The sequence below is a fragment of the Citrus sinensis genome, chromosome 8 (assembly GCF_022201045.2).
Source record: "Citrus sinensis cultivar Valencia sweet orange chromosome 8, DVS_A1.0, whole genome shotgun sequence".
NCBI classification, from domain to species: Eukaryota; Viridiplantae; Streptophyta; class Magnoliopsida; order Sapindales; family Rutaceae; genus Citrus; species Citrus sinensis.
This window is the reverse complement of record NC_068563.1, coordinates 10,806,033-10,878,121: the sequence shown is the minus strand read 5'-3', so window position 1 is coordinate 10,878,121 and position 72,089 is coordinate 10,806,033. Positions and strand designations below refer to the sequence as shown.

Genomic DNA, 72,089 nt, shown 5'->3' with positions numbered 1-72,089 from the left:
TGAAAGCATTTAAGTGATGGGGATGCCAGCTCACTCACCAAATATCGAGGACAGATAGCCCGTCGTTTCAAATTTCAAATATGAAGAATCTGGAGGTGCCACATCACCAACCGTTACAAGGGGCCAAGATAGACGTAAGCCCAGATATGCAATGGACATGCTCATTTAGGCCCATACTCAGGTCGGAATCTCCCCAAAAGAAAAATGGTACCTCAGGTCCGCCCCAGCAAACAAAAGACCAGATGAGAAGCTCCCCGGGTTGGTGAGATTTGACCATCAGTTTCTACTCTTCACTCATTTCACTCGCCAGACCAGAAACTGGGGGACTGGTGTTGAGTACATAAAAGCACCAGGTCGGCCATGCTACTATTTCCGCCCCGGCACGGATCGCTTCAGCCAAAGTGATATGAGCAGAACACGTGGGCTAACATGAGCCGACCAGAGATGAATACAACCAGGGAAACATACCGACCAGAGGTATATACATAGCCGGCACTCATCCCCAGAGAAGTGGGAACACGATCCCACAGAATCGCGGTAGTTGCGCTTTTCCTAGAACCGTTGAAGGACACGCGAGATCCATGTTTGCCCACAATGTAACAGTTAGAGTCCCATGAGGGGCTGCCACTACCCGAAAAAGGTGGGATGAAGGGCAAACGAAAACATGGGGACAGCGGCTATAAAAAAGGAAGAAATCGATGAAGAAAGAGAGAAAAAAACTGAGAGAGGGAAAACGCTGCCAAATTGCAACCAGGTCATTTCCTTACAAATTTCTAACAAACTTCTTGAATCCAAATTACATTATTTTCCCGTAAATACCTTGTACTAACTTAGGCATCGAAGGGTTTACGCCGGCAAAACCACCGGCGTCTCTGACCCATTTTTGTGAACGCAGGTCTAGTGAGAGAAAGGAGGGTGATACCAGCCTTAGTGGTTCGAACAAACAGTCGATAATATAAACGTTGGTGAAAGAATCTGGTCGGTCAAAGGGCAAGCAGATTTCAGCATCAACAGTCACCCTAGATGTAAATCATGTTTTATAAGAAAAAAATATAAAAAAGTTTATATGATTGAAGAAACTGTTGAATCATATTATTTAGGGAAATTATCAGGCATATATCCTTAAATGACACCAGTATCAAACGTGCTACAACACTTTTTAAGTGTATCACTCATATACCCTAAGTTGACAAAACACTTCTGCCATCCACCGATCCGTTAACTGCCGTTTGCGAGCGCTGACATCATAAGGGTAATCTAGTCTTTTGTTTTTAAAACGACTTGTCATCCCATTTACATAGTAAAACAACGACATGTCATATGATATATTTTGATAAAAATGACATGTCATCTCATTTATCAAATGATTGTTAATAATTACTAGAAAAAAAAAAGCTATTTTACAACCGAATCTACTCCTCTAAAATTTAACCTAAACTATTGAAGATCTACTCCTCCAAGCTCCAACTTGAATTTTTTATAGTATAATATGTATAATTATAAATAATATGTTGTTAATAATTTTTTATGGTATAAGATAGATATTTTTTATGGATAATTGTTAATAATATGTACCATTAATAATTCATATTTTTTTAATAAAAAATGTATTGTTAATAACAAAATAAAAAAATTGTGTATTGAAAATTTACATTAATTTTCAAGGTAAATTTATTTTTTTACCTCATTTTGAGTTTAAAGGGTAAAATAGTCATTTTGCTCAAATTCTGTTAAGTTCTTAACGGTAGTAAACGGAAAGGTGGACGCCAGAACTCTTTTGTCAACTTAGGATATACGAGTGATATAAGCGAAAAGTGTTGTAGTACGTTTGATACCGGTGATAATTTCCCTATTATTTAATATGTTATATATTATTGATCTATCTGTCATTTTATTCTAGTGAAATGGTAACAATAAAAAGTTGATTAAAACCTTTAAATTTATAATTGTTATGACTCACCATGGATACTTGGTATTTCATAAATTAATTCTTTATTGGCTTAAAAAAAGAAAATCCTATCCAAACTTAATTTAAAAATTATGCTAATATAGACATAACATAAAAAGTAATAAATAAGATATATAATATAGATTTTGTAAATTATTTTTAAAGTTAAATACTAGTATTTTAATATTATTAATATGCAAAATAGATTTTATTAAATCAAAATATAAATGATAGATTAATAATATTAAATTATTTTGTTGTTATTCAAAATAATTTATAATATTTATAATATTATATATTATATTATTTTAATATTATATTTTATATCTATCATAGAAATTTATTTAAAGTCAATTTTTAGATTGTTAAAATCGAAGGGTATAATCATTAAAAAAAATTGTGTAATTATTTATGAAACCAAGGGGGTCCTTTGGCAACATTTACGTTGCCGAGGGGCGTATATGCTTTTTTTTCCCCTGATCTTTATATGAATTAATTCTTAAATGCATCTATTTATCATTTACTGTAGAGAACGTGATCAAATTTACCATAAAAAATACCCAATTACCTGGTGATGCATTTGAAGGACAAAATGATGATAGAAATGGAAGGTGTGAAATGCCTGAAAAGTAACAGGAAATGTTAAAAATACTCGTTCGGATTGCACTAGGCAACACGGGCTAGTAATATCCGGCCCATAAATGAGGCTGGGCTGGGTTTAAGTTTCAGTTTATAAGCCTGAAATTTGTCCCGGAACCTAGATTTAAAAAAAATAATATAAAACATATATTATTTTAAATAATTATATTCATTTGACCTAAAAATTATATATATTTAAGATTTTGAATACTTAAAGTTCATATTTGGAAGCCCAAATTCATTACAATAAAATCAAAAATCATAAAATAAAAAAATAAATTAAAAATATACATATATAATATTATAAAATATAAATTTCGGATTTTTTAAGGCCATATAAAAAAATCCGATTTGGTGTCGAGTTTTGAAGTCCGGCCTGATTGTTCAAAATACATGTTTGGGCCAGATTTGAGCATTGCCATACCCGGGACCAGCATGAGCTTTTACCATCCCTAAGCATAATTAATTGGTTGAAATAATTTAATTTTCGGTAATGTGATGTGAAATTTTGTGAAAAAATTTGGTAATCTCGTAGAGGCCACTTTGTAACACAGCAAAATATTCGATTGATCTGAAATTATTGAATAATTTTCTGTTGAGGAGGTATGTCAATTGTAACAAGATGAAACATATAATGGCTATAATAAATTCAGACCGGTGGCGAGGCTACGTGTAGGATGGGAAATTTACAATACAAAGTTTACGAAATTGCCACTATTTTATTTACAATTGCACCACTATATTAATTTATAACTTTGTCATTCATATAAATAAATAGAAAAAAAAGGAGCATTTCCTTCATTCAAGATTCCAGAACGTGCTTTCTTTCTTAGCTTTTTCAGTTCTTCGTCTTATGCTTGATAAGAATAGATAATAAATTTATTTCTTATTAATAAGATGGAGAAGGAATTTTTATCAAATTGTATTGTTATCTATATTTAAAGAGAATTTATAAACACTATCAATTTAAATTTGATAATAGACGAATTTAATTCTCGAAAGTATGGTAAGACACAACTTAATAGTGTTTAATTATAACTAAATTACTTCTTAGATATAATATATTTGCTTATGTATTAACAAAAGTGTATTTAATATTTATATTTTTAACCGACATAATATTCGGATTTTGAAAAAATTTAGCCCACTCAAGAAATTTTTCCAGGCTACACCCCGGATTCAGATCATCTAAACTTCCAAAAATTTCAGAAAAATATTACTCCATTTTGATTTATTTATTGTTTCTCATATATTTGTATAAACACAGTACATTATTTTGCTGCTCAAAGCAGAAGAGCAGAAGATACATTGATTTAGTTTTGCTCACAACACTACATACGAACTCAATACAATATTCACTAAACACTTGTGAAAAGTGCAGAAAGGTACTAATAGGGTGTCCTATCAGAAGACACGATGACTTTATCTTTACTCACAATACAGTAATTTTACCCACAACAAAACCTTGGAACTAAATGCAATTGCAAAATCGGTACTAAGAAGGCAGACTACCAATGCCCTTTATGAAGGTTTCCATGAAGACAGTGGAGGAGTTTCAGAATCTTCATAGGTAGGAGTGACACCCCCATATCGATGACCCCGTACAGCATCTGCTGAAGCAATGGATTCAAGCTCAGCAATTTCTTCCGGAGTTAGTTTCACTGACAGAGCTTTAATATTTTGATTCAGGTTTTCAATCTTGGTGGTTCCAGGAATTGGACACACATCATCTCCTTGGTGATGAACCCATGCTAATGCAAGCTGAGATCGGGTGCATCCTTTCTTTACAGCTAGTTCATTAACACGTTCAAATAGCTTTTTGTTATGCTCTAAATTTTCAGGTTGGAACCTGGGTAGAAGCTGCAAGATTTAGAAAACAGCTCAGTACCAAAAGTGAACTGTAATTGAATCATTAAAAAAGAACATCATTTTGGATAAAGCATGATTTTAGAGGAGGTTTAAGTAAAATTCAATAGACCAGAAAACAAGGAAAAAGGACTAGTTGAGGGACTTCTCCTAGGCAGAGGATGTTTATAGTAAAACATTTTGGAATGTTAGACAAAGGTCTCGCAAGAAGTAAACTCTCATTAGACTTATCAATTGATTTCACATTAACGTGCATAGGCAAAGCAATATAACAAAAATGGAAACTACCACAAGGATGTAGAAGTTTGGAAGAGTCATTAAACTTCTTGAGGACCCAGTAATAGTTTTGAGATAATGAAACAATTTTTTTCCATTTTTTTTATCTCTATCAAACTTAAGGGGTATTATCATATATATAAATTGAATCCAACATGCTAAATTTTTCTGTCAATCAACGAAGTCATTGCATAGATAATTCCCCAGATTTTCAATGCAAAGAAAGCCTTGCTCATGTTTGAAGAGGTTAATGAGCATAATATGAGGGACAAAATTGAAATCTATGAAGAATTTCAGACTATAGAGTAGAACTAAACAAGAATTATTATTGTATTGCTGGAAATGAGAATGAACGTGTGATAAAGAAGACAAGTAATGCAAATATGACGAAAGTAAAACTGCATGATTAGTAAACACCAAACATTTAGCTAATGACGAGTAAGTTTTGGTAGACAAGTCAATTCGAAAAAGATTACAGTGTATTCAGTTGTTAGTAATTGAATTTTCATTTTTCCTCAATCTTCTCCATGCAATCTATACACAGGTAACTTCAGTGTAATTAGAAGATCGAAATGAACTAGTAGAATATTTAAGAAACAGAATTCTTAAACAAGTCCTACTGGGTTTGGTTAGAATGAACTATAACTATCGTTCTAGATAAATATCAGAGGTTTATAAGATAAAATAGTATGCAAGTCACTGTAGAGTATCTTGAGAGAAGGTTTTAGCCATGCTTGTAGGCATCGAATAATAATGGTAGAAAACATTTTAAGGCCCAATGAACATGCATAAAAATTGGTAATAAATGCATGGTAGGCTTACGGACATGTCTAGAATCATCCTGTGCAATGCTTTCAACCAACTTTGGCCCGGATGAAAGAAACCCACGTCCTAGAGGACTGTAAGCAACAATTCCAATGCCAAGTTCCCTGAGCAGAGCAACCACCAAAATTGCGTTAGCATGCAAATGTTAAATCATCTACTCATAATTTCTTTTCCTTTCAACTAGGTCAAAACAATTCATTTGGCCCAAATAATGCCTTACCTGCAAGTAGGAACAATCTCTTCCTCCACATCTCGTGACCACAAGGACCATTCCAACTGCACAGCTGTTATTGGATGGACGGCGTGAGCTCGTCTAATTGTTGAAGCAGAAGCCTCCGATAGACCTATATACTTTATTTTACCCTCTTCAACTAGTTTCTTGAGTTCCCCAATCTTACAAAACAACACAAGTAAAAGAATTAGTACATGATAACAGAAACCTCACCCATCAAAGTGACCCATGCCTGTATTTTTAAATATTCTGTGTTTCATATTCATTGGCAGCCGAGCTACCCAGAGGCTAACAGACTAATATAGTTTAACATGCATGATTGAGACAAATATATAAATTAAAAGCGACAAACCGTGACTTCAATGGGGACTTTAGTGTCAATGCGATGTTGGTAATAAAGATCAATACAGTCAACATCCAGACGCTTCAAGCTGGCCTCACATGTAGCTCTTACATAAGCAGGATCCCCACAGTATGAGTACTGGCCATCCTCATATCTGATACCAAATTTAGTAGCCAATTCAACTCTTCCTCTGTACCCTCCTTTCAGAGCCTAATCCCAAAACCAAATTAATCAAAGCCAATATACTATTATTTGCCAATTCCAAACACACCCTTTTGAAATTAAAGGAAGGAAACAGAAGATAAATTACATTACCTTGCCCAGAAGGATTTCATTTGTGTGAGGTCCGTAAGAATCGGAAGTGTCAAGTAAAGTGATGCCACTGTCAATGGCATGGTGGATCAAGGCTATCATATCGGATTCGGGCTTCGGGGGCCCGTAGAAGGCGGACATGCCCATGCATCCTAAGCCTTGCGCTGAAACCTCTAGACCTTGTGAACCCAGCTTGATTCTCTTCACTGCCCCCGCCATTTCCCTTCTATTATCCTCTCAACTTTCTGTTGAGTGAGGTTGCTGTTTCTAGGCGAACAATCTATATATGTATATATATTGCTCTGCGGGCCTCTCAAAACTCGTAATGCTAACGTAATGGAATATGTTAGCATTTACGTCATTAACTTTACAAAATCACACAAGAGAGTGGTTAGATAAATAATCGGTACGTCATAATGTTATTTATTAATTATAGGAAAAATAGCAAACATACCTTTAATATTTAGGCAAAGGGATAAAAATTTTCCTAATGTTTTGCAAAAAATACTTACACCCCTATTCACTAATGAAAAAAATTATTTTTAACAAAAATAATAATTTTAATGTATAATTATCGTTATACCCTTATACCACATAAAAATATAATTATTAATTATCTAATTTATCTATGTATTGTTAATAAAATTATAAATATACCCTCATTGACCAATTCTTCTATTTAATTTTTTATTAAATTCTCTCTTCAAGCCAAATAAATTTAATCCATTATCAAATTTTATGTTTATTGGATATGTTATTTAATACAATTAAGATAAGATTTTTGTAATTATTGTTGTAACCAGCTTTTTTTTATTTTGTTGATTATACAAGTTAAAATGATTGACGTGTAAAGAATTGTTATTCTTATAGCATTAATAACTAATTTTATTTATTTATATTCTTGAGTAATGGATTAAATTTATTTTGCTTGATGAGAGAATTAGATAAAAATTTAAACAATTATTTGAGCAATGAGGGTATATTTATAATTTTATTAACAATATATGGACAAATTAAATAATTAACAATTTCTTTTTGTGTTAGAAGTGTATAACGGTAATTATATATTAAAATTACTATTTTCATTAAAAATAATTATTTCTGTTAGTGAATGAAAGCGTAAATATCTTTTTTTAAAATGTTAAAGAATTTTTATCCCTCTGTCTGAGGGTGTGTTAATCATTTTCCCTTAATTATATTACTGGCATAATGCTTCACAAATATTTTAAAATCTTTCCAATCGAACAATTAAAAGTTAGCCCAAACTGGCGGCTAAGGGCTATCAAATTAACAAGATGTGGGAGTATGATGACTGACTCACAGCGGGCCTCACAAACTCGTGAATCGTGATGTTAATGTAATGGAATACGTCTAGATCTAATGAAAGATCAATTAAATGGTTATATGTAATAATTAATATTAAAGAGAATTTATGATTGCTTTTAGAAACAACCAAAAATATATTGAGGCCAACTTGAAAATCTACTACGGTCTTATAATTAAAAAAAAATGAATTTTTAGAGAATAATAATTCTCCACTAAAAAGGCCAAATCAAGGGCTTCACCTAGGGTTGGCAGAAAAGCCCGGGCCGGCCCAGGCCCGCATCAGCCCGGTCCAGGCCCGCGGGCTTTAAGCCCGGCCCGTGGCTTGAAATTATGGGTAAGGGCTCAAAGTTAATAAAGCCCATAACATATGGGCTCAGTCAAGGGCCTAAATGAAAAGCCCGGGCTTTATAATAAATAATAAATAATATATATATATATATATAAATGTATAATATATTATAAAATTGGAAAAAAAATTAATTGCTTTACAAAATAAATATATGTATTATAAAATATATATATGTATAATATATATATATATATGTATTAAAAAATGTATAATATATTAAAAAATTGAAAAAATAATTAAACAAAATAATAAAAAAATCGGGCAAAGGGAAAGGGCAAAGGTTTTGTCACAAAATATCAAAATTCCTAAATCGGTAAATCTCTATTAGTTTTTTTTTTATATTAGTGGTTGATTTGTACGTTGTGTACGGTATTTGTATTGTTAGTATTTTTATATTTTGTGTTGCTAATCATGTATTAGAGAATTATATTTAAGTTTTTAGCCTATTGTAGTATTATGTATTGGTTAATTATATTTTGAAAATTTATAATTTTATTTTTTAAAAAAAAATTTAAAATTTCGTAAAAGCTCGGGCTTGGCCCGCGGCTCGGCCCAGGCCCGGCCTGTCCAAAACCCGCTCAACTTGAATGGGCTTTGAGAGGGCCTGGACTTATTTAACATTATATGGGCCTGGTCCTGGGCTTGGCAAAGCCTGGCCCAGGCCCTTAAATTGCCAACCTTAGCTTCGCCTGCACCACGAGCAAAGGCCCACTTATTTGCGTCACCCATTACAGCATCTGATATGGATTAAACCCAAACACTTAAAGTAGGATTTAGTTCAAAAAGTTTTAATTTAAGTTGGAGTATTTATTTATTTATTTATTTTTTTCAATGTCCATAATGAGGTTCAACATTTAAAATAAACAACATATTACTATTATTTTTAAAATTTAAGAGGAAAAATAGAATTTGAGTTTTTGAGAACGAAATATGTAGAGAAATAAAATTATATGGCTATTGAAATTTGAACCGAGTCTCTAAAATCACTAAAAAGTACAATTATCACTAAATTATAAGTATTTTGATATATAAAAAATATGTCCAAATTCTTTTATTTAATTTTTTTAGAATGAGCTCAGGTACATTTTAAAGGAAAAGTAATGGTCTAGGAAAGGCTTCATAATTGCCCAGGAAGAGCCGCCCATGACTATCACTATCTTTCAAAAAATTTTGACAAAAAAAAGTAATTTTTTTTTTTTTGTGAAGCTTAAGGCCCTATTTGGTATTGTTTTCCAAATGTTGTTTTCTTGAAATAAAAATAACAATGAAAATGTTATTTTTAAATTTTAAAATATATTTAGTATCATTTTTGAATACTTATCTAGTATTTTCTGAATTTAGAAAATAGAAAATTAGATTTGAAAACAATACTGTATGCACCCTAATATTTTAATTATATCTTTTGAACTATCTGGCTCTATAGCAATTTGTAAGGGAAATATTGTCTTTTGATCATTCTATTATCTTAGAACGCGGGTCTAAGGTCATGTTTGGTATTGAAGTACTGTACCTTTTGAGTTACAGTTGTTATGAAAAAAATATTGTAACTATAAAGTAAAAGTTAATAGTATATAATAAATATAGTTTTTAAATAATAATTTTTTAAAATTAGTCAAGATATAATAAATTTTTCATCATACAAGTATAAAATCAAATCAACTTAGTTTTCAAGCTATACCAGTTAGTGTTTACCAAATACTTTAATGTTATTCTTTTTACCAAATACTTTAGTGCTATTCTTTTTACACTATAGCCGTTCAACCTCAATCTCAAATAGGACATAAGTATGGAAATTACTCGATGAATCATCTTTTAAGTATTTGAGTGAGATATTGTAGTGATCTTTTTTTTTCTAAGTACTTGAAAATTAATCTAATCTGCAATGAGATTCTTGCAGACTTCTTGTCGTAACTATATTGTCAATAATGATAGTCACATGCTTACAATTTTTTTTTTGTGTTTTTTAAAGGATGGGTAAAATCCAAATCAATTTTTTTCTTATAATCTTTGTAGGATTCGAACTCCAATAGTCAGTCAAATGAAATTAATTAAAAACTGGTTAAATCCTTAGGTGGGCAATCAAGTGCTTACATGTAATAACTAAAATTATAGAGAACTTATAATTACTTTTGTAAGCAACCCAAAGTATATTAAGACTAACTTGAAATTCTATCACATCTTAGTAAATACTCTAAAAATTTACTTCATACTGCTGAGAAAATGAGTAAAAAAAAGTCATGGAATTCAAATAGTGTCCTCAATATTATTGTGAATACCTGTCACCATTGATTAATTAGCCAATGGCTATTATTTTTTTTATAGAAGATAAGCATGTATTTGATATTTTTTTGTTTTGCTATTTTTCATTTTCCAAGAAAAAAAAGTGTAAAATTTGTTTGGTACACTTATTTTATGATATTTAATTTCAAGTAAGAATGTTTAATCTCATTCTCTAACTTTAGAGAAGAAAATTGGACAACAAGGCATTCGTGATTTTCAATTTTCATTGTTTAAATGGGTACCACAAGTACCACTTGAAGAACAAAAAAATAAAAATCATGTCTGTTATTATGTGGGCCCATTATCAATATTTATTTTATAATGCAATTCTAATTATCTTTAATACTTTTTAATTATTTTTTATTCAACAATAGTAATTGTATTATTTAGTAATTTTTAAAAGGTTCTTTATTAGTAAAATTTATTTATTATTTATCTTTTATTTTTTATTCTAATATTAATGATACTCCCTAAAAATCATTTTATCTAATTTTTTATAAATAAAAATTTTAAATAATAAAAAGTAATTGAAATTTCAAATAATAAAAAATTAATTGAAATATATTATGATTAAAAATAATTTTAGTTTATCTAAATATTATATCATAGTATGTATTTTTTTCTCACTCTCTTTTACCGTCTTCACTTTTTAAACAACTCAAACATTTTCAAAATTTCATTTTATAAGTATATTTCAGAAAGAAGGCTCATTCTATTATGCCTTGATTAAAGTAACGGTATCAATACTGTAAGTAAGCATAATTTATGTAAATAAAATATAAAACTTGTAAATCAATATTAATTGTAAAATACATACATTTTAGAAATTAAACATAAGACTTGTAAATTGAAGGTAAAACGAGTAAATTAATATAAAACTCGTAAATTGATATATTATTAGTAAATAAAACAAAAACTTGTAATATAATATAAAACTTGTAAATTAACATTAGGTGCAAAATAATGCACAAATGTAAATGGAGGATAAAACAAGTAAATTAATATAAAACTAGTAAATTAATGTATTACTAGTAAACAAAACAAAAACTTGCAAATATAACTTAAAGCTAGTAAATCAACATTAACAATAAAATAAAACATAAATTTTGGAAATGAAGAATAAGACTTGTGAAAGGAAAGTAAAAACAAGTAAATTACTATAAAATTAGTAAATTGATGTATCATTAGTAAATAAAACGAAAACATACAAATATAATATAAACCGAGTAAATCAATATTAAGTGCAAAATAAAACATAAAATTTGTAAATTATGCTCAAAACTTATGAATAAAAGGTACTAACAAAAAAGCTCTTATAAACTAAAAACTCATTATAATGTTTATTACCTTATATATTTAATGATTTTTTTAAATTAAATTGCATAATGCTAGTTTTGCATTTATGTAGTACATGTGATGTTTTATTAAGGATGAAATTTATTCGCAGAATTAGATTTTGAAAAAAAAAACTATTTTAATATCTTTCATAGTTGTTGTAACATGAGGTTATTTTGCATCCGTCTACACTTCTGCAATAACAACCCTAAATGGTCTCTTAAGTACAAGTAAAAAGTTTGAAACTACATGAAGCATACATAGAACTCAAAATTAGATATAATTTTATTGATATATCATAATATTTGTCAAGTAATATGAGAATATTTATTTATTTATTTATTCATTTGCTTGATCCACGTCAAGACTCAAGATAAATAATTGCACTTAATTAACTTGTGTAATAAACAGATATTATTATAGAAAATGGGAAAAATTATACAAATGTTCTTAAATAAATATAGAATTTATGGTTAAACCAATTCAATAAAATTTATTCCACTTTTTTAGTACAATTTTTGTTTAATTAATGAGTAATTTTTTCTTTATATTTTTGTAAATGAATAAAACATTTTTCACTAAAATTGTGCAGAAGCAATGTTAATTTTTTAAATAATTAATAATCTTGTATGAATTTACTTGTTTACTTTATGTTTACTAATTTTATATGAAACTAGTAAATATAAAGTAAAGCAAGTAAATTCATACAAGATTATTAATTATTTAAAAAATTATAAAATATTATTTGAATGGCAATACCAATTGCACCCTAGTCCGTACAATTTCACATCATTCAATGTTAATAAGGGCAATTTTCAGAAACCTCCCCTGAGGTTTGATATAATTTCACTTAAATGGCGAGTTTGATTATATTCTCACTTACCTCCCTTGCCGTTAGTATACATACGGTTTGACCATTAGTTGACTTGTAAAATTATTAAAATATCCAAACCACTTAAACCAAGCCTATGATTTGGCACCAACAACTTCATACGGGTGCTTTTACCAATGAGTGTGTTTATGGACAAAAATAGGGTACCATACTTCTCTCCAAATTCAACCTAGGTCTTGACTTTTCCGGCAACAATCAACGATGGGTGGACGGGCTTTTGATAGCAAATTGATCTCCGGCAGCACGTGACTCTACCTCCGCCAATTTTGGCCGCAATATTTCTGTCAAGTTACCGGTAATCTTGGCTATGCTTATATTGCAAACTCTTTTTGTTTCTCATTTTAACAAAATAAAAAATAAAAAAATCACCATGTTCATTTTCATGTTCATGTGCTTTTTTTTTTTTTGGTGAGAAGGTCTATCTCTAGTACGAATGAATCTCACTCTTTTTTCCTCATCACCTTTCTCTCTCTGAAAAGGTTTTTTTCCTCATTCCATTATTTAAAAAAAAAATGTAGAGACAAGAGCAATTAAGTAAAATATACACATATATTGTTGTTTTTAATTTATAATATAAAGTAATAAAATATTATTTTTGAATTTCATATATAAATAAATAAATATTATGACATAAAAAAGCAAAAACTGTTTACTCTCCCCATTTTGGCCGAATTTTCCAGAATAAGTTGCAGCTCTTGATACTATGACTCTCCTCCATCTATATATTCTACACACACTACACAATACTTGCTTCCCCCCATTCTCCATTAATCAATTAATTTATATGTTTTTTTTTTAATTTTATAAGAAAGGAACAAGCATTTTCTCAAGCCCAGCTGCTCTTTTAATTAATTACTATTGTAAGTACTCAATATTTAGACTAAAAAGTTGGATTCAACTCATCTCCTTCTTCCTTTTATATAAATCATTTTTCTTTTTTTTTTAACCATATTTATTTATACCGAAATGAAATGAAATGATATTGATAGCTAGATGAGTGTAAGATTGATTATAGATGAGTATTAGGATTGATTGTTGTGTGAATATCAAAAACAATTTTATTAAATTGGTAAGTAAAAAATGGCACATGAGGTGTTCGACAAAATGCCTATTACGGTTTGTTTGTCTCATTTTAAGTAGATTAAGTAGAATGGCACATTGATGGGAAGACAAATTTTGTAAGCTCATCATGTAGCACGACAAATCTGCGAGAAACGACTTAAAATGCATTTATGAATTCTGCAAAATTGCGCACGCAACGAGTGGAGAAACGTGCTCGCGCGTGCGACAGGCATTGAAACGCGCGCGTGATGAGTGCTCGTCTCGTTCGTGTTTCAGCGCCCATCGCGCGTGCGAGAAACAGTCGTTGCGCGCAGGACGTGTGCTTCTCGAGCGTGTGACCAGCTCACTCATCGCGCACGCGACAAGCGGCCATTGCGCGCGCTTTGCTTCGCTGTCGGTGATATGGTGTGTGTTCCTACATGGTTCAATATAGTTATGATAATAATAATTTCAAGATTTTATGATATCTTAACATTGGATATGAATTCTTATGGCCATCTACATGTTTTAATTCCAATTAACTTGGAAGACAACCATTGGGTTGTACCCTGGGTAGACTTCCGGTGCAAGCAGATGTCTATCTATGACTCAATGAAGGAGTTTCAAGAGGAAAAAACGTATTGTCAGCTTTTGAAGCCACTTCAAGTTATCTTTCCCCAATGGCTGGAAGATGTTGGGTTTTACGACATCCGGCCAAACTTACATAGTGCGGAACCCTGGAAACTGGTGAGCGTTGATGATGTGCCTCAACAACAGCCCGTAAGCGGTGATTGTGGGGTGTTTATGTTAATGTTTACAATGTACTTAAAGTTCAAGCTACAATTTAATTTTGACAGTTGGCATGCACAATATTTTAGGAGGAAGATTGCCATTGACATATTTAATGGTGATATTATGTTATAAATGATATATTAATCTTTTATATTAATTATTGAATCTTGTGTCAACCGAACTTCAATTCATATATTTAAGATTGTTATTATGTCTGTTTTAATACCTTGTGTTAATGAGTTGATTGTTGCTTGGTGAGAATCAAGAGTTGCCTTCTTTTTGTAATTTTATTGAGATGTTGGTTGGTGAGAATCTGTGTTGTGTTATAAGTTGATAGTAGCTTGTGTCAAATATTGGTGGTTTGGTTTTTGTAGCAAAATTGAATCCCTTGCTGGTGGAGACTGATATAGTCTGTTGCTGAGAGAAGTAAATTATGTTTTTGTTGTTTTTTATTTCACCTCTAGGCAAACATCCTGTAATTTAGGGAGACAACATTTATCTCTTGGGAGACGACAGTCGTCGCTCCAACTTTTCGAGACAAGCATTCTGTAATTTGGGGAGACAAACACTGTCACACGGGAGACAACAGCTTGTCTCTCCAAATTTTAGAATGCTTGGCTCGATGCTTGTCTCTCCAAATTTGAGAATACTCACTGTAATTTCGAGACAAGCATTCTGTAATTTGGGGAGACAAGCACTGTTGCACAAGAGACAATATCATGTCTCCCTAAATTACAAAATACTTGTTTCTGTAATTTCGAGCCAAGCATTCTGTAATTTGGGGGGACAAGCACATGTCGCACGGGAGATAAATGTTGTCTCCCCAAATTACAGGATGTTTGCTTGGAGGTGAAATAAAAAACTACAAAAACATAATTTACTTCTCTCAGCAACAAACTATACTAATCTCCATCAAGTTATTTGTCACCCAACCGACAACACAAATAACAAACATTTTAATTTATGCCGAGACCTAAAAAACATTAATATCAGTTAATTGAATTGGAAAATAACACTAACAAGAATGTCACCATCACTTAAATAACAGTCACATGTGCATTTCCGCCGCTTACAGTTGGTCACAATCACAATTTGACTGAATTTCATCAGCCTATACATCTACCAGTCGCCCATATACAAAAAAAGAACAAAAATAATAACTACAGTAACAGTGTGCCATGATAGATAGCTGAGTTATACTTTATACATGGCATTGTCACTATGTTAGTATCACATTTATACAAAATATACAAAAACTCAATCTTGTGCCTATGACGGAGTATAAAAAGATGATACGACATCTCACAACGTCAACAACTTCATTAACCTCTCCTTTGCTATCAGCATGAGGTAAATCATTTTTAATATTATTTTATGAACATTCATCTGCAAAGACATCTTTATCGTCATTTGTTGCCATCATCTCAACAAAATCTTCTATTGCCGTTACTTGCTCGATGTGAACCTCATCATTCAAATCAGGAAGAGCAAACTCATTCTCATCCGCTAAGTCAAAGCAGTCCATTTCAACTGGCCTTTTGTTTCTATCATATGTGAATAAGCACACGTTAATAAGTGAAAGTAAAGTAATAATAATAATAATAATAATAATAATAATAATAATAATAATAATAATAATAATAATAATAATGGCATTGCTAAACAACAACAACAACAATTACAATATTACAGAAAAATGATAATAATAATACATTTTAATGTTTTTCATGTCACATAACAAACAAAAACTGAGTACGTGCGACAAAAAATGTCGCACGTTGTCGCCCAAAAATACATAATGTCTGTATGTGAGACAAGAGCATGTCACCGCACAAAATACAAAAACATTATTTCACTTGTTTCCCAAAAATCCTATTTGTCGCCTAAAAAAAAAGAAATTGCGTTCGTGTAACAAAAAACTGTCTCACGGGAGACATAAAACTGTCGCCCAAAAATACAGAATGTATGTGTGACAAGAGCATATCGCCGCACAACAGACAAAAATCGTATTTTTGTGCGACAAGACTTGTCCCCTGTGAGACAAATTTGTCGCCTAAAAACACAGAAACTTAATACGGGCGACATCAATTCATCGTACATACGACAACAATGTCACCCAAAAACTCAGTCTGTATTAGTGCGATAAGGACTTGTCGCACGGGAGACAAACTTGTCACCCAAAAATGCAAAAACTGGGTTTCTGCGACGGGTGCACACAAACACTATAAATTCATAAATATATCAATTTAAGCAAACTTTGGCGGGAAAAATAAAAATTACAGCTAGTTTTACTTCTATTTTACACACCCATTTGCATAACAATAACAAATTTTTTGTTTTATAGCCTTATTACGCTATGTATGGTGTAAATCAAAAATATAAAATAACTAATAATTAAATTTTTTCAACTCATGGCCATATATGGCTAAACTCATTCTCCTTTTAATCAAATTTTCCACCACCAACCCATGAACAAGACAAATAAAAAACAACCAACAACCACTTATAAAACTCCAAAAACAAGAAAATCAAAGGTATTTAAAAATTTTAGACTTTCATAAAGTAACTAACCTCTTACAAACTCCAATAACGGTGGCATTTTCCGGCCACCGTTGATCGTCACCGGTCGCTGGCCTTTTCCGACCACTTATGTCTTTCTTCTTCATGGGTTATGTATGCTCTTGATGTGTATTTCTTTTTATTCCAGCAAATGAGAGTAGGTGAGTGGAGTGAAAATTGTGAGAGAATGCCATCCATTGCTTTTTGTGCTGGGGAAAGAGAAGAGAAGGAGAAATGCACTCTTTTACACAATAGATATTGTGTCTAATCGGTTAATATAATTATCCAATAGATTTTAAACCATTTTTTTATTGTTATTTGATTTTTTTATAATTTCAGCTTGTCTTTTACATATTTTCCCTCATCAACTAACGGTCAAACCGTATGTATACTAACGGTAGGGGAGGTAAGTGAGAATACAATCAAACTCACAATCTAAGTAAAATTATATCAAACCTCAGGGGAGGTTTCTGAAAATTGCCCATGTTAATAACATGGCTGGCACAAAGGCCAAATCAAAGGCTGCGCGGGCGTCACCTAGGCCTTTGCCTGGATCCTACCCTTCGCAAGCAAAGGCCCACGATTCTGTATTACCCATTAATCCTTCTAGAGAATCTGCTATAGATGTAAATGGACCCTCACTATCTTTTTCACTGTTTTGATTTTTCAAAATTCCTTTTTTTTTTTTTGAAGTTTAATGCATTTTATTATCTCCCTCAAACTATTTGGCTATGGTAATTGGCAAGGGGAAAATTGTCTTTTAAACATTCTATTACCTTAAGACTACGGTCAAGTACTGGAACCATGGTGAATCATCCTTTAGGGATTTCAGTCAACTTATAAACATTATAGAGATTGATTTCTTTTTTTGCGAAATATGCAAAAATAAATGCAGCGCTACGAGGTTCTTGTAAACTATTAAATTCAAATCAATAAAAGTAGCAATAATAGCGTAAGTCCAAAATCTATCACAATCATGTATAAAGTCGTACTATGAATGTATCATATATCAATACCACTCTCATACAGTTGTTGGTAAATCAGGCCTAAAAAATATTTTTTTTCTTTAATTTAATAAAATTATCAAAAGTCATATTTTTTTTCTTGATTACATAAAAATAAATAAAATTAGAGAAACACCTTAATTTTCCTACTGAAGATTTGAAGACAACTACTTTAATTTTTTCCACTACTATTATTGGGATATGTAGGATATGGTTGTAGTTTTCTCGACTATCATCAATAGTCTCCCTCGCACATGAGGGCATATAGAGAACTCTAATTCCCATTTCCTCTTCTTTATATAGGCACTTATTAAAGTCAAGATATAACTAGAAACTAAGCTAGCAAAGGGTATCCATGAACTTCCTAACTCCAACTTCATAGTTAAGTCTCAGTCATATTATGACTCCCTAAAACAACTAAGTTAACCCTAAGCTATTCTACTAAAAGTCCGAAGTCGCACTCTAATGAACCATGTAACAAATAAAAGCCTAATTAATTAAGACTTCTTTTAATTAATATTAGACATGATTTTAAACCAATAATTACCACTTAATTGACTCTTTATTTGATAATCTTAATTAAATCCAGCCCATGGTAAATGTTTTTTCTTTGTAATTACATATATATCCCTCAGTCACTATTTATTCTAACTATCACTGTTATTATATTTGTAAATAGATTATAAATAAATGTGATTAATTAATAAATAATAGATTACAAATAAATACGATTAATTAATAAATAATTTATTGAATAAATTATGACCACATATTTAAATGATCAATATAGGGATGGCAAAATGCAAGCTTAGACTAGGCTTTTTCAAGCCCGGCCCCAAGCCCGTTAGAGGGAAAGTATAAGGGCTAGGCTTGGGCCGGGGCTGGGTTGGGCTTTCACTTATTTTTTTTCATTTTTTAAAAAAATTGTTAAAAACTTGAAATGAGTTAATAGTCAATGAGTTGTTATAATCAACAACAAATTAAAGAAAATGAATGTTTCAAAATAAAATAATAAAAAAAGAAAATACAACAAAAAAGTGTAGAGATTTAAATTTTTTAATACTAGATTTTTTAATTCAAGTATCTTCTTAATTAATTAACATTTAAAAGAGAGTTTACTATTATAATTTTAGATTTTTTGATTCATTATTGATATATAAATTAGGGACTTAAGCTTTCTTTTTTTTTCCCATTATTTTATAAATTTTAATTTATTATTCAAATTTCTAATTTATTTTTTGAAAAAAAATAGAGGGCGTGTGTCTAGATTTTTTTTTTACTTAAGCCCTTATCTAGACCGCTCATATGGAGGCCCGAGCCAAATCTCTTGGCAATGGGCCGGGCTCATCCCTATGATCAAATACTACAAATAGCTTAGGTAAGCATCATTTGTATAGATTCCATCTTGTAAGTATATATATTTCTATAATCCATGAAATTATATCTCAAAATTATTAACGTTTTGACCGTTTACACAAATCTTACTTTGTGACGACTCAAAAACCATAATACCTGAATGTGCGCTAGACTCCTTTACCCTTTATTAGCGTTATATTACCCACTCAGGATTAAGATCGATCAAGCTTATTAAAGTTTGTATAGATTATGATTAGCAACATATGTTAGATTAGATCATAATTCATTACAATCTTGTTCATTACATATATATCTCATATACATACTAATTTTTCTACTTGAAGTCTCTACTTCAGTGATTAAGATAAAGTTACTTAACAATAAAAATACAAAATATACAGCCTTATAAAATAAAATAACATTTCATTAATGGATGTGAATAATCTTTAATTTATAAAGAATTTGTGATTTTTATCTTCTATCTTGACATCATATGTCCAATATATAAATCAAATACTTTATAAATAAGGGCTAATAATGTATGCTCAAATAAATAATAAATAAATAAATTTTAATAAATTCAGAAATTTTTATTTTATTGCATGCTGTAAGAGTACAAAATAATAATAAGTGTAATAGTAATTATATTGTCAATAATCATACTCAAATACTTATAACTTTTTTTTTGTGTTTTTTAAAAGTAAAAGGTGGTAATACCAAGTCAGTTTTTTCGCATCTAACCTTTGAGGATTCGAACTCTAATTACCAAACAAATAAAACTACATGGAAATCAACTAAGCCTAGGGGCGGCTAATCAAATGCTTTCATGTACTAAGCAAAACAATAGAGAACTTATAATTGCTTTTGTAAACAACAAAAAGTATATTGAGACTGTTTAAAAATCTATTACGCCCTAGTAAATACTCTAAAGTCTACTCCATATTATTGAGGAAAATGATTGAAAAGAAAAAAAATGGAATTCAAACTATTATCCTCGGTATTATTGAGAACAACTGTTACCATTGATCTACCAGCCCAATAGCTATTATTATTAGTTTTAGATTATAATCCTCTACTGAAAAATACAATATTATCTCATTTAGTGTTGATGTACGTGGCACAAAAACCAAATCAAAGGCCGCGCCACCTTCACCGGGGCCCTTGCCCAGGTCCCACCCACCACAACAAAAGGCCCGCAAAAAATTGCTTATATTATATAGGGAAATTATCATTCGTCCACCCTAAGATTACATCGTTATCAAAATTACTACAAAACTTTGACAGTGTATCAGCCGTCCACCCTTAGATGACAAAACATATCTCCCAACCACCTTTCCGTCAACTGCCGTTTACAACCGCTGACGTCATAAGGGTAATATGGTCTTTTAAGATAGAAGCAGCTATGGGAAAATATGACATGTCAGCCATTTACCAGACGACTGAATGTTTTGTTGGACGACACGTCGTTTTACGGGATGACACGTAGTTTCATCCATGAAAAACGACGTCGTTTTAGGGAGAAAAAAAGAACGACGACGTTTCACATTGGCGCATCAAAAAGCTTTATTGCAGCCACGCACCCAATTTGTTCATTCATCGAGAGATAGCTTGCACGCATACCAGCCATTCCTACTTATTTTTGTTCCCTTATCACCAAATACGTTCAATATTTAACCATCAAACAAGTGTAGCTGACATCTGTGGAGGTTGAATTGAAGTTTGAATCAAGGCGTAAGCTGATAACGCTTGAAGACAACAAGTGAAGGATCGAGTTGTTAGGTATGTTCATATATGATACTTGTTTCTTGCAATGCATCTATTATTTAATCAATAGATGTAAAAACTTGTAAGAAATTATTTGAATTTGTCATTTTTTAACTAATGTTAGAAACCCTAGACTGTAGAAACTAACGAAATGGTGAGGAAAGTTTTGTATCTTAATTGAAGTCCTTGTTGCTGTAGAATCTCGTTAATTTCCTATTTTTGTTTTTGAAAAAGCTTGAGTTAGGATTTAATTAGGTTATTCTTTGTTGCATTTGATATGGTAGCATATGTCTCCAATGGAGTTAGTGATTCATTTCAAAGGAGAAAAATGTTGTGTAGGTTTGATTTACCCTGAAAGTTGTTCTGTTGATAAAATAAGGGTTGAAGCATTAAAGATAACAGGAGTACATGGGTTAAATGAAGCAGGACAAATCTTGTTAACTGTTATAAATCCAGATAGCAAAGCGAAGGTTGTGGTGGATTCCGATTTTGGGTTAAACAGATTATTCGGGATTCATAACTCAATGGGTTTAAACACATTTGAAGTTGAAGTGGTGCCAATGTTATACCCTCAATATCCAGATTCTTCATTACTGCAATCGTTGATGTTTAACTTAGGGATACATCTGCCTTCAGAAGCTATAACTACATTGAATGATCAGTTTAATAGAGCAGAGCATCAGAGTACTCCCAAAGTTAGGCATCCAACTAAAGATGAAGATGACTTGTTATCAAATTGGTCAAGCAAGAGATTAGACAGTGGTGATGATGATGAGGGTGATGGTGAGGAACCTACTGTGCCTGTTGAAGATGATTTGCTATCAAAATGGTCAGACAAAGGGGTTGGTAGTAATGATGATGATGACAGCGAAGAGGGTGATGGTGAGCAACCACCACCTACTGTGTTTGTTGATGATACCGCGCCTGTAGAGGACAGTGATGACAGTGATGGTAGTGAGGGAAACCAACGTGACAGTGATAGCGATGCAAATATTTTTTTGGATGATGATACTAGGGAGTTCCAAATGGTTGTTAATTCTTCAGATGAGGACATGAATTTAGGTAGTGTGCAGTTTAGAAATTATTTAAAAAAGCATGAGTATAAGTTAGATGCTGATGGAGTACATAGGCTTAGGGTGGGTGATGTGTTCAAGGATATAGGTCATTTCAGAGAAGTGCTGCATGAGGTGATGGTTAGGAAAGGGTTCAATATTAACATCAAATACAGTGAACCGAGGAGATATTATGCAACTTGTAAAGAGCCTAGTTGTCTATGGTTTGTTAATGGTGCGAGATTGAATGACCGAAATGGATTTTGGTTGCGAGGATACCACAAAAAGCATGAGTGCAGGCTTACTAAGAAATCTGTGAAGGTGACTTCAACATGGATTGCTGAAATGATAAAAGGGCATGTTGCTATTGATGCTAATGTCAAGATATCTCTGCTTAGGACTTATATACAGGAAAAAATTAGATTGAAGATTGAGAAACTAACAATGTATAGGGCTAGAGAAAAGCAAGGGTTTTGGTGTACGGTGATCATTCTAAGGGCTATGAGAAGTTATTTCAGTATGCTGCAGCCATTCATCAGGCTGATCCAGGAGCTATTTGCAAGGTGTTATGTGACGCAGTGAGTTATCCTGAGAAATGTTTATTTAAAAGATTCTTTGTTGCATTTCCTAAACAAAAGAATGCTTTCTTCAATGGTTGCCGACCCTTCACTGGAATTGATGGCTACCACCTGAAGGGAAAATATGGAGGAGTGTTATTGGCTGCTATTGCTACAGATGCTAACAAAGGGATTGTCCCATTGGCTTTATGTGTGTGTGAAATAAAAAATACTGAAACATGGACCTAGTTTCTTGAACATTTGCACAACTATTTAGATGATGGAAGACATGTCACATTCATTAGTGACAGGCAAAATGGACTGTTGAATGCGATTCCAAACACATGGCCTTTTGCATATCATAGGGCATGTTGTAGGCATGTGTATGCTAACTTTGCTAAAGACCATGCTGGTGCCAAGTTGCGGAATCATTTTTGGAGGGCAGCCAAGAGCAGTAACAAGCACGACTTTAATGAGGCAATGGCATTGATTAAGGAAAAAAAGATAGCGGCTTATAATTGGCTGGAATGAGAACTGCAAGGTTACACTTGGTCTATGCATGCATATGATAGAAATTATAAAGTTGAGAGAACTGACAATAATGCATTTGAATGTTTCAATAGCTGGATTTTACCTTATAGAGATATGCCTGTGCTATCGATGCTTGAGGAGATTAGGTGTAGACTTATGAAAAGATTCACAAAGAGAAAAAATGAAGCAAAAGCTTGGGCAAAATCTGTTGCTCCGAGGATTTATAAAGAGCTGGATACATCTTACAAGAAAGGAGAGAAAATGATCGTGCACCCTTCGGGAGACTTGAATTTTCAAGTCATGGATAAATCTTATTATCCAGCTTGGAAGTTTGTTGTGAAATTAGAGGACAGAACGTGTGACTGTGGGTATTGGGAAATTGCCGGTTTGCCTTGCTCTCACACTATGGCTTGCATAGGTTATGCAAGACACAAAATTGAGGAGTACATACCATTTTGCTTCACCAAGCAAGCTTACATTAATACGTACTCGGTTATGTTTTATCCAATTCCTGATGAGCGTACATGGGACCGTGGTGAAAGGCCACTAATTGATCCCCCAATTGTGCCAAAAAAGATTGGGAGGCCAAAGAAATGTAGGAAGAGAGCAGCAACTGAACCTCAGAAATGCAGCAGGAGATTCTTTGTCAATTGTTCAGTTTGTAGTGACTCCAACCACAATGTAAGATCTTGTCCATTGAGGCCTTCTATTGCACGGGCAGCACGAGCAAGGAGTACTAATTCTCAAGTATGTTGTTTATATTGTTTTTATTGTTATTTAATATAATAGTCATTGCTGATCAGCAGTATGCAAATGCTTAACTTGACTGTTTATATTGTTTACAGTTCTCAGCTAGAAATTCTTCAGCCTAGCCAGCAAGTTTTTCAAGCCAACCAGCAACTCCTTTAGCCCAACCAGCAACTCCTTTAGCCCAACCAGCAACTCTTTCAGGCTAGCCATCTCAGCAGACAGTACAAGCAAGTGGTCCAGGCGAGGGCTCCAATATTGGATCAAAGAAAAGAAAAAATAAAAGTACTACTACAGTTGCTGGAACAACCAGAAAAAGAGGTTGAGTTTCATTAATTTGTTTTAATATATAATTCACAGTTTATAGTGCATACATAAGAGTTTGATTAATTTTTTCTTTTGTAATTTAGGAAGGAAAAGGAAAACAGATGTCAACACATCCCAAGCTAACCAATTCCAGAATCCATCACAGTCGTCAACTGTAACATGTGCTTTAAAATGAGTTTGATACTCAATTTGTTGGGAAACATGTCATCAATTTCAATTTCTTAAACACTTATGTTGGTTATGTTATTTCATTTTTTCAATTTCAGATTCCTAAACTCTTATGTTGGTTTTGTTATTTGATTTTGCCAATTTCAGTTTCCTAAACTTAACTATGCTCTTGCATGAGCTAAACCATGTTTTGGATTTTTATTGAACAATAATTTGAAGAAGATATGTTATTTGCACGGTTTGGATGTTAATTAATTACACTATCACTGTTTCGATTGATTATTGACAACATTATTGTTAAGGATATATTTTGTTAGGAACATTACATGAGCTAAACCATTACTGTTGAAACTTTATTACAAGCCATATTACTTTCTCATAAAGACAGTTACAAATACACACACTAGCAGAATTAAGATATATTTAAGCCTTCCTTCAATGAGTTTCAGCCTCTTTTTTAATTTCACCACATCATCATTTAGCTTCAGGTTTTGCTTGTATGCCATCTCATCATTAGTAGTCGGATATATGAGAGATTCCGTAGTGAACCATTCCCAAAAATCACAGTGCTTCACTCCACAATGCTTCCACCTGCATGACCAAAACAGTGCATTAGGATTTTGCAATGTAGTTGACACCATGGCCACTGCTTGCACGCCACACTTGCAATATTTTGGCTGACATTTCACTTTTTTATATCTTTTAAATCCACTGACACCAGAACTTGATGCTTCACTGGAGGTCATTTTCAAGGAAATGTGCTACTGATTTATTGTTGTTAAGGAGTAGCAATTTTTTCATTTTTTTCAATGAGGTGTGTGTGTTGATTTGTTGTTGTTGAGGAGTAGCTAATTTGGGTTCTTTCAATGAGGTGTGTGCTGATTTGTTGTTGTTGAGGAGTTGCTAATTTTTACTTGCTTTCAATGAGGTTTGTGCTGCTGTTTTTGGCTCATTATATAGCCAAAATTGTTACCGTTGTTGAGTCCAACGGCTACATTTGGCATTGTTTCATCTTTGGGGCAGTTTTGCCTTTTTAACATTAATTTCATGCGTAAGGGCAATATCATCATTGTGTTTCAATTCTGTTAAGTTGTAAACGGCAGTTGACGAAAAGGTGATTGGGAGATATGTTTTGTCATCTAAGGGTGGACGGCTGATATACTGTCAAAGTTTTGTAGTAATTTTGATAACAATGTAATCTTAGGGTGGACGAATGATAATTTCCCTATTATATATTTATTGGGTAGTGAATGGTGATATTTTTTATTTCTTAAAATACTAATTAGAGACCAGGTTTGCCCATACTCGCATGTGTAAGAGAGAATCCATTATTGAGAAGAAATTATCAGTTGGATTTAGGAGGAGTTATTTATGAACAATAAACTTTTGGCCAAATAATCCAAATATCAAACAAATTTGAGGGAATGCAAAGTGTAGACAAGTAAAAATTCAATAAATGACTAAAGATTCAAGAAAACATGAGTATTATAAAACTGATTAAATTCATATTGAGTTTGAAGATGGAATAAAACATCAGTATAATTGTTTTCAAATAATCATATGTCTAGAATTGTAATTTATGTTATTGATATTTTAGTAACAATTAAGTTTATTAAAATGCTAGTTTAATGAGTAACCTAGAGGGTTAAATAGCCTCAACCTTTAAAAGGTGTCAAAAGGCTACTCTTTGTATAATATAATATATTCCATTGAAACTAACCCATTTAATACTAAAAATTAACCTTGTAATGTTTTCTGAATTATTTTAGTCTTCAATATCGACAATCATGATGTTTTTGAATGAAATATACAAAATGTTTATAATGTAAAAAAGAAGTCAGGGTTATATGATGTAAGAAATTGTTGAATTAATACATGTATAGATGTAAATAGGGTAGCAAAATGAATTCATGAATTAGGTTAAAAGTCGGTAAATTCAATATAATGAATTGGGTTAGAAGTTTGAAACTCCAAAGTTTCTAACTTCAATGTTTAAATTACAAATTCATTAACAATAGAATAAACGAACCATCCTAACTCCAAAATTTCAACCGAACCAGTGAGCTTAAATCCACATTCATATTTTGAATTAATCCACTGGTTCGTTTGAAATTACAAATCCATTAACATTACAATTAAAATCCTCAAAATAAATATTTTGAACTAGTCAGACTTTTTTTTTTGTGCATAATTATATTTATTGTATCATTCAATAAATGGATCTTAAAAAAATAAACAAATCAGTGCGACATTCAATTTGTTTACCAAACAAATTCAATTAAAATGGTCCATTTATTAGATGAATTAATTTTTCAAACCTAAATGCTTTTAATTCAAATAGAATAAAATGGAATCAATAAATCCTGATCTATATTATCACCCCTAGATGTAAACCCATTTTATGAGAAAAAAAAGGGTGTTTATATGATAGAAGAAATTGTTGAATTGTATTATTAAATATATTATATATTATTGATTTATCTGTCATTTTACTCCAGAGTGAAATTGTAGCAATAAAAAATTGAGTAAAATCTTTAAATTTATATTTTTCATGACTCACCGTAGATTTTGGTATTTCATAGATTAATTCTTTATTGGCTTAAAAAAAATCCTACCCAAACTTAAAAAATTAAGCTAATATAGACATAACATAAAAAGAAATAAATAAGATATATAATACAGAATTTTGTAAATTATTTTTAATGTTAAATACAAGTATTTTAATATTATTGATCTGCAAAATAGATTTTATTAAATTAAAACCTATATGATAGATTAATAACATTAAATTAATTTTTTTATTCAAAATAATTTATAAAATATATAAAAATTATATATTATATTATTTTAATATTATATTTTGTATCTATCTATCTTAGAAGTTTATTTAAAATCATTTTTGGATTGTTAAAATTGATGTGTATAATCATCAAAAAACATTTGTGTGATTATTTATTAAACCAAGGAGGTCTATAGCAACATTTATGTTCCCAAGGGGGTATATATGCTTTTTTTTTCCCTGATTTTAGATGAATTAATTCTTAAATGTAACTATTTATCATTTACTGCAAAGAAGGTGATCAAATTAACCATAAAAAATACCCAATGAAATGTGTGAAATGCCTGAAAGGTAATAGAAACTGTCAAAAATATTTGTACGGATTGGACTAGGTAATGCCGGCCAATAATATCTAGTCCAAAGATGAGGCCGGGCCAAGTTTAAGTTTCACTTGATAAATTCAAATCCGTCCCAAAACTTGAATTTTATGAAAAAATATTATAAAATATAATATTATAAATAATTATATTTATTTGACCCATAAATTATACATATTTAAAATTTTAAATATTTAAAGTTCATATTTGAAAACCCAAATTCATTAAATAAAATTTAAAAATCATAAAACTAAAATAGGTCGAAAGCCATCCCAGCCTGGGCCATTTGGGTCTTTGCATTAACCTCAAAAGGATAAAAAGCGCATGAGGTATAGGTTTTAACCGAAAGAACTTCTTGCGCAATTCATGCGTTTCTGCTTTTATGACCAGAAATTGTTTCTTGATTCGATTTCCATTGCAAATTGTTCTCTCGACTTTTTATCAGTATGAGGTGATTGCAAATATACATATATAATATTATAAAATATAAATCTGGATTTTTTAAGCCCATAAAAGAAAATCCATTTGGGGCCGAGATTTTAAGCTCAACCTCAGTGTTAAAAAAAACATGCTTGGGCCAAATTTGAGTATTGCCATATCCTGGACCGACTTGAGTTTTTACCATGACTAAGCATAATCAATTGGTTGAAATAATTTAATTTCCAGTAAAATGATGTGAAAAATTGTGAATCAATTTGGTAATCTCGTAGAGGCCACTTTGTAACACAGCAAAAGTATTCGATTGATCTGAAATCATTGAATAATTTTTTGTTGAGGAAGGATGTCACGTGCAACAACAAGAAACGTATAATGCTACAATAAATTTAGATCAGCAATAATATTTAGGATCCTAACATTTGAGTCTCAACTTGACTCTTAATGATATGTGTCACTCATCAATTGAATAATGAATGTAATATCTAGTAAAATTATTTAACCACCATTCAATAGATGAATTCCACGTCAATAGGAACTCAAATTAAGACTTATGTTGGGACATCTAGCATTGCTCTTCGCATCAGTGGCGAGGCTCCAAGTGGGCTGGGAAATTTTTGGAAAATTTATAAAAATGTCATAATGCAAAGTTTATAAAATTGCCGCTATTTTATTTACAATAGTACCACTTTATTAATTTACAATTTTGTCATTCAAATAAATATATAGAAAAAGGGAGCATTTACTTCATTCAAGATTCCAGAACGTGCTTTCTTTCCTGGCTTCTTCAGTTCTTCCTCTTATTCTTGACAAGAATAGATAATACATTTATTGTTTATTCAATCATTTACAGTACACTTATTAATTGTTAGGTAGTAAAGACTAAAGATTATATTATTTAATTTTTGTTCCATTTTCATTGTGTACAATTAAATTATTGTTGGGTCAAATGAAGATAATTTAGCCATTAAATTCTAGCATTCAAAATTTTAAATTAATTATTGATAGATTAGAGATATTTGAAATTGATTATTGATAGAGATGGATCATAGATTCAATTTAGTATATTATACATAAAGTTAATTTGTTAATTAAACTTATTGTTTGGCTTCTGGATAGTGTTAATGTGTCATAGTGACAGACTGACGGTTCTATGAATTTTATTAGTAAATTTGTGATTATTTCTTTTAACTTCTTTTATATTTATACCTTGTTTTGACTGAAACACCCAAACGAGCGTAAACACGACTTCAAAATAAGGAAGAGAAGGAATTTTTATCAAATTGTATAGTTATCTACGTTAAAAGAGAATTTGTAAACACCGTCAATTTAAATTTGATAATAGATGGATTTAATTCTCAAAAGTATGGTAAGACACAAACTTAATAGTGTTTAATTGTGACTAAATTACTTCGTAGATATGACATATTTTCTTATGTGTAACAAAATTTTCTTTCACATTTTCTTATGTATTAACAAAATTTTCTTTCAAATTTATATTTTTAACCAAGATAATATTTGGATTTGGAAAAAATTTAGCCTACCCAAGATATTTTTTCTGGCTTCGCCCCTGATTCAGATCATCTAAACTTCCAGAAATTTCAGATAAATATTACTCGATTTTGATTTGTTATTGTTTCTCATATATTTGCATAAACACATTACATTGTTTTTGTGCTCACTGCAGAAGATACAATGATTTAGTTTTACTTACAACACTGCATAGGAACTCAATACAATATTCACTAAATGCTTGTGGAAAGTGCAGAAAGGTACTGATAGGGTCTCGTATCAGAACACAATGATTTTACCCACAACAGAACCTAGGAACTACATGCAATTGCAAAATCGGTACTAAGAAGCAGAATACCAACGCCCTTTATGAAGGTTTCCACAAAGACACAGGTGGAGTTTCAGAGTCTTCGTAGGTAGGAGTGACACCCCCATACCGATGACCCCTTACAGCATCTGCTGAAGCAATGGATTCAAGCTCGCCATTTCTTCTGGAGAAAGTTTCACTGACAGAGCTTTAATATTTTGATTCAGGTTTTCAATCTTAGTGGTTCCAGGAATCGGACACACGTCATTTCCTTGGTGATGAACCCATGCTAATGCAAGCTGAGATGGGGTGCATCCTTTCTTTACTGCTATTTCATTAACACGTTCAAATAGCTTTTTGTTATGCTCCAAATTTTCAGGTTGGAACCTCGGTTGATGCTGCAAGATTTAGAAAACAGCTCAGTACCAATACTGAACTGCAATTGAATCATTAAAAAAAGAACATCATTTTGGATAAAGCATGATTTTAGAGGAGGTTTATGTAAAATTCAATAGACCAGAAAACAAAGAAAAAGGACTAGGCGGGGACTTCTCCTAGGTGGAGGATGTTTATAGTAAAACATTTTGGCATGTTAGACAAAGGTCTCACAAGAAATAAACTCTCCTTGGACTTGTCAATTGATTTCACATTGACGTGCATAGGCAAAGCAATATAACAAAAATGGAAACTGCCACAAGGATGTAGAAGTTTGGAAGAGTCACTACAGCTAAACTTCTGGAGCATCCAGTAATAGTTTTGAGGTAATGGAACAATTTTTTTCCCTCATTTTGTTTTCACCTCTATACAACTTAAGGGGTATTATCATGTATATAAATTGAATCAGTCATGTTAAAATTTTCTGTGCATCAATGAAGTCATTGCATAGATAATTCCTTAGATTTTCAATGCAAAGAAAGCTTTTGCTCATATTTGAGGAGGTTAATGAACATAATCTGAGGGAAACAATTGAAATCTATGAAGAATTTCAGAGCTATAGAGTAAAACTAAACAAGAATTATTATTGTATTGCTAAATGAGAATGAATGTGTAATAAAGAAGACAAGTAATGCAAATATGATGAAAGTAAAAATACATGATTAGTAAACACCAAACATTTAGCTAATGATGAATAAGTTTTGGTAGACAAGTCACTTCAAAAAGGATTACAGTGTATTCAGTCCTTAGTAATTGAATTTTCATTTTTCCTCAATCCTCTCGATGCAATCCATACACAGGCAACTTCAGTGTAATTAGACGATCGAAATGAACTAGTAGAATATCTAAGAAAGAGAATTCTTAAACAAGTCCTCCTGGGTTAGGTTAGAATAACTATAACTATGGCTCTAGATAAATTTCAGAGGTTTATAAGATAAAATAGTATGCAAGTCAGTGTAGAGTATCTTGAGAGAAGGTTTTAAACATGCTTGCAGACATCGAATAATAAATGCATGGTAGCCTTACGAACATGTCTAGAATCATCCGGTGCAATGCTTTCAACCAACTTTGGTCCGGATGAAAGAAACCCACATCCTAGAGGACTGTAAGCAACAATTCCAATGCCAAGTTCCCTGAGCAGAGCAACCACCAAAATTGCGTTAGCATGCAAATGTTAAATCATCTACTCATAATTTCTTTTCCTTTCAACTAGGTCAAAACAATTCATTTGGTCCAAATAATGCCTTACCTGCAAGTAGGAACAATCTCTTCCTCCACATCTCGTGACCACAAGGACCATTCCAACTGCACAGCTGTTATTGGATGGATGGCGAGCTCGTCTAATTGTTGAAGCAGAAGCCTCCGATAGACCTATATACTTTATTTTACCCTCTTCAACTAGTTTCTTGAGTTCCCCAATCTTACGAAACAACACAAGTAAAAGAATTAGTACGTAATAACAGAAACCTCACCCACCGAGGTGACCCATGCCTGTATTTTTAAATATTCTGTGTTTCATATTCATTGGCAGCCGAGCTACCCAGAGGCTAACAAACTAATATAGTTTAACATGCATGATTGAGACAAATATATAAAAATTAAAAGCGACAAACTGTGACTTCAATGGGAACTTTAGTGTCAATGCGATGTTGGTAATAAAGATCAATACAGTCAACATCCAGACGCTTTAATCTGGCCTCACATGCAGCTCTTACATAAGCAGGATCCCCACAGTATGAGTACTGGCCATCCTCATATCTGATACCAAATTTAGTAGCCAATTCAACTCTTCCTCTGTACCTTGCTTTCAGAGCCTAATCCCAAAACCAAATTAATCAAAGCTACTATATTATTATTTGCCAAACATGCCCTTTTGAAATTAAAGGGAGGAAATAGAAGCTAAATTACATTACCTTGCCCGGAAGGATTTCATTTGTGTGTGGTCCGTAAGCATCAGAAGTGTCAAGTATAGTGATGCCACTGTCAATGGCATGGTGGATCAAGGCTATCGTATCAGATTTGGGCTTCGGGTGAAAGAAACTTAGTTTTATATTGTTTGGTAGGCTGGAAAATGAAAGAAAATAAAAGAAAAGCTTTACAAAGAAATCTATTAGATCTTTTATTATTCCAAAACTTACTGTTTAATGAATATAGATTGATATTTATATTGGGCTACAATCTCTTAACACACACGAGATTGTTGCAACACAATCATTTGCTGTATAACTAACTTGACACATCAGCTCAACCAGCTAACTAACTTTGACAGGTCAGCTTAATGATTTGATCTGCTACAACCAACTGCATCATGCTCTGCTCCAGCTACACAGCAACATCATGCTCTGCTCCAGCTTCATCTAATTCACTAACATCCCCCCTCAAGCTGAAATGTTTAGGATGAACATTCAGCTTGCTGCGAAAGTAACTAAATTGTTTGAAAGTAAGAGCTTTAGTCAACACATCTGCAGTTTGATCTTGACTAGGCACGTAACAGACTGCAACTTCTTTAGTAGTAACTTTATCTCGGATGAAATGGATATCCAATTCTACATGCTTAGTTTTAGCATGATAAACTGGATTATAAGCTAAAGCAATGGCTCCTTGATTATCACACCACATCATAGGAGTAGAGCTCAATTTGATGCTAAGTTCACCAAGTAAAGACTTCATCCAGGTAACCTCTGAAGCAGCATGAGCAAGAGATCTATACTCAACTTCTGTGCTGGATCTGGAAACAACAGCTTGCTTCTTGGACGACCAAGAGACAAGATTGGGACCTAGATAAACAGCAAATCCAACTACTGACTTCCTATCATCATGATCACAAGCCCAATCAGAGTCTGAAAAATAATGGAGTTGCAGAGCTCCTTGGTTGTAGAACTGCAGCCCAAGATGGACAGTACCTTTTAAGTACCTCAATAACCTTTTACATGCTTCCCAATGTTGAGTCTTAGGATTGGAAAGGAACTGACTCAACTTGTTTACAAAAAAAGCAATGTCGGGCCTGGTGAGAGTAACATACTGAAGGGCTCCTATAACACTTCTGTATTGAGAAACATTGTCAATTGGCTCCCCTGAGTCTTTGGTGAGATAATAACCTATAGACATTGGAGTTGGCACAGGACTGCAATTAGTCATGCCATGTTTGTCCAGAACATCAACAATGTACTTTGCTTGTGTCAAGGAAACCCCTTTGGAAGACTTGCTGACTTCAATCCCTAAAAAATAGTGAAGTTCCCCCAGATCCTTTAAAGCAAAAGTCTGATGCATATTATGAATAGTTTGCTGAATTAGTGATGGACTGGAACCAATGATGATAATGTCATCAACATAGACTAAAACAATAGTTATATGACCACTGTTCCAGGCATAAAAAAGAGAGTTATCAGACCTTGAATGCTGAAAATGCCACTGGGAGATCATTGCATCCTTAAATCTATCAAACTAGGCTCTAGGAGCCTGTTTTAAACCATACAAAGCCTTATTCAGCTTGCAAACATGATTAGGTTTAGTTGAATCAACAAAACCTTGAGGCTGAGCCATGTACACATCTTCAATTAAAATGCCATTGAGGAAGGCATTATTAACATCCACTTGCCTAATAACCCAGTGGTGCAACATTGCTAAGCTGAGAATAACCCTGATAGTTGAAGATTTAACCACTGGACTGAAGGTTTCTGTGTAGTCAACCCCATGTGTCTGATGAAACCCCTTTGCAACAAGCCTGACTTTATACCTTGAAACCGAGCCATCTGAGTTATACTTTATTCGAAACACCCACTTGTTACCAACTATCTTTACTGGAGTAGCAGGTAAAACCAAATCCCAGGTGTGATTAGTTGTAAGTGCTAGATACTCTTCTTGCATAACTTTATACCACATAGGATCAGAGAGTGCTTTGGAAACAGAAGTTGGTTCTGATTGCTGGGCTAACAAGGCTAACAAATACACTTTTGGCTTGAAAATACCTGATTTTGATTTGGTTACCATTGGATGACCAGATGGTGCAGGTTGTGGCAATGTATGGGGAGGTGAGGAATGTGAAGAGGAGAAAGAAGAAGCTGAGTTGGAGTTATTAGAAAAATAAACTGGAGTAGAGTTTGGGAAGGAAATAGAAGCATTAGACTGATGATCAGTAGGTTGAGGTGCTGATGATGCTGCTAAAGGTGCTTGTAATTGAGTAACAGAAGAAGTGGAAGACTTAAAAGAAGACTCAGAGTGTGATGGGGACTGACAGCTTAAAGAGGTTGAAGAAAAATCTACCCCAGACTCATAAGAAATGAATTTTCATTAAAGGTGACATGATTGGAAATATAGACCCTTCCAGAAGAATGAAGACACAGATATCTCTTATGTTGTGAACTATAGCCAATGAATATACATCTAGCAGTTCTGAAATCAAACTTATATCTATTGTATGGTCTGAGTGTTGGATAACAAGCACAATCGAAAGTTTTAAGTGTTGAATAATCTGGTTGATAATGAAACAGCTTTTGGAAAGGAGAAATGCTATTTAGAACTGGAGTTGGAAGTCTGTTTATCAAATAGACTACTGAGTGGAATGCATTTCACCAAAATTTGAGTGGTAAATGAGCTTGAGCTAATAAAGTCAGACCTACATCAACTATGTGTCTATGTTTCCTCTCAATTCTTCCATTTTGGTGATGAATATGTGGGCAAGGATGTCTAAAATGGATACCAGAAGTAGTGAGTAATGAGGAAAAAGATCTGAACTCCCTTCCCCAGTCAGTTTGGACAGTTTTGATTGCAAGTTGAAGATGCTTTTCAATGAATGTTTTGAAATTTTTAAAGACTTCAAGAGCATCAGATTTTGCTGATAAAGGGAATATCCAGGTAAACCTACTGTAATCATCTAGGATTGACAGGTAGTAGGTATATCCTTGGGTAGAACAAACATGAGAAGGACCCCACAGATCTGCATATATTAGTTGTAAAGGTGCTGAAGTTTTTGTTTCAACTGAATCAAAATGCAGCATATGATTTTTCCCATATTGACATGCTGAAAAAAATTTCAAACTTTCAGCTTTATCAAGAGCAGTAAAGTTGTTACAAGCTTTGAGTATGGTTTTGAGAGTATAAGGAGCAGGGTGTCTTAATCTTCTATGTAGAAGATTTACATCAGTTAAACCATTTGCAACAACTGACAGACATGAGTTTTTATTCAGCTTATCAGAAGAACTAACAGCAGAAAACTTATTAGAAGTAAAACTAGGAAAACAAGCGAAAAGAGACTGAATTTTGTTTTGACCAACTGAACTGAGAAAAACTGAGTGAGCAGCAGCATGTGAAGAGACTCTGTACAAGCCACCTTTAGCAACACCTTCAAGTAAAATTTTCCCTGTGTTCCTGGCCTTTATAAAACAGAAATCACCAAGAAATTCAACAGTAACAGGATTGTCCGCCAATAATTTGGAGATGCTAAGTAAATTCTTAGTAATAAAGGGAACATGAAGAACATGGTTAAGAAATAAAGATTGAGAATTTGAAGTATTCAGCACAACTGATCCTATATGTGTAATAGCTAATGCATTTCCATCCCCAACAAATAACTTTTCAGTACCAGTATAAGCTTGTGAATCTAGAAGTTTACCTAGATCATTAGTAATGTGATTTGTGGCTCCACTGTCAATGTACCAGGAAGGATTTTCAATGAGTTCTGGAAGTGAAGAAGACATAGCTGAGGAAGATGAAGCACTTGACTGTCCAGGATTATTGTTTCCTTGACCAACAACAAAATTAGATGATCCAAGAGTGAAAGAGTAATAGGCAGAAGGATTGCTATCTGGATACACTATATTTCCTTGATAAACAGAACCCCTGGGTGCATGACCAAAACTAGCATTTTGTCCAAAACCAGCATTTGAACCAAAACCTCCAAAACCTCTTCCACTATTACCATTATATACTCTTCCTCTACCATATTGCCCTTGATTAAAACCTCTGCCACCATTCATATTGCCTCTACCATGATTCCTCTGTGGAACAAAGGATGAGTTGTACCTATTCCTGCATCTATTTGCAGCATGACCAGGTATGAAGCAAATTTGACAAACAACTTCAGAGGAATTACTACCAGTATTAAACTGACCATATCCATATCCATTAAAACCTCCATATCCAGAATTATTACCACCTCCATAGTTATTTCCATAATTTTTCTGAAAATTTCCATTATTCTTTCCAGCATAAGAGTTCTTCTGAGCAAAATTTGCTGTCATGTCATGCATCACATCACCAGCAATTTTCCTTTCTTTTGCTCAACTCTATTTTCATGATTCAACAACAAAGAATATAGTTCATCTAATGTGATCTTTTCACCTCGAGCTAACACAGCAGTGACTAAAGACTCATAGTCTGAAGAATCAAGACCAGTTAATATGTGCATCACAAGATCATTTAACTCAATAGGTTTTCTAGCTAGAGCTAAAGTATCAGCTATGCGTTTTACTTTTACAAAATACTCAGACATATGCATTGCACCTTTCTTAATAGTTTGAATCTTCATTCTAAGTGTTTGAATTCTATCTTGTGATTGAGAGATAAATATACTAGCAAGAGTTTCCCAAAGCTGTTTTGAAGTTGTAGAATCAATCACAGTTGCAAGCAGATTTTGCTGTATCGATGACATCATCCAACTCAGTAAGAGTTGGTCAGTTTTCATCCAAGCTACGAATTCTGGATTAATAGATCTAGATCCAAATTCAGTTAAAACTTCAGCTCCATTGTTGTTTCCATAAGAAAGAAACTGCTCAGGACATTCTCGATCGCCATTGATAAACCCTTCCAAACCATTTCCTTTGATTGAAGTTAAAATTTGTGTGCGCCACATAATGAAGTTGTTTTGATCTAGCTTTACTGGCGTAACAAAACTGAAGGAGTTGTTGTTTTGAACTATATTTGCCATTTATGGCTCTGATACCATGAAAGAAACTTAGTTTTATATTGTTTGGTAGGTTGGAAAATGAAAGAAAATAAAAGAAAAGCTTTACAAAGAAATCTATTAGATCTTTTATTATTCCAAAACTTACTGTTTAATGAATACAGATTGATATTTATATTGAGCTACAATCTCTTAACACACACGAGATTGTTGCAACACAATCATTTGCTGTATAACTAACTTGACACATCAGCTCAACCAGCTAACTAACTTTGACAGGTCAGCTTAATGATTTGATCTGCTACAACCAGCTGTATCATGCTCTGCTCCAGCTACACAGCAACATCATGCTCTGCTCCAGCTTCATCTAATTCACTAACATCGGGGGCCCGTAGAAGGCGGACATGCCATGCATCCTAAGCCTTGTGCTGAAACTTCTAGACCTTGTGAACCTAGCTTGATTCTCTTCACTGTCCCCGCCATTTCTCGTCTACTCTCGTTTTCTATTGATTGGGTTAGTTGCCAAGCCAACAATTTATATTTATTTTTTTTTTGGAAAAAAAATTGCAACCGGTAATAGCTGGGCAATTAGGTGTTCTCTGTGGGCCTCACAAAACACGTGATGCTAACGTAATAGGATATGTCAACAGTTACCACAGTAACTCTAAAAAATCACACGCCGGAGTAGTTAAATAAATAGTTAAGTGGACAATGGGCGAGATTTAAAAAGAAAAAAATTTATAATACATTAAAAAAAAGGAAAGGCTGCTACTACCCTACTACAATGCGGTAAGTTTAAAACAAACCGTTGGATTCAACTAAAGTGCTTGTTTGGTATTGTTTTTGAATTAATATTTTTTAAAAACAGAAAATAAAAATAAAAATAAAAATAATGTCTTGCAGTTATTCTATTTTGAATTTAAGCATGCGTATGATATTATTTTTTGTATCATGTATTTTAAAATTAAAAAAAATTAATATGTATCAGTAGACAAAATTGAAAACTATAAAAACAATAAATATATATTTGGTAATACTATTTTTAAAAATAATTTTTACTAAATATTTATTGTCATACTTATATTTAAAAAGTAATACAAAAATGAGAATGAAAATGATGTTTTAAAATTATTGTATTTTGAAATTGAATATATGTTTGGTGATATTATCTTTAGAAACAATTTTTAATAAACATTCAAGTCATAATTATAGTTAAAAAATTGAAATAATGAAAATAATATAAAATTAATTCGTATAATCTTCATAGCTACAATTAAATTTTTAAATAAATATAGACCTACCATAAATAAGTTAGCGATAAAATTTTAAAATAGATAATATTACCATAATTACACCCCGTCTTCTCCAATTACTGTTTTGTTATGTCTTCTCCATAACAAGCAAATAAATAATTTATTTATTTTCTATTATTTAAAGAATAAGTGCAGCAACACAATATGGCCAGGCATACTCTCAAATGCCAGAACCCTACAACTCTCACCCACGTGCTTTTAAGGACGGGGGGAAAAGAAAAACTAAGAACATACAGGACGGGAGATAGAGACCTGACTTGCCCACTTGCGAGAGAGTTTAAGGGAATAACATATGCTAAAATTAGTATATATTTATATAATCTATAAATAGTAGTGCAAGAACTGAAAAAATAAAGATAGGTACTCAAAAAAAATGTTAGATCAACCCAAAAATTTAAGCAGGGCTATGTACGAGAAAAAAGAAATTAGAGTGAAAATTTACAAAAATACTTGAAAATTTGATCCTAAAAGAAGAAAATAAGATATGAGGGTGAAAGATGAAGAATAAAGTAGCTAGCTACAGAAGAAGAAGAAAGTAGAGATAAATGTTAGAAAAATGAAGAATCATCTGCGCTGATAAATGGGAAAGAAAATATAGATGAAGATGATAAAAATGGATTTATCATGTGCCTGCAAATATGAAGAATCAATTTTATAATTTATTCTATAAGTTTTTCTGTAGAATAGTCAAAACATGTTAAAGTTGTTTCCTATTTATTACTATCACATGGTTTCTTGTTTTACGTGTTTCATAGTTTACTTGTAATTTGTTCATGGATTACACTTGAAGTAAGAGACGAAAATGAAAATACTTCTTATAAAACGATACCGAACGGACCCTAATTTTCTCTTATTGAATTTCTTTGCTCATCACTTGAAATCACGTTTCTCTCTCAAATCCCTAATTTCTCTCTTCGATTTCTTTACTGTTCACATAAAATCGAAGCCTCTATCTTGCTCAAACCAAACAACTAATCCAATCCATCAATCGGTATTTTGTTTGCACACGAGAGAGACTGGGAGAGAGAGTGACAGAGCTCTGCTTTTTCGACCGGCAATCATTGCTCCTATTGCACGATGCATGGTCTTCACCATCAGTTGTTCAACCTTGATTGTCATAGTCATCACTGGAATCATTGCCGTGAAAAGCCCAAGCTGCGAGCGAAACTCCTCAAAACATTGAAAGGTTTTATTTTTATTTTTGGTTGTTTTTGTCAACAAATTCTCCTACCTTTTTGTTTTTATTTTTGGAGTGTTATTATTTCAAGGGTATTAGTACTTTTTTTTTTAGAAATGTCGTTTCCTTGTTTTGGGCTCTACTGTAGTTTGTTTGGATTCACTAGGGACAATCTTTGATCCGGCGAGGATTTACACAGAGTCAACTATAATTCCACTGTATCAATGGTCACAACACACATATGGCTTATGATTTCGGCTAGAATATGAGTTTTGGTGCAATTTTGCTTTCTACAATGGTTTAAGAGCTCTACGCTGAAGTCAGACTACTTGGCACTGTGTTTAGGCTAAAGTTATGATATTACTGTATATTGAAACATTTTCCAGTAGTTTTGATGCATTCATGTTTTAATTTGGTGGTGATAAAAACTTTTACATTATTTATATTAGAGATTAAATATCATAAATTATGTCATTTTCCTATTAGCTTAATATTTTTAATAAATTGGCGACTTAAGTCGTGATTGTGGTTGTGGTTATGGTTATGGTTTTGTTTGATCATGTTAAGGGGCTTTGTTAGAGCTTGAACATAGCTGCTGACTCTTTAGCTATTAGTTTAAGCTTTCGAGTAGATTTTTAACTTAAAAATTTCATTCTTGTGTTGTCTGTCATTGATCAGTCATCTCTATTGTAAACCTATATAATGCTTTTACTAAAATTATGTTGCATTATTTGTTTTTTATTTTTCAAAAACACAGACTTCCACTACCGTACAATTTCCTTATTACATGGTTCGAAGCATGGAAGATGACAAGGCATCCTGAGATTATGCGTACTGTAATTTTGGATGTTATTACTTTTTTTTTGTGGATAAAAACCATCAAGAGGTGGGGGATTAGGTGGGCTCTTACCTGTAACAAAAATTAGTAATGGAACAAATACGTAAAGAAGGAGATACAAACCAAAATCTCCTAAAGTAAATGAAAATACACAAAAATACACAAGAATAAAAAGAGAAGGATGAAAAAAATAAGGAAAGCCATCAATGTTAGCATATGACGTGGGGAATAGCCTGCACATCTAAATTTAGAATGCTAGATAAGCTTGCAGGAAAATCTTGGGAACACAAGAAACACTTACTAACCCGATGAGTGAATGCCCAATGGGCTAGAAAATCAACATTAAAAGTAGTCTCACGAAGTAAATGCCTAACCAAAATAGGAGAGGAAGACATCAAAGTTCACACCCGACACAATGAAATACCATAATCCCAACGAATAAGACCCCCGAAATGAGTCTAAGAAATGACCGTTGCCAAGTTCAACTCCACCTTAGCGTAGAGTTACCAAGCTTAGTAGCAAACCCTAACCCTTCATAAGCATTACGGGCTGACAACCAAGAAAAGATCCGAAAGTAGCCAAAACTGTATCTCGATGATTCCAGAGAATACCACCCGAAGTAATCATCCTAGGATTGCCCCTAGAGCAACTATCCACAATCAACTTCGCAACCTCAGGAGGCGACCTCATCTAAGAAACTAATCGAATCGACCTCCTGGGTAGACCTATAACTCGTAAGGCCTTTGTAATCCGAGAACCTAAAAATCCCCTCAGCTGGAAGGCTTAAAGCCAAAAATGGAACTAGCAAGCTTGAGATCTATTGCCACCTAATAGATAACGACATCAACAGAAACAGATTACAAATCAAACCTAAAAGCATTACGGCCCTTCCAAACTTGCCACAAAATAAAGTAAGGTAGGAGGATCTCACTACTACAAAATAGGACAAAGATGACATGTAATACATGACGAGTATACTATTAGCTGTCATCTATTAGTTTAGATGACTTATATTTATTTTTGAAAGTCATCTATTATAAAATAATTTTTACTTATGATATAAAAATGACTCACAAACTAAATAATAAGTCATCTCTAATTAAATAAAAGGTGACTCTTACTTTTAAAAATTTTTCATTTATTTTTCAAGTATAAAAACTCAACTTTCCCTTTTATTTTCTTTGTCTCCAACAAAACACTAACTCTCTCTCTCTCTTTGCCTCCATTTCTATGAAATTTCACAATCTTAATCTCTAAAATTGCCTTTCCCCCACAACATCTTCTTATCTTTTACTTCCAAGTTGTAAACCCCTAATTTCACCCATTATTTATGCAGCCCCAAAATAGCAAACCCTAACTATTCACACATAGTTGAAGTGAAGACAGAGAAGAAATCTTAAAGCTTTGTACCACACATTTTGAGGAGAAGATTATAAAGCTTGGACCACAAAACTATCAAGCAAAATATTGAAGTATTCGACCACCTTTAATCTTGGATTTTAAAAGTTCCACATAAAGGTACTTTCTTTTCTTTTGTTTAATCGTGCTTGTGAAAGAAAACAATAGATTGTGTGTTTGTGGATGGTCTACATGTGCAATTTTTTTACTTTACCTAATTTATTCATGTTTGAGTAGCAAATATTAACAATATGGATTAATAGTAAAGTTATCTCTAGGGATTAGATTTTATGAAGGAGTTTGTAATGTCTATAATTACATATTTTAAGGAAGGTATAAATACGAAACCATTTTATCATATGCTCAGCCCTAAATTAATATAAATGCTCACCACCATAGCAATCCATTTGTTGTGCCTTTGTGCTTGGTCTCTGACATTTCATGTCCAACAAGATTATTTGATCTGTTGTGTTATGTGCTTAATAAATTGATGTTTTGTTGATATTATTTAGCTACGATAATAATTTCACTTTTTCTCAAATTAGGACATAGGAAATCAAATTGGATCCTATGTTGCTTAGCCTAAACAATTTTTCATCTTGAATGATGTTGAGGTACGTATCTATAATTATTGTTTGTCTTTGATATTTCATAAATTAATAATAATAATACTATTTTTTGTTATTCTAGTTATATAAAGTAATCCATTAAGAATGTGCAAGAATACAAAGTGCCAACAAGAATAGATGCCCTTTGCAAGTACACTCGCAAGTGTTGACTAAAGCATTATTGATTGAAATTTATCCTAGGATCTTTGGTAATGAACAAGCCGAATTTATTTATCAATTGACGACATCGTACAATTCTATAGCATGGAAAAAATTGGGGTCGCAACAATAACTTGTTACATGAAGTAATTAAACTAGTTATTTTCTTAGCAAGCATAATTAGATATAATTTTTATGTATGCAGTGTAGTAATTATCACTTGTTTTCCCTTGTCATCTTTCTGAGGTCTTGCAGGACCCTTACTTGGACCACATTTATAAATTTGGTAATCCTTGAAAATTGTTTCATGAAACTAGAGATAATGGTGAGACTAGAGCTCGTGCAATGTATCAAGAATGGAAATACTTGATCCAGAATAGATTATGATATTTCCTTACAATACCGGGTTTGTTATTTTATTGGTCGTATATAGCATTTGGAGTTTATTTTCTTTTTCTTTTACAAAAATATGCAAGACTGATATTTATCATTATATATAGCGAACATTGGATGTTGATTGTTGTGGATACACACATATTCATAGTATATTGATTCACTTGGTCATGAACCTCACATTGATTTGAAGAATTTTGTATCACTGTAAGTTATTATCAATTCTAATGCATGTAGTAAAACATGACTAAATGTGTATATCTAATTATATCTTAAGTGCTTTCAAGATTTTTGTGGCAAAAATGGGAAATGCAGATCGAAAATCCTTTGTTTTGAAGAAGGTTAAGGTATATGAAACTGTACATATATATGTTCAATTTAAATTTCTTTACATATGCACATGTCATTAATTAGTTCAAAATTCTTGTGTAGTGTCCTCAACAAACTATACGTGTTGAATTATGTCATTAGGTTTATGAAGGAAATTAATGAAAGCTAAGATGATTCAATAAAAAAACGTGGTAGTCATTTCCTTATCCTTTTAAAGTTTATAGATTTCATAACGTTGATGCATGTATTAGTATTGACTATTTTTTGTATGATATATAGTTTGTTGGATGAGACAACTGCACCTAAAAGGATATTAATGAAGTAAGAATGGAGTAGGCAAAGTACATATGGAAGAATATTTTCGCTAAATTTAATAGCACAATGACTTTGAGAGGTTAGTAAATGAATAATATTATTTTATTCATATCTTTGTTATTGTCTTTGTTTCGAATAAGACATTAAAAGGAATTATTTCAATTATTTCGATATTGTAATCAAGTAAGGTTCGTCAAAAGGGTTTACTCTCAAACTCTATCTGGCTTTGGCATGATTACTGGAGTAGCCAACAAGATGGCCGCATTTTGTCATTCCTTTGAAGAATGTAATATTTTTCTTTTAGAAAAAAAGAGTTATTGATATCTAGTTCCTTTAATTTTGAAATTGTAATATTTTATTAGTATTGTTTGTAACGTACTAGATTTATATATGATTCATGCAATGGCTTGGTGAATTTTTATTTTTACACTATAGGTCTTCAAAAAATTTATTACATTACATGTAAGCATAAATAATAATAATAATAATAATAATGACAACCATTTCATATCATTAGTAATCTATTCATATTAGAGTGACGACTATTGTTGACGTCTATTACTTAAAGGTAGTCATTTATACTTGAAGAAAATATAGTTATTTTACAACATCAGATGACTGTTTTTTTAAGAAATGAGTCATCTATAATACTTATTAGATGACTCTCTTTACGTGTCATCTTTTGTACCTCATGTTAGATGACTGTTGCAAATATGACTAATTTTACTTTGTCATCATAAAGATAATTTAAATGTCATCTATGTTCTTTTTTGTAGTAGTGTCTGAAGGTGACTTCGAGAAGGGACATACCACCACCAATGAAGAAGCAAAGCATGGGGGAGGGGGTTAAAAAAAGCAACATCTTTCATACCCAAAATATGAAGAAAATGAGCCCAAACTTAGCGAAATGGGCAATTAATAAATAAGTGTCGAAAAGTCTCAATAACTCGACCACAAACACACTAAGAGACTATGCAAAAACTCCTCAAGCACAATGCACCATTAGTAGCCAAAAAATCATGCAATAAATCACTAAAAAAAAATTAAGACGGGATATGTTGTTGCCAGATACTCGAAAAACCTCATCCCTCGACCTAGAACAATAGACAAGCTCCTAAACTGTCTACAAATGAAAAATGCCATCAGAGGCAAGATCCCATTGAATCAAATTTGGCTCCTTACTAGAAATAGGAACCAATAAAATTTACTCAACAATAGAAAAAGACAACACATCCTGGAGCTTACCCTTATCACATATTGTACCCCGCCAATAAAAGGAAATTAACACCCTAAAAGCCATTGTAAGATTATAAATGACCAAAGGACAAGAGCTCAGCCAACAATCATACAAAAAACTACACTCTCCATGACTAACCAACCAATGCACATGAGGCCCAACAACACACTGAATGGAGCAAAGGCATCTCCAGAGAGGAGAGACTGGATAACTAAACTAAAGTTAAATCATATATGTAGCTCTGTAATACTTAGACTTCATATAAGAAGCCTATAATGAGTTCTGCTCTTGAAAACACTACTAAAGCGTGAGCACAAAAGCTTTAGCAATATCATCAAAAGACCAGATACTAAGGCCACCTTTCTCAATCGGATAACACACTGCTGGCCATCTACACCAGTAAATCGGTTGCCTCGTTCTCGGAATCACCTCATAAGAATCGAGTAAATAGTCTCTTTAAGTGCTGAACCATAGCTACAAGACGGAGAAGAGCATGAAACAAATGAAACAACATAGAGGACAATACATGTTGAATGAGCACCAGCTTCCCACAAAAAGATAGCAATCAATTAGTCTAACCCGAGATCCGATCCCTGGACTTCCATACCATATCATCAAAATAAGAAATTTTGAGATGCCCCATAAAGACCAGGCACTTAAGATAAATGAACGAAAGCTGACATCGTTGGAAACCAGTAATAAAATGGACAATAGCTGGTGCGAGGCAAAAGTCTAGCCCTCAATATAGAAACTGCTCTTGGCCTGACCAATCAACTGCCTCGAAATTGCCTCATAATGATGTCAAAAATCTATAATCTGTTGAAGGCTCAGCTAACTCCCATTTACAAAAATAACAACCTCATCCGCAAAGTTCAAATGAGAGACACTAATACGTGCAACAAAACAATACTGCACAAAAGGATATTGAGAGTACAAATGGTCTAAGCCCTGAGACAAAAACTCATCAGCAATGATAAACAAATATAGAGAAAGATGATTGCCTTGCTTAAGACCTCTCTGAGACTAGAAACATCCATGATTGATGCCATTCACCACAATGAGAACCAAGAGCCAAAGATAGCTCATCGAATCAAAGAGACCCACCACTCTGAAAACCCAAAACATCGCAGCATCTGAGCAATAAAAGACCAAGACATCTGGTTATAAGCCTTGGCCATATCAAGCTTTAGCACTACATTGTTCCCTTGAGTACAGAAGTTGAGATCATGAACCAACTCCTGAACTAAAAGCACATTATCATGATCATCCTGTCAGAGACGAAACAACTCCAAGAAGGAGAGATAAGACGAGGCAACAAAATCTTAACACAAGCAACTTGATCAGAACCTTATTGCTCACATTACATAGATTGATTAGTCGAAAATCTACCCAAGAAACTGATGAGGGCTTTTTAAGAAGAAGAACCAGCACATACTCTGAAAACCCTTAGGCATTTCCAAAACTCTAAAATAATCAAGGACAACCTCTAATAAATCACTGTAAATAATGTCCTAACATGACTAGTAAAATCTACTGCATAACCCATTCAGACTCAGGACACTAGTAAGATCAATAGAGAAAATCACTCGCCTAACCTCATCCATATCTAGCTCCTTACATAAATCCACATAATCCTCGGCAGTCACTAGATACTAACTATGGCCAATGGGTCGTGTCGGGGTCAGCTCACAAGGGCTCGTGGGCCGGCCCGGCACGGCCCACCAAGTACCGTGCCGTGCCTACTTTTTTTTTAGTTAAAGGCTCATGCCGTAGGCCTTGGATTGATGCAGTAGTCGAATTGTAGAGGTAATGCTAAATTTCTGTGAGTTGATTATGAATTTTTGCAACGAGAGAGTTTTAATTGCACTTGGATTGATGGGCAAATTAGTTTAGATATGTTTGATTTGTAATTGCATTTTTGATAGTCATAGGAGATGGCCTTGTGCTGGAGATGGCATATTGATAGTCTTAGGAGATGGCATTGTTTTTAAAATACCAATCCATATGAAATTGTTACTGTATTTTGTCAAAATGATATAGCAGCAGCTGCTATGAGCTTCCGTTATTTGAGAAATTTATATTTGCAGTGTGTTCTATAATGTGCAAGGGCTTATTCTGATGATAATCCTAAAAGGAAACTTATACACTGGTATTACCTTTGTTTGCTAGGCTTGAGCTTTGATTTGAGAATCATCATTTTGTGTTGTTTTTATGCAATATGTGCTATTTATATTGGAGAAGAATCATGTTGTCGATGCTGTTTATATGCATTATGTGCTGTGACCTTGACAATCATTATGGGCTGTTGTGTATATTGAACAGAATTTGTTCAATCATTATGTCTTCAAGCACAAGCAAAATTCAAACACAACTGAAAACTTGTGATAAATGCTGCAACAGTAACAAGGTCTTGTGAACTTCACGTACAAAAGAAAATTCGAATCATAAGTTTTGGTAGTGCAAATGACGTGAGGCCTTTGAATAGGATGATGATCGGAAGAGCAGTGAATGTAATGACTTTAGAGGGATGGAAGATCGGAATATAAACCAGAATAAAATTGACATGTTGTTAACAGAAGTCCGCAAGTTAGGGCATCAAATCGAATGCTTATCTCTTAAATTTCAATTGCTTGAGAAAGAACTTCAACGAAGACGACAACCAAATGTTCTTGTAACATACGTCCTACAAATAATGATAACTCCTTTAATATGTATTATATTTAAGTTGTGTAATTAACTAATGTATTGTTATCTTTCATTTTTTGTGAACTGTATCATGAATGCTTCAGTGGATGTAAATTATTGTTCGCAACAATAATGTTAACATATTAGTTTCTCTTATTAATATATTTGCTTCTCTTGTTTTGTCAGTTGACTTATATATTATATTTGAAGTTACTGATAACTGCTGCAAATTAAAAACACATTTATTCTTTAGGAGACAATTAAAGAATAACACATCTGTAGCATATCCCTCTACCATTACAGTAGCACACAATTAAAGAATAACACATCTGTAGCATATCCCTTAATTCCAGTAGCACACAACTAAAGAATAACACATATGCAACATATCCCTCCACCATTCCAGTAGCACACAATTAAAGAATAACACATATGCAGCATATCCCTCCACCATTCCAGTAGCACACAATTAAAGAATAACACATCTGCAACAGACCCCTCCACCATTCCAATAGCACAGGACTAAAAAATAACACATTTGCAGCATATAAATCTAATAAATGATCATGCTTAAAACCTACTAGTGTACACCAATATTCCAATACCACATAGTTAAAAACCACCGATATGCCATTACAAGAAAAATATACCATTACAAAAATAAATTAATGTATGAAATCCACAAGCTCACATATCATAGCCAAGGGCTTGCCCTTTTTATTATTAATGATAATAAAACAAAAACAATGCTATTCTACAAAATCACTTCGAAACTCCTTATCAACTTCATATTCACTATCTTGCTGAAAGAGTAGTTGGTGAAAATGTCCATGCGGCTGGAATTGTGGTTCTTATTAAAAGAAAAACTAAATATTTTGTTATAATAAAAGAAAATAAAGTAGATAAGATGAGTAAATACTAAATTTATCACCACTTACCGTATAAGAATTTTATGTAGGTGTTGGATAAACATTATCCCCAACCATATGATGTAAGCTCATAAGACCTTAAACCAAACATACGTTAAATGAAGCGATAATTAAAAAAAAAATCATAACGTATAGTGTGAAAAACTTACATTACAATAGTCCATAACTCCATGTGGGTACATATTCATATCAATACAACTTCCTTCAGGATTTTGAAATGCTTACAGAGGATCAACAAGTTATTAGAAAAATGTCTATGATTAAGTAATAAAAATCAATGGCATGCCTATGAATTCCATAAAACCTACCGTAACAACATTGTTCTTGTGTGTTGGGATCACAATCGGCACTTGATCGTTATCTTGCAAAGTCAACAAAACGTACATTTGAGCATCATTTATCTCATAAATTATTTAACTTTAATTAAATTGAAAATACATTTTTAAAGTACCTTTGCATTGGAACGTGAGGAATTCATTTTAGATTTCGAAAATTTATTAGACTTTTTTCTTTGACAAGGTGGCCGACCTTTACGAGGCCGAGCTACTAGATCTCTAACTGTTTCTACTTCCACGCTACAACTTCCTTGGCCTGTAACAATAGTTACTTTGTTACCTTCTCATGGAACTGCCTTCGATAAATCCTCTTATACGTTCTTAATCCAATTGAAAACAAGATTAGAGCTTTCAATATTATGTGCAACCATATTTGCAACCTTCGTGAAAGTAGTACACATTTTCTCATATCGTTTTTGTTCATCTGTGCAACTATGCAGCTCATAACTCGTTTTCACTCTACTATGGCATATCCACACATCTTTTCTCGATCTTCGTAGAATATACTTTTCTGGAAGTATTCCACGTCATTGCGGATTATGATTGTAATGGCATGCCTGCAAAGAATACCGCTAAACTGGAACCTTGAGTAGCTGTAACGTATTTCACCATTTTCTTTTTCAAAATGTACTTAAAAAAATGTTCTCTTTTTACCCTCTCCAACTTTGACATCCTCTCTAACTATATATTCATAACCCATAGAATTGACAAATTCGCAATATATTTTCCTAATCAATTCTTGAAATTTTGAAATAGTGTACACATCTCGGATTTGCCTCTCCATTGCATAAGATGTTACACATGGCATTTGTTGGGAAAGACACCTGACATCTTCTTCAACTTCCTTCTGAACTTCATTCTTCAACGTACAATTGTATTGCTCTACAAACTGCTTCAAAGTAGTCTTTGAGTTAACATAACCATAAAAAAATGCATTCATGCTCTCACTGCGTTGAGTAGATGACATTCCTGCCCAAAAATTATTGTTTAGATAACAAGGTACCCAATGATGCCTCTCATCATATAAGCCTCGTAACCATTCCTTATCCTCCAAATCATATTCTACAATCATGTGGTGCCAAGTTTCCTCAAATTTCGCAGCATTCTGGGAATCATAAACAACACAATGCAACACATTACTAATGTCACGATATTCTTTATAAGCCCCTAGCTTCTCTGGAATTTTCTTCATTATGTGCCATAAACACCACCGATGTCGAGTATTGGGGAAGACATTCTGAATTGCAACTTTTATTGCCCTGTCTTGATCTGTAATGATTCTAATGGGATCTGAATTAGACATGTAGGATAGCCATGTTCGAAGTAACCACGTGAATGTCTCAATATCTTCGTGTGAAATCAATCCACACCCAAACAAAATAGAATGCCCATGATAATTAACTCCTATAAATGGAGCGAACGACATGTCATACTTATTTGTAAGATACGTGGCGTCAAATGTAACAACGTCTCCAAACTCTTTGTACGCTTCCCTATTCCTTGTCTCGGCCCAAAAAATATTTTTTAATCGTCCCTCATCATCCACTTGCATACTAAAGTAAAACCTATTATCTTCTGCTTGTAATTTCATAAAATAGTTTTGAAGAGTAGTAACATCTCCATCTCCAAGCCGTAATCTTCTTTCTTTTTGAACACGATTTATACAATCTCTTTCTATGAATGTCACATTTTCATGACCGCCAGCCTCAATAACAAGTGATTGATAATTTTTGCACCATTTGATTCATGCTCGATCATTTACATCAAGCTTCCTTTTTGCATATGTATTGAGGCTATGATTGCACCGAAAACACATGGATTTGGTTGGAGTTAACAGTGCATGGTTGTTGACACAACTTAAAAGTAATTTTTAACTCCCAAGTATAAGAGTGTCTTATTGTATTATAGCTTGGTGAGTCCGAGGTCGATCCACGGAGAAAAGATTTAATTTGTTTATTTATTTTAACTAAAAATTGAAATTTAAACTTGAATATAAACAACTTAATTTAAATGAAACTATGAAATTGAACTAGTTAGAGTTGTGGATCCACTCTTAGTAGTAAATAAACCTTCTATTTTTTTTAGATTTATTGCCCAAAAGATTAATTATATAAATTATTATTATTTTTCCTTTAATTTTATGATGGATTAAGTATTTATTGTGACAAAATTTAATTTGTCTACAATTAGTCAAAATACCATTTTACCATACCTTATATTAAGATGTTAAGATTTATTGTGTCAAATTCATAATCCAGTGGTTTGTGGTCCATTATAAACTTCATGCATGTGCTCTTCACAACCATTAGATCAAGATCCAACGACTGGTAAAATTTCAAAAGTTAACATCGCACGTGGCATCATTTGACTTGTCTGATTTGGCCAAAGAACGGTTGAGATTTGGCGTGTTAATGGGTGGATCAGGTCGACCCGAATACAAAGATTCGGATCCTACAACTTGCTTCACCAACCGTTGCCACGTGGCACAATCATGGCTGGTTGAGATTTAGTCAAAATTTCCAGCTATCCCGTGCACTCATATCTATTGTAAGCTCATTTCATCATCCAATCAGTGGTCGGTCAACAAAAAAAGTCAATTTTTTTTACACAAGCCTAATTTTAAGCCGATCTTGATTGATCTTAAGGTTTTCGAACCTCCAGAATCCAAATTTGACCTCCGTTTATCTATTTGGAGCCTCGAATTACGGGAAATTAATATTTTACCTAATAAATATATAAAAATATATAAAATTAAATATATTTAAAACATAATTAATAATTCTTAATATATTACAAAAACACAAATATAAATTATAACATAAGCACAAAATAATAATTAAACAATTTTTAATACTAATCAGTTGTGTTCAAGATTTAAGCTTCGAATTGTCCACTTTCCATCATCCCCTAACCCAGCTCCCAATCTTGCATTGCAGCATGTTTTTGCATTAGGTTGGGGCTTTAAAATATTCACAGATTTGCTTCTTGTCTCACCATTTCTCCTACAAGCAAAAGTCACATTTCTAAGAACCCATTACTATCCTTTCTACTAGTTCTCCTCAAAACCGGAAACCCTTTTCTTTTACCGTACTCCTTGAAGTAAATAAACAGATCGGTATCACTATCGAATGACATCCCAATTATTGGCTCATCGTCCTCCTCAATTTTCTCCAACTCTTCAACTTCAATGTCCTTTTCCATATTCTTTATTTCTACAAAATTGAAATAATTCACATTGACAAAATGGAAGTAACAAAATGAAAATAATTCAGCACAACCTTACAAAACTAAACTAACTAATGATATAAATTGTGAACACAAATTTAATATATACTAGCTGAATCTGCAATATATATTTATTTATTTCATGCTTACTATTAACTTTGTAATACACATGAATGTTTGCTGCATCCTACTTAAGGCTAGACTTGCAAATCAAACTTATAAAATTCTATGGTTGCCAATCATGCTCTAGATCATGTTTTGTTGCATAATCATCCATAATTACTAGACAATTAACATAAAATTCTATGGCTGCCGAACATGCTCCAGATCATATAAATTAACATAATAGCAGCTAAGATGTCACAAATTAATAATTAGCACAAAAAAATTCCAGTTAATGAAACAAACTACCTACAAAAATTGATTGCTGCAATCGACGATGAGTGAAGTCAGTCACCAAGATGCAACTCAATTCCTCACACAACCAAGAGAATGATACACCGTGAGAGAGAGCCGACGGATTTCACACAATGAGGAAGAGTCCAGGAGTATAACAGAAAATGCCTTGGGAGAATTAGTTGTTCAGATTTCTAACTTGAATGAGGAGTGGATTTGGTGTGAATGAGAGTGAGAGTGATGAAGAATGCATGTGTGAGATCTAATGCGCGTGTAGTGTATTTGTTTGTTCAAATAGTAGCCTTTTATATTGAACACAAAACGCACCGTTCGGTACTTATTGTGGTGCTTATTGTGGGCTGAATATCGGTATTGTAAATTTTTTCATTCACTTCATATTTAGGAGAACAGGTCGAGACCTTTTTCTTAATGATAATGATGAGGGAAAGCCTCCATTGCTCAAGACATTAATGGAAAACGATGATGAAAATTAATTCATGTATGACATGCATACCCTAACTCTTCTTTATGCATATTTTTTTTAATTACAGAGTCTTGAGATGCCTTTGTTTATAGGTTTCATTTACAAGCTTTTGATGAAATTATTCTTAGCTTATAATGGGATTATATAATGTTCATATTTTGGGGAGATTTTGTTTATATTAATTTGCTTTTATTTTTTCTATTTTTATAAGGGGAAAGGCCACATACACCTCCAATATTTGCTTAAATTGTCACATAGCCTCTTTTAGTTTTATAAATTTTTACACCGAACCCCTTTTGACTATTATACCCTCAATTACAATAACCCAATAATTGACCTTAAATAAACTTTTGTAACAAATATAAATAAAAATAAAACTAATATAATATAATATAATATAATATATAAAATAAGATAAAATTTATAAATGTTTTGAATATTAGAAAAGTTATTTAACATTATTATTCTATCATGCTCTTTTGATAATAATAAAATCTATTTGATATTTTAATAATATTAAAATCATTGTACCAAATATTCACAATAAATTATAAAATTTATATTATTTTATTGACCATATCTTTTTTTTTTTCAATTATGTCTTTAGTATGAATCTTAAAGTTAATTTTGGATTAGTAGATTTCAAAATTCATAAAATCCATTGGGGGTAGACAAATAATAAATTATTATTAAAAATAACTTTTATTATATATGTTATTTTATTAATTATACTTACTGTATCATTTTATTTATATCACATGATATTTATTTATTATTTTTATCTCATTACTATATCTATATTTATTTGGGTTGTTATAATCAAAGGGTATAACAATTATTTTTGAAATTAAGAGAGTCTGTGTGACCATTTAAGCGAGCCTTGGGGATGTACGTGGCTTTTTCCCTTTTTATAATTGAGTGCTCTTGATTTCACTAACAAATTCTTTTAAATTGAGTGTAATGTAATGCAATATAATTTAAGCAACACTATGTGTTAATGGATTTTTAAAATAAAAAACTTACCAATTACCTATTGGACTCAAAGTTGTTATTTTTGGTAATTTAAATTTGTCACCATAGTTTTTTTCGCTTAAAAAATTAAAAAAATAACAAATAATGAAAAAATAATGATAAATTATTACTTGGAGTATGAAAAAATAATAAGGTTTGATACGTGAGGTTCGTACTATCTCCGAGCAACAAAATCCCCTTTACTCGCAATTTAAAGCCTTTTAGCTCCAGCACCAATGACTTCTCGACGGGCAGCAGCAGATTTTTGAATCTCTCGGCCTTCCTCCTCCACCACTACCACCATAGCCACCATTATAGATCCTTTCTTGTTTCCTTATTTGTTTTTCCGCACCAACATTTTCTCTTGCATTCTCTACATATGTTATTCATCTTTGTTGATGAATTAATGTCTTACCTTTTGACTATTTGCGAATATATTGATGTTCAATCTTATACTCTTATGATTTTTTGCATGCCCTTACTTGGAATATTATATGCTTTCTTGGTTATTGATAGAGGCAAATGCCATCACAACTCCACTTTGTCATTGTTTTTATTTTGAGTAATAAGCATCTTAAACATTTTTGCTGTTAAAAGAGGAAGCCAAAATAATATGCCTTTTTTATGTTGAAGGGGGAGAAGCAACATGTTTTTGTGGAGCATTACTTGATCGGTATATTTAATTGATTATTTAAGTTTGAAATTGATGAGATATATACATTGCAATTGATATTTAATGAATTTGAAATTGGAAGAAGAAAAGATCAAGAAATAACATGAAGAAGAAAAATTGTTATAGTAAGTGTTAGGAGACTTAGCATAAGATTTTTAGGTATCCAACCCAAAAGACTAGTCTTTTAGGTGGAGTGACCTACCACTTTATATACCCAATCATCTCCCCTTTACTAGCCAATGTGGAACACAACTTAACAATCCCCCCCAGGACGAAACCACCGTCGGATCCCAATCCTTTCGTCCAACACAACTGAGTTGTTCCACCACCACATTTCGACTACTAGGGTCTAGCTCTAATACCACTTGTTGGGGGGGGGGGAGACTAAGCATAAGATTTCTAGGTATCCAACCCAAAAGACTAACCTTTTAGGTGGAGTGACTTACTTCCTTATAAACTCAAGTGTCTCCTATTTTCTAGCCAATGTGAGACACAACTCAACAATAGGTTGGATACCTAAAAATCTTATGCTAAGTCCCCTCAACAAGTGGTATCAGAGCTAGACCCTAGTAGCTGGAATGTGGTGGTGGACCAACTCAGGTGTGTCGGACAAAAGGACCGGAGTCCGATGGTGGTTTCGTCCGAGGGGGGGATTGTTGAGTTGTGTCCTATATTGGCTAGAAAAGAGGATATACTTGGGTTTATAAGGAGGTAGGTCATTCCACCTAAAAGGCTAGTTTTTTGGGTTGGATACCTAGAAATCTTATGCTAAATCCCCTCAACAGTAAGATAAAGAAAGAGAAAGATTATGTACTGGGTAAAATCTAAATGGTTACATAATTATTTATAAACTTCTTGTTCTAATGAGAGTATGGTTCTAAATCAAGAGAATTAAGAATCCCTTAATGCAAGATTTTTTCCTAAATCAACTAGAAACAGATGAAGACTTAATAATTCACTTAAGAGTTTTAGCCAATTAAGCTACCAAGTAGGAATCACCAAAAGTACAGCTCCACCTTACAATTAATTGGAAATATCTATGAAATTGTTTCCTCATGGTGGCATCTTTCTCTTCAGTCTTTGAGTATTTTTGCTATAAGGCAACAATTAAAATTTAGGTTGGGATGTTTGGTAATTGGAATTGGATGAATAGATATAAGTTATGCATAAGCCTTTAGTATATTAGTTCATTTTCAGGAATTTTATTGTCAAAGTTTATAGTTTCTATGTTTTATATTTTTCAACTAAAATAGCCATTGGTTTAGGGGTGGGGGGACGATTTGCCGGGTTTTTAAATTTAAATGTGAAGAAAAAAGGATGTAGGATGATTTGTTTTAGGCAGCATAAAATTTGTAACACATGACATGTAAAAAAATGACATGAAATATGCAAATAGTAGTTAAATATGTAATGTTAGACATTAAACATGAGTACGATGTAACATGAAATATGGTAGTTGATACATGTGACAACAATGTTATACTTGAAATATGAATATCAAATATGAAACAAACAGGAGTGTAAAATTATTTGGCTGTATTTATGACATGAAATACTAAACTTATATAACATGTGGTGTAAACATAAAATATGGAATTTACATGTGAAAAAATAACACAAAATATGCAAAACAAAAGCTAAGTATGCAACGTTAGACTTTAAACATGGGTACAATGTAAACATGTAATATGATAGTTGATACATGTGATGGATGATGTTGTAGATGAAACATGAATGTCAAATATGAAATGAATACGAATGCAAAATTTTTTGCCTTTGTTTATGACGTCAAACACTAAACTTATGCAACATATAATGTAAACACAGAATTTACATGCAATAAAATAACAACAACAACAACAACTGAAATACTAACTAGGCAACCCAAGAGGGGGGGGTGAATTGAGATTTTAAAATTTAAGCTAAGCAAACCACACAACAATTTAATCTATTGCCTTAATCAAATTGAAAACAATAAATTCAATCATGCACAATATTAAAAGAGTAAGGGAAGAGAAAACAAACACAATGATTTTTATGTGGTTCGGCAATCTCCACCTACGTCCACGTCTCTAAGCTCACCGGGCTTGAGGATTTCACTAAGCTAGCCTCCCAAGGCTTCAAACGCTTACAATGGACTTCTAAAGTGTCAATGGACCTTTACAACAAGAGATTATCCCAAATCTCTTAACCCAAGTGTATCCCAACACTTACAATCTTTTAACTTGATTTTACAAAAAAGATTACAAATGAATCTCTCTCACACAATGTATTTGATCACAAGTGAAAGCTCAATGTGTGAATGAATGAGATGAATACAAGAATTTCAAGTTCAATGAAAGTTGTATTCTCAATATTTTGCTCAATGATGATCGTTGGAAATCTGCTTGTTTGAATTTGAATGAGCTTATTTATAGATGGAGCTGAAAACTAGTCGTTATTGACTTTCTGCACACTGTCGGATCGTCGTTTGACTGGTCAATATGACCGTTGGGTTGATTTTTTAAATTGTTGGATCGCCGTTATCTAGATGTCGGATCGTCGTTTAGGTCTAGAGGCTAATCTTCAGTTCTGTTAGATATCGGCGAGCCGTTTATCAAAATTGTCGGATCGCCATTTAAGTCCAGAGGCTAATCTTCAATTCTGTTAGATGTCAGCGAGCCGTTATCAAGATGTCGGATCGCCGTTTTCTACAGTAACTGCTACAGTGAATTATTTTATAAAATAACAGTTTGACCACAAAATTTTATATAACTGTACTATGGCTTAAAACGTTATATACTTAGCAGATAAGTCCAATTTCAGAATTTCTAAATAATACTTACTATTTCCAAAACTTTCTGAAATTATGATATAGCCCAAAATGCTATGACACTTTTCAAATAAGTCCTTCACCAAAATTTCAAGCAATATTTGTTGATTTCAAAGTTTTCAAAATTCTTTCAATTAAACCATAAACTTGAAAAACAACCAATTTCATAAAATCATTTTTCCATTAAATATGAAACATTTATAATGTGAAAATAATGATTTATTTAAAATATATTTTTCAATAATTTGAGCTTAAAAGATTAATAATTCTTAATCTTGTTTGTTATCATTAAAATCAACATTATGGAAACATATATGTTAACAACAACATGATATATGCAAAAATGAAAGTTAAGTATGCAACATTAGACATTAAACATGGGTACAATGTAAACATGCAACATGATACTTGTTACATGTAACAAATGATGTTATATATGAAACATGAACATCAAACATGAAACGAGTGGGCAAATAAAAATTTTTGGCGTCATTTCCAACATTAAACACCAAACTTTAAAGATACAACATGTGATGAAAACATGAAATATGAAATTTATATGTGAAATAATAATATGAGATATAAAACATTGAAAGTTAAATATGCAACTTTAGACATTAAACATGAGTATAAAGCAAACATGTAACATGGTGCTTGACATATGTGACAAACAATGTTATACATAAACACGACTGTCAAACATGAAACAAGTAGAAAAATAAAAAAAATTTGTGCCATTTCTAACATGAAACACCAAATTTCAAAGATGCAACATGTGATATAAACATAAAACATAAAATTTATACATAAAATAATAATATGTAATATGAAACATTACAAGTTAAATATGTAATGTTAAACATTAAATATGAGTATTGTTATATATAAAACATATAACAATAAAAAAAGTAATTTTTAATGATATATATGAAATACGAATGTCAAACATGAAATGGGGAAGAAAATAAAATTTTAGGGGTATTTAGAATAATAAACTTGAGACAAATAACAATACACTTGAAATTTTTAATGTCAAATGTGAAATAACACATATAAAATAACAAACAAATTTTTGTCTTTTATTATATAAACTTTTTTTTCTTGATTTTTTATAAGATATTATTTTTCTTTCATTTTTTATTTATTTATCTTTTTTCCTTTCTATTAATATTATCTTTTCAAAAAAAAATTAACTAGTATATTATCCTATTTCAATTTTTAAAATTTAAATAATTAGTTAAATGTAGTAATCAGTTAAAGAAATCAGTTGTTTTAGGTCATCATGCCTAGAGATTGCCTCCTGGCATTGTAACCACACCCGAAATGGAGCCTAATAAGATGAAGACACATATACTTATAAAAGAAGTAAATATATAAAATACGAAAAAAAAAGTCGTTTTGATTTCAATTACTTTGACAAAGTCGATTTGATTTCAATTGGGCATCAGGTAAACTAACACTGGGGAAAACTGATCATTTTGAAAAAAAAATTGAAAAATGCAATTCTGATGGGAACTTTTTTTTTTAACCTGATCAAAGTGGTGATGCACATTATTAGCTGTAGGTTACTAGGGGTGCGTTTGGAATTGAGGTGCTGTAACTTTTAAGCTACAGCTGCTGTGAAAAAAAAAAGTTGTAATTATGAAATAAAAGTTAATAATATATAGTAAATATAAATTTTAAATAATAATTTTGATAAAATTATTAAAGATATAATAAATTTTATATTATACAAGTGAAAAATCATATCAACATAGCTTAAAAGCTACAGCAGCTAGTGTTTACCAAACACTTTAATGCTGTACCTTTTAAGTTACAGTTGCCCAACTTCAATTCCAAATGCACCCTAAGTTACTAGGTTTGATATCTCGAACTTGGCCTGCCTCAGTTGATAACAAAATTACAAAAACATCCAAAGAACATTTGAATTTTAGGGCTAATTTGGTAATAATATGCTTTTAAATAATTACAACTATCAATGGTATAGAAATAAACAGTTACGAAAAAAATCAATTAAATACTTAATAAATTTTATTTTTAAAAATATTGTGAGTTTTAAAAATAGTCGTATGTATTTAATAAATTTTATTTATTAAACTATTGTAAGAATACAAATGATTGAGTTCGATATAATGTTAAGTAAAATTTATTTAGACATTTATCAACATGTTTATAAAATATTTTTTATGTATAAAAAATAATTAATAATTAAAATAAATATTTTTTATTATTAATTTTATTTTTATTTTGTTATCGCAATATAAATAGTAACAACAATAATAATATATTTGAGGTTAAAAATTTTATTTTTAATTAATAAGATTAATTTTATATTTTTATAATATATGGAATGATTAGATATAAAATTAATTCTCAAAATTAGATTTTAAAAAATTATTCATTTCATACATCTGAAAATCCACTATAAAATAAAGTGATTTTTCTAAAAATGATTTTTAAAATAATTTATCAGATATTAAAATTAATTTTTAATATTTTAAAATTAATTTATAATAAAAATAAATTTTAAAATTAATTTATAATAAAAATAAATATTAAAATTAACTTTTTTTTAAAAACTTTTCAAAATTAAACTCCATACCTTTACCTTCTCAAGAAAAAAAAAAAAAAAAAAAACTCCAGACTCTTAAAGCACTTTCCGCCAACGCCCGCAACTTGCTTCACTTGCTACGTTGTCGTCTTATCTAGATAATCATTTTGCCGTCTCTTCGATTTATTCGCTTATATAGGTTAGAAATCGAACAAACTCTGCAACTTTCTAAATAACACACAGCTACAAAGGAAAAAAAAAGAAAAAAAAAGGGTTGAGTCGTCATCGTCTCAATGGCGACGGCTGAGACACAAACGATGGTGGTAGGGATCGACGATAGCGAGCACAGCACGTACGCGCTTCAATGGACGCTCGATCATTTCTTCGCAAATTCGACTGTAAATCCTCCTTTCAAACTCGTCATCGTTCATGCCAAACCTTCCCCTTCTTCTGTTGTTGGCCTTGCTGGACCTGGTAAAGTAATTATAAATTTAACTAATTATCAATTAGTCCTTTGGTATTTGTCTTTGCTTTGCAAGTCTTAGAAATTAAGTAATAGATTTTGTCGTACTTTGTTCGATTTTAATTTTCGATTTTAGTTTGTTTGTTTTTTCTTGCTTTCTTGATGATCAAGTACCTGGTTTTTAATTTTAATTTATCGCAGGAGCCGCCGAGGTTTTGCCTTATGTGGACTCAGATTTGAAGAAGATTGCTGCTAGGGTTGTGGAGAAGGCTAAAGAAATCTGTAGCAGTAAATCGGTAATGATTGGGTTGTTATTTCTTTTTAATGATATTACAATCTATAAATAAATTACAATCTTGGGATCGTCCGGGATTCTATATACACACGTTTGTAGTACAGTTCAAAAATCTACCAAGACTAGTTCGGAACACTCCCACTAACAACATTGGTGGAAAAAGCTATCTTTAGATTGTCCCACTCGTGAAATGATAATCTTCAAAATACTCCTCTAAACATCAACTTTCCCTCTTTTCTGTTAAGAAGACGAAAAAATTTTCATCAATGCCCCCTGATTTTTATTTATTTTTTAAACCCAAACAGAGGTAAATTAAGGTTTAGAATAGTTTAGAGGTACTTCGAGGACTGTCATTTTATGATCGGTAATCCAAAATTAACCTTTCTAAATTGGTAGATCTGGGTAAGTATTCATGCTTATCCTTTTATCTTTCCCCAGTTTCAGTATACCAGATTATAATGGGTATACTTAATTGTTTTTCTTCTGGTATCATTTCTGTAAATCAGTAGTTCTGTTTTGTTTAGGTGCATGACTTTGTTGTTGAGGTGGTGGAAGGAGATGCCCGAAATATCCTCTGTGAGGCTGTAGAGAAGCATCATGCCTCCATATTGGTTGTTGGTAGTCATGGCTATGGAGCGATCAAAAGGTATAAATCTACTATAAGTTGTTTCCTTTGGTATCTCATATTTTCTCGAGTGGAACTTGGTATGGTGAACTGTTTTGGTTATTATTCATATTTTTCAGTTGCAATGAGGACTCAAATGTGTAAGTGTAAATAAACTAGTACTATTTGTAAAAGCTTATATGAATCAATATTTTATTCTTTATTATGGAGTAGCTATAACCAGATGAAAATAAAGTGGAAAAAATGTCATTGAGATGTAGTAAAACGCTTTTCTTTGACTGGCCACCCAAATGCAAATTGATACTAAAAATTTAATTGGGGATTTGCCTTCTCCTCTACCTTTAAAAAAAAAAAAAAAATTTTGATCGGTTTCTATTTCAGTATTCTTTCGCTGGGAATGTCATACGTACTATGGATTTACAAATTTTGTTGAATGAGAGGGTTAGTAGGTTTCATTTGTTTCCTGTTGGTGATTCTGATGATTTATAACTGAGATCGATTCTTTTGCAGGGCGGTTTTGGGCAGTGTAAGTGATTATTGTGCTCATCATGCTCATTGCACGGTGATGATAGTGAAGAGGCCTAAAACCAAGCACTGAGCTGCAGTTACTCTGCTTCATGATTAGTAAGCACATAATACGATGATATGGATCAGTTGGAAACTGTATGATATCTATTGTATCTTGCATATTACGATTGCCGTTGAAAATGGGATGTGATCAAATATCATAATTTAACTTATATTTGGGATGTAATCAAATATCATAATTTAACTTATATTTATGAAAACATCTAAACGTTTCATCAAAGCTCACATGCTTCAAATGTTTCATAGTAATGTTTTATGTTCATTAATGTTTTCCTTGTTTCTTCGCTTGCTTGTTTCTTTACCCTGCCCTTTGTAGAATTTCCTTGTTAATCACAGTATGAGTGATGGCATGAATATGTACTGTCAACGGTGCATAAAATGAGAAGTTGATTAGGACAATATTTTGATTTTAAATATTTAAAATAACTTTTAATTAATCGAGACAGTTTGTAGGGGAAAGATGCCGCTTCAACCTTTTATTCTTTATCAGTTTTGGTGATACTTTTAATAATTTGATAGCCACATAAAATTCTGCTGTAAGAGGTGCTTAACACCCATTCATTCCGTTAGGGCAATACAACTCGTTAATTACTATTTTCGGTTTCTCTGGAAAATAGAAATTTTATGAACGTGATCATATTTTTTAAAATAAGAAATATATTCATAAATTAATAATTTAATTATAATTAATAATTTTTAAATAAATATATTTTTTAGGATCCTTGCTATTAATTTATCTGGTTGTATTCCAGATAGCTGCATCACAAGCAAGCGGGTCGACAATTTCAACGCATGTAGAAATTTTAGAACATTACAGCCATCTTGTTTTATTTAATGTCTCGGGTATTTTGTAAGTAGGTTTAATTATATTTAAGCGCTTGGATTCTATCCACTTCCTTTAAGAAGGTCTCCATTAAGACAGAGGTGGAGTATCAGAGTCTTTGTAGGTAGTTACTGTATCCGGATGTCGATCACCCTTTACAACATCCGCCAAAGCAATGGAATCATGTTCAGCCATTTCTTCTGGAGCTAATTTCACTGTGAGAGCTTCAATATTTTCATTGAGCTGTTCGAACTTGGTGGTTCTAGGTATGGGACGCACATCATCACCTTGGTGGTGAAGCCGGGCTAACGCAAGCTGTGCTGGGTGCATCCTTTTCTCATTGCTATTTCATTAACATGCTCAAATAACTTTTTGTTATGCTCCAAACCGATTTGACTTGAGTCCTATTTATTTTGATGACAAGTGTCATTGTTCGTATCACATCTGGCGACACTTGTTTGTTTGTGCCCATATTAATTGACACATGGATATGCAAGCTTGTCTATAGATTACAGAAAGAAGCATTTTAACCTTAAGTTGTTTTTACTAAGACTCTGAGATGATGGGAACCTTAGAACTTACGAGACTTATTATAAGTAGTTTATCTTAGAATATGAGCCTACGACATCGGTACCTTTTGGGTTTTGAAGCCTCATCATCTAGGAGGATTATCCTAGGTGGTTTGTCTTAGGATAGAATCCTAGGACTTTAGAACCTTTTAGCCTTGGACTTTGGGATCCTTTAGACTTTGAAGTCTTATTACTTAGAAGGATTATCCTAGGTGGTTTGTCCAGCACTTTGTGGGTTTAATTGAGAGTAAATTTATTAGATAGGTCTTATTGAGATTAAATTTATTTGGGCCTTGATTGAGCCTCTTTTATTTTTAGTCCAACAGTGTCAATAGACTATTCTTTGTATAATATAATATACTCCACAGAAACTAATCCATTAATACTAAAAATTAACCTTGTAGTATTTTCTGAATTATTTTAGTGTTCAATATCTACAATCATGATGTTTTTGAATAAAAGATGCAAAATGTTTATAATGTAAATAAGAAGTCCGGGTTTATATGATGTAAGAAATTGTTGAACTAATACATGTATGGATGTCAATAGGGTAGCATAATGAATTCGCGAATAGAATTTGTGACTGCTTATCATGAATTAGGTTAAAAGTAAGTAAACTCAATATAATGAATTGGGTTGAAAGTTTGAAACTCCAGAGAACTTCTTGTACAATTCATGCCTTTCTGTTTCTGTGATCTCCATTTCAAATTGTTCTCCAGACTTTTTATCAATATGAGGTGATCGCAAATATACATGTATACTATTATTAAATATAAAATCTTAAAATTTTTAAGCCCATAAAAAAAAATCCATTTGGTGCCGAGTTTTTAAGCCCAACCTGAGTGTTAGGAAAAAATGCTTGGGCCAAATTTGAGTATTGCTATATCTGGGACGGACCTGAGTTTCATCACTAAGCATAATTAGTTGGTTGAAATAGTTTAATATCCAGTAAAATGATCTGAAAAATTGTGAATCAATTTGGTAACCTGCTAGAGGCCACTTTGTAACACAGCAAAAGTATTCGATTGATATGAAATTATTGAATAATTTTCTGTTGAGGAGGGATGTCGTGTAACAACAAGAAACATATAATGCTACAATAAATTTAGATAAGCAATAATGTTTGGGATCCCAACATTTGAGTCTCAACTTGACTCTTAATGATATGTGTCACTCATCAATTGGATGATGGATCTCATATCTAGTAAAATTACTTAATCAACATTCAATAGATGAATTCCACGTTAGTAGGGACTCAAATTGGGACTTATATGTTGGGATACCTAGCATTGCTCTTCACATCAATGGCGAGGCTCCAAGTGGGCTGGGAAATTTTTAGGAAATTTACAAAAATGCCATAATACAAAGTTTACAAAATTGCCACTATTTTATTTACAATAGTACTGTTCTATTAATTTACAACTTTGTCATTCAAATAAATAAATAGAAAAAGTCTTTAAAAAAAAAAAGAAAAAGAGAGCATTTATTTCATTCAAAATTCCAGAACGTTATTTCTTTCTTGGCTTCTTCAATTCTTTTTCTTCTTCTTGGCAAGAATAGATAATAAATTTATTGTTTATTCAATCATTTACAATACACTTATTAATTGTTAGGTAGTAAGGACTAATGATTATGTTCTTTAACTTTTGTTCCAATTTTGTTGTGTAAAATTAAATTATTGTTAGGTCAAATGAAGATAATTTAGCCATTAAATTCTAGCAATCAAAATTTTAAATTAATTTTTGATAGATTAGATATATTTGAAATTGATTATTGATATAAAATGTTATTTTGATGATAACAAACCACATGTTTTGGATAAACAAATAATTACATATTATGCTTTTGAAACAAGAAATTATTTTATGAAATTTGTTGTTTTCAAGTTTATGGTTTAAATTAGAAAGTTTTGAGAACTTTGAAATCAATAAGTATTATTTTAAAATTCTGGAAATTGATCTATTTACAAAGTTTTATAAAGATTTGGGACGTAATATAATTTTATAAAGTTTTAGGGTAACATTATAATTTTAGAAAATAGCTGTTTCACTGTAGGAAACGGCTAACTGGATTTATCAAAGCAGCAAACTGGTTATCAAGCAAAAGCTCTCTGGAGTAAAATTGACTAACTGAAAAATGAAAAGTGACAAACTAGATGTGCAAAAATTCAAATCCTTGACTATAGCAGTAACATCAAGCGACAAATTTAACATAAAACGACAAGCCGGTTATCACTAAAAAGTTAATAACAGCTAATTTTCTACTCCAACTATAAAATGGCTTCAATTAAATTAAAATGAAGAGAGACAACCATTGTTATCATTGAGCAATCCTCTGCAATTAGAGAACAAAATTTGTGTATTCATTTTATTTATTCACACATGTTGAATTTTCATTTGTAATCAAACAAATTGTGTGAGGAAAATTTATTTGTAATCATTTTTGTAAAATCAAGTTAAGAGGTTGTAAGTGTTGAGATACACTTGGGTTAAGAGATTGAAGATAATCTCTTGTTGTAAAGGTCTCTTGACTCATTGGAAGTCAATTGAAAGAGTTGTTGAAGTCTTGGAGAATCACTTAGTGAAATCCTTAAGCCCGGTGAGCTTGAAGGCGTGGACATAGGCACGATTGACCGAACCACGTAAAAATCACGTGTTTGGTCTCTCTTACCCTACCTCTTTATTTTTCATTGCACATTAATTGTTTATTTCGAATTTGGTTACTTTGTTTAAATTGCATTAATTCTTAATTGATTAAATTTTTAGAAGCCCAATTCACCCATTTCTTGGGTTGCATAACCTGTATTTCATGATAGATTGACGGTTCTATGGCTTTTATTAGTGAATTTGTGATTACGTCTTTTAACTTCTTTTATATTTATACCTTGTTTCGGCTGCAATGACCAAACGAGCATAAACACCACTTTAAAATAAGAAGGAGAAGGAATTTTTATCAGATTGTATAGTTATCTATGTTAAAAGAGAAATTGTAAGCACCATCAATTTAAATTTGATAATAGATGGGTTTAATTCTCGAAAGTATGGTAAGGCAAAACTTAATAGTGTTTAATTGTGACTAAATTGCTTCTTAGATATGATATATTTTCTTATGTATTAAAAAAAATTTCTTTCAGATTTATATTTTTAGCCGAGATAATATTTGGATTTGGAAAAAATTTAGCCTACCCAGGAAATTTTTTTTTGGCTTCGCCCCTAATTAAGATCATCTAAACTTCTAGAAATTTCAGATAAATATTACTCCATTTTGATTTATTTATTGTTTCTCATATATTTGCATAAACACATTACATTGTTTTTGTGCTTACTGCAGAAGACATTGTTGGGAAAGGACCACTACAAACAGCTACAAATTAAGCGAAAAAAAAAATTCTTTCCCTCTTTGTGTGATTAAAATAGGATGTGCACTACAAATAATATAGACAGAAAAATAAACTAATAAATCCAAAGCAAAAACCAACTACAAGAGACATATATTTTTACGTGAAAAACTTAAAGCGAGAAAAATTATGGGACCGTAGTCCGCTATAATCTTCCATTATATTAATGGGATTACAATACAAATTCTTCTCTAGATAATACTATAGGCTACCAACATCAAGAATCTCAATATGGCTTACAGTAACATCCTAATAACTATCTTTCCAACAAGTGAATATCTCAAATAATAGTCAAAGAGAGGATAAAATAAAAATCAAGGCTAGTAGGATTGTAGAGGGCGATGCGGCGATGCCAAGAACATACGCTAAACATTTATGAGAAATCAGAGTTAATATCGCCTTCCGATCGTCTAATTAAAGATTAAAATTACTATTCCTAAATAAAAGCATCTATTTTCTTTTCTCTCTCTCTCTCGCCACTTTTTCACTCTCAAAATTATCTAAGGCAGCGTCTTTCACTTCACTTTATAGGCAAATTTCATTTTAAGTCTCTTTTCATTACTTAATTTTAAACTTATTAAACTTTAGCCTTTTGGCCTCCAAATGAGATGGGCCCAACAAATCTCCCTCTTCGAATCATGTGGGGGGCACCACCAATCCCGCTCTTTGCATACGGCTTCTCAGCTTCTCCTTAGGCAATGGTTTTGTCATCATATATAACCCACTCTCCGTTGTGTGTATCTTCTCAACTTGCAACTGTTTCTTCTCAAGCACGTCTCGTATCCAATGATACCTCACATCAATATGCTTAGATTTCAAATGGTATGTCGAATTGTTTGCCGAGTGAATGGCACTCTAACTGTTGCAATACACAACAAAGATATTTTGTTTCACATCCACCTCTTATAGAAAATTCTTCATCCACAAGGTTTCTTTGTAACCTTTAGTGATTGCAATATACTCTTCTTCTATGGTAGACAAGGCAACACACTGCTGAAGTTTGGATTGTCATGAGATAGCTCCCCCTGCAATGCTGAGCAAATATCTTGATAGAGATTTTCTCGAATCAACATCTCCTGTCATATCTGCATCTGTGTACACTTGCAATATAGGTTTGTCACCACCAAAACATAAACATGCCTTGGAAGTGGCTCTGAGATATATGAGAATCTACTTCACTGTTGTCCAGTGCTCTTTGCCCAGATTGGAGAGAAATCGACTAACTACTCCAACTGCATGAGCAATATCTGGTCTTGTACAAACCATGGCGTACATAAGACTACCAACTGCTGAAGCATAAAGAACTTCTTTCATCTCTTTCTCACTTGTGGGACAATGCTCAGAACTATGCTTGAAATAACTTGCAAGTGGAGAACAAACAGATTTTGCCTTGCTCATGTTAAGTCTTTCAAGAACCCTTTCAACATATGATTCTTGAGATAACCATAACTTCCAAACTTTTCTATTGCGGGAAATCTTCATGCCAAGAATTTGTTTCGCCGGTCCCAAGTCCTTCATTGCAAAAGACTTGCTAAGTTCTCTCTTTAGATTGTCAATCTTACGAGCATCCGGGCCAACAATCAACATGTCATCTACATAAAGCAAAAGAATAATGAAATCATTATCTCCAAACTTCTTCATAAAAATACAATGGTCGCACATAGTCTTGCTGAAACCATGATTCTCCATAAAAGAATCAAACTTCTTGTACCACTGTCTTGGTGCTTGTTTCAGCCCATACAAACTTTCTTTAACTTGCACACAAGTTTTTCTTTGCCTTTGACACTGAACCCTTCAGGTTGCTCCATGTATATTTCCTCCTTGAAGTCATCGTGTAAGAAAGTTGTCTTTATATTAAGCTATTCAGTGTCTAAGTTCAAGCTAGCTGTTAATCCTAGAACAACTTGGATAGACGACATCTTCACCATAAGAGAAAATATTTCTTTAAAATCAACACATTTCTTTTGATCGAAACATTTCACAACCAATCTAGCCTTGTATCACTATTGTGAGTTATTTTCATTCTTCAACCTATTAAACCATTTGTTCTTTAGTGCCCTCTTTCCTTTAGGAAGCTTTACTAAGCCATAAGTATGGTTTTCATTCAAGCCTCTCATCTCCTCTTGCATGACTTTAACCCACTCGCTTTTATGTTGATGAGATATGGCTTCTTCAAAATGTTCTGGCTCCCCTTCATCTATAAGCATCATATACTTATGTGGAGGATATCTAGTGGAAGATCGCCGTTCTCTGGTAGATCTTCTTAATTCTGGCTCAATTGGTGGTGCAGGTGATTCTGGAGGTCTTTGGTCAACTAGTTCTATTGGACTATCAGTATTAGTCTCTCCAGCTCCCCCATGATCATTATGAACTACAGTTGGAGAAACTGAAGTTGGAATTATAGGAATCTTTGGAGATGACTGAGGCTCATTACTCTTCTCTGCATTGCCAAATATATGATCTTCAAGGAATATAACATCTCTACTTCTGATCAATTTTCTTGCCACTAGATCCCATAATATGTACCCGAATTCTTCATGCCCATAGCCTAAGAAAATGCATTCTTTGGCTTTATCATCAAGCTTCGATCTCTTATCTTTTGGGATATGAACATATGCTCTATAACCAAACACTCTCAAGTGTTTATAAGAGACATCTTTTCCAGTCCAAACTCTCTCAGGTATATTGCTATCTAATGGAGCTAAAGGAGAAAGGTTAATCAAGTCAACTTTAGTATGCATAACCTCTGCCTAGAAAGATTTAGGAAGCTTAGCATCACAGAGCATACACTTGACCCTTTCTTCAATTGCTCTGTTCATCCTTTCTGCAACACTATTCTGCTGCGGGGTTTTTGGTACAATTTTCTCAAGTCTTATTCCATGGGATCTGTAATACTGCTCAAATGGTCCTCTGTACTCACCACCATTATCTGCCCTGATGCATTTTAATTTTTTTTTCTTATCTCTCTCTCAACATAAGCATGGAAGAATTTAAATATGTCAAGCACCTGGTCTCTGAATTTCAAAGTAAAAGCTTACACTTTTCTAGAACAATTATCAATAAAAGTCACAAAATAAAGTGTATCTCCTATTAATCTACTCTACATCATGCAAACATCAGTGTGAATCAAATCAAGTATTTATGACTATCTAGATGGAGAAAATTTTTTTAAAACTACTCTGTGTGTCTTTCTAGCTAAGCAATGAATACAAGTCTTGAGAGACACACCTATGAAGCTGGGTAGAAATCCTTTTCTGACAAGGGTTTCCAACCTTTTTTCACCAATATGACCAAGCCTTTTATGCTATGTCTCAATGGCAGATTTTGTTACAGCCACATTCACATCTTTTTTCTTAATCTTGGCTTCTAAAATATAGAGGGTGTTTACTTTCTTCCCCTTAGCTAACACTAGGGAGCCTTTGATAAGCTTCTATTTTCCTTTCACCAAATGGGTTAGTATAGCCATCATCACCAAGCTTGCCTAATATCTGGCACATGTCTGACATATTTAAGCAACAATTTACAATCGATGTTGGTTTCCAAGCAAATATCACCTATGCCTCCTTATTTCCCATCTGAATATGACCATAATCACTATTAACATCGGATGTGAAGCTATCACGACGTGCAATAATATGAAATGAAGCTCTTGGATCAATCACCCAATCACTGGTATGGTAAGCGAGATTTATTGAACTCTCATGTAAACAATACCCAAATCACCATCAAGTATGGCTGCACTGTTCTATTTGTCATTTTTCTGAGCATCACCCTTTTCTTTCATCTGTTCTCTTTTCCACATCCTACACTCCCTTTTAACGTGACCCATTTTCTGACAATGAAAGCACTTGAGGTTTCTCCTCTAGGACTTAGATGATCATTGTTTTGCTGGCAGAAATTTATACTTTGGCTTCTTCCCCTTTTTTCTTACTTTTCTGAAACAAGTGCTTCTGACTCAGAAGAAACTGCTTCAACATTCTTTCTTCTAGATTCTTCATTTTGTAACCATATACAAAGTTAATTTCTCATTCGGCGCTGAATTATTCACTGACACCACTAATGTCTCTGGTTAGGCAAAGAACTAAGCAACAACAATACTTGTAACTCATCATCTAAAATACTTTTTATAGCAGTTAACTAATCAACTAAGCACTGAAACTCACTAGTGTGTTCAGTTATACTGCCCCCCTCTTTGTATTTCAAGTTAACAAGCCTTTTTATCAAATTGACTTTATTATGTATTGTCGGCTGCTCATAAATTATCTATAATTTTCTCCAAAAAAAAATCAACCTTAGATTCTTTTGCTATATGGTGGTACACACTTTGATCAATCAGTGGCTTAATAGTACCCACAACCTTCTGGTTTTATTGAACCCATTTCTTATCATCTAAATCGGCGGGTCTAACTTCTTCGCTTTTAATGGGTTCATATAAGTCTTTCATGTATAACAAATCCTCTATTCTAGACTTTCAAATACCATAATTCCATGATTTTAGTTTAATCATGCATGCCAAGGACTTCTCCATTCAACCACACAAACAATTAAAAATACAAAACTTGACGCTCTGATACCACTCAGTTGGGAAATGGATTGCCATAAGCAGCTACAAATTAAGTAGAAACAAAACTCTTTCCCTCTTTGTGTGATTAAAATAGGACGTGCACCATAAATAAATAGGCAGAAAAATAAATCAATAAATCCAAAGCAAAATTCAACCACAAGAGATACAGATTTTTACATGAAAAATCTAAAGCGGGAAAACCACTAGACCATAGTCTGATATAATCTTCCACTATATTAATGGATTATAGCACAAATTCTTCTCTAGATAATACTAGAGGCTGTCAACATCAAGAATCTCAATAATCTTAACTTACAGTAATAACTTAATAATTGTCTCTCCAACAAGTAGGTATTTCAAATAATAGCCAAAGAGAGAATAAAATCAAAATCAAGACCAGTAGGATTCTAGAGGGCGATGCCAAGATCTTACACTCAAAATTTGAGAGAAATCGGAGTTAATTTTGCCTTCCAATCATCTAATTAAAGATTAAAATCACTATTATCAAATGAAAGCATCTACTGTCTTTTCTCTCTCCCTCTCTCTCTCTCACCACTTGTTCACGCTCTAAATTATCCAAGGCAACGGCTTTCACTTGCTTTATAGGCAAATTTCATGGCAAATTTCAT

At 32.4% G+C, this 72,089-nt stretch overlaps 3 protein-coding genes, 1 long non-coding RNA gene and 1 pseudogene across 8 annotated transcripts; 2 read left to right on the top strand and 3 right to left on the bottom strand.

Moving 5' to 3' along the window:
- Positions 1-3,790: 3,790 nt before the first annotated feature.
- Positions 3,791-6,716, bottom strand: LOC102622609 (auxin-induced protein PCNT115-like). Its single transcript, XM_052432940.1, has 5 exons — positions 6,445-6,716; positions 6,139-6,339; positions 5,775-5,947; positions 5,556-5,658; positions 3,791-4,447 (listed from the first exon to the last, which is right to left on the bottom strand). Exons 1-5 carry the CDS (start codon positions 6,658-6,660, stop codon positions 4,109-4,111), a joined length of 1,032 nt encoding a protein of 343 aa, XP_052288900.1. The 5' UTR covers positions 6,661-6,716; the 3' UTR covers positions 3,791-4,108.
- Positions 6,717-29,711: 22,995 nt separating this feature from the next.
- On the bottom strand, positions 29,712-32,673 carry LOC102611520 (auxin-induced protein PCNT115-like; annotated as a pseudogene).
- Positions 32,674-40,833: 8,160 nt separating this feature from the next.
- LOC102622099 (uncharacterized) lies at positions 40,834-44,225 on the top strand. Of its 4 annotated transcripts, XR_008051280.1 has the most exons (5): positions 40,834-42,113; positions 42,539-43,500; positions 43,586-43,674; positions 43,763-43,877; positions 43,987-44,225. It is a non-coding gene; the product is annotated as an uncharacterized LOC102622099 (long non-coding RNA). The 4 variants fall into 4 exon arrangements; XR_008051281.1 differs by lacking the exon at positions 40,834-42,113 and having other exon boundaries at positions 42,120-43,500; positions 43,586-43,671; XR_003066685.2 differs by lacking the exon at positions 40,834-42,113 and having other exon boundaries at positions 42,120-43,500.
- Positions 44,226-46,117: 1,892 nt separating this feature from the next.
- Positions 46,118-50,410, bottom strand: LOC127899298 (protein FAR1-RELATED SEQUENCE 5-like). Its single transcript, XM_052432644.1, has 3 exons — positions 49,639-50,410; positions 46,425-46,480; positions 46,118-46,303 (listed from the first exon to the last, which is right to left on the bottom strand). The coding sequence occupies exons 1-3, from the start codon at positions 50,408-50,410 to the stop codon at positions 46,118-46,120; spliced, it is 1,014 nt and encodes a 337-aa protein (XP_052288604.1).
- A 9,863-nt stretch (positions 50,411-60,273) lies between these two features.
- LOC102621599 (universal stress protein PHOS34-like) lies at positions 60,274-62,327 on the top strand. 2 transcript variants are annotated; one of them, XM_025102224.2, is made up of 4 exons: positions 60,274-60,610; positions 60,801-60,895; positions 61,419-61,540; positions 61,901-62,106. In XM_025102224.2, the coding sequence occupies exons 1-4, from the start codon at positions 60,430-60,432 to the stop codon at positions 61,950-61,952; spliced, it is 450 nt and encodes a 149-aa protein (XP_024957992.2). In that variant the 5' UTR covers positions 60,274-60,429; the 3' UTR covers positions 61,953-62,106. The 2 variants fall into 2 exon arrangements, with proteins under 2 accessions (XP_024957992.2, XP_006487496.2); XM_006487433.4 differs by having other exon boundaries at positions 60,282-60,610; positions 62,030-62,327.
- Positions 62,328-72,089: the final 9,762 nt, after the last annotated feature.

Excerpts from the sequence above, each read along its gene's own strand:
- LOC102622609 (XM_052432940.1), bottom strand. The coding sequence starts at position 6,660 with ATGGCGGGGGCAGTGAAGAGAATCAAGCTGGGTTCACAAGGTCTAGAG. Across the intron at positions 6,340-6,444 it reads ATGAAATCCTTCTGGGCAAG|GCTCTGAAAGGAGGGTACAG; the intron begins GTAATGTAATTT and ends TTTTGGGATTAG. Across the intron at positions 5,948-6,138 it reads AAGTCCCCATTGAAGTCACG|ATTGGGGAACTCAAGAAACT; the intron begins GTTTGTCGCTTT and ends TTGTTTTGTAAG.
- LOC127899298 (XM_052432644.1), bottom strand. The coding sequence starts at position 50,410 with ATGTCGTTCGCTCCATTTATAGGAGTTAATTATCATGGGCATTCTATT. Across the intron at positions 46,481-49,638 it reads GGATGTCAAAGTTGGAGAGG|GGTTTTCAGAGTATGTGCTG; the intron begins GTAAAAAGAGAA and ends GAAATGCCTAAG. Across the intron at positions 46,304-46,424 it reads AGCCCTCATCAGTTTCTTGG|GATGATCATGATAATGTGCT; the intron begins GTAGATTTTCGA and ends CGTCTCTGACAG.
- LOC102621599 (XM_006487433.4), top strand. The coding sequence starts at position 60,430 with ATGGCGACGGCTGAGACACAAACGATGGTGGTAGGGATCGACGATAGC. Across the intron at positions 60,611-60,800 it reads TGTTGGCCTTGCTGGACCTG|GAGCCGCCGAGGTTTTGCCT; the intron begins GTAAAGTAATTA and ends AATTTATCGCAG. Across the intron at positions 60,896-61,418 it reads AAATCTGTAGCAGTAAATCG|GTGCATGACTTTGTTGTTGA; the intron begins GTAATGATTGGG and ends TGTTTTGTTTAG.